At 41.0% G+C, this 71,937-nt stretch overlaps 5 protein-coding genes across 6 annotated transcripts; 3 read left to right on the top strand and 2 right to left on the bottom strand.

Annotated features, from left to right (window-relative positions):
• The first annotated feature begins 3,103 nt into the window (after window positions 1-3,103).
• On the top strand, window positions 3,104-5,991 carry LOC105040782 (ABC transporter G family member 4-like). The gene is made up of 2 exons (XM_019848965.3): window positions 3,104-5,068; window positions 5,551-5,991. Exon 1 carries the CDS (start codon window positions 3,249-3,251, stop codon window positions 5,049-5,051), a length of 1,803 nt encoding a protein of 600 aa, XP_019704524.2. The 5' UTR covers window positions 3,104-3,248; the 3' UTR covers window positions 5,052-5,068; window positions 5,551-5,991.
• A 14,951-nt stretch (window positions 5,992-20,942) lies between these two features.
• On the top strand, window positions 20,943-22,534 carry LOC105040783 (UDP-glycosyltransferase 88B1-like). The gene has a single exon (XM_010917468.4). The coding sequence runs from the start codon at window positions 21,092-21,094 to the stop codon at window positions 22,496-22,498; it is 1,407 nt and encodes a 468-aa protein (XP_010915770.1). The 5' UTR covers window positions 20,943-21,091; the 3' UTR covers window positions 22,499-22,534.
• Window positions 22,535-25,212: 2,678 nt separating this feature from the next.
• Window positions 25,213-37,910, bottom strand: LOC105040784 (uncharacterized). The gene is made up of 6 exons (XM_010917470.4): window positions 37,466-37,910; window positions 35,782-36,123; window positions 35,484-35,639; window positions 31,994-32,310; window positions 31,041-31,899; window positions 25,213-26,178 (listed from the first exon to the last, which is right to left on the bottom strand). Exons 1-6 carry the CDS (start codon window positions 37,629-37,631, stop codon window positions 25,637-25,639), a joined length of 2,382 nt encoding a protein of 793 aa, XP_010915772.1. The 5' UTR covers window positions 37,632-37,910; the 3' UTR covers window positions 25,213-25,636.
• Window positions 37,911-41,176: 3,266 nt separating this feature from the next.
• On the bottom strand, window positions 41,177-54,501 carry LOC105040785 (uncharacterized). Its single transcript, XM_010917472.3, has 5 exons — window positions 54,086-54,501; window positions 53,878-53,992; window positions 52,112-52,230; window positions 41,898-41,965; window positions 41,177-41,654 (listed from the first exon to the last, which is right to left on the bottom strand). The coding sequence occupies exons 1-4, from the start codon at window positions 54,331-54,333 to the stop codon at window positions 41,914-41,916; spliced, it is 534 nt and encodes a 177-aa protein (XP_010915774.1). The 5' UTR covers window positions 54,334-54,501; the 3' UTR covers window positions 41,177-41,654; window positions 41,898-41,913.
• A 1,148-nt stretch (window positions 54,502-55,649) lies between these two features.
• LOC105040786 (serine/threonine-protein phosphatase PP1) lies at window positions 55,650-71,067 on the top strand. Of its 2 annotated transcripts, XM_019849476.3 has the most exons (5): window positions 55,656-55,835; window positions 55,930-56,157; window positions 68,307-68,866; window positions 69,241-69,453; window positions 70,701-71,067. In XM_019849476.3, exons 2-5 carry the CDS (start codon window positions 55,974-55,976, stop codon window positions 70,713-70,715), a joined length of 972 nt encoding a protein of 323 aa, XP_019705035.1. In that variant the 5' UTR covers window positions 55,656-55,835; window positions 55,930-55,973; the 3' UTR covers window positions 70,716-71,067. The 2 variants fall into 2 exon arrangements, with proteins under 2 accessions (XP_073110590.1, XP_019705035.1); XM_073254489.1 differs by having other exon boundaries at window positions 55,650-56,157.
• The last annotated feature ends 870 nt before the right edge of the window (window positions 71,068-71,937 follow it).

The following is a 71,937-nucleotide window of genomic DNA, read 5'->3' as shown; positions in this document are numbered from 1 at the left end:
TTTTAGAGAAAACGAGCGAATTTGAGCATCAACTCCCTAGACCTAGGTTCTTGCCAAAAAAAAAAAAAAAAAAAATTACTCCGTAGACCTAGGAGGAATTATTTGAGCTGGCAATTGCTACAGCGATCTCGTGACTGCTTGGTACGTAGTGGTGGGAATCCTGACCCGACCCTTCGTCACGTCCCGTGAAGTGAAGTACATTATCCAAACCCGGTCACATGCCTTGAGAAGGGTTTCCGTGGTTCCAGACGAAGAAGACAAAGGACATCATGTGATACTGGTCTTTTAAGCTGCCCATTTACGGGTCATTCTTCGGAGTGAATACATTATAACGCCTAAACAATTTACGTATAAGTCGGCAATTTAAATAAACATTAGTGGTGGCATGGCTGGTTGTCAAAGAAACAAACTGCTACGTACGTATCACTAGCTTGTGGTAAAAACAACGTAAATACGACCACGATTTCGCAGCCTCCCACGCTCCCTAATTGTGTACCTTCAACCACGATGCCACACCACACAGCCATTCCTAACAACAGTTCTATACGCACATCAATTTTGCTTGCCATATTTTTTTCCCAGAATTACCGTAATAAAAATACTGCTTGTACGTTACCGTTATTATACAATATATGACGCTATATACAAAGCATTATGTTGATTGCAAATTGCATAAATAGGTCTGGTCCATCCCGATTATGCTGCCTATAGGGAAGAATTTCAATAGTCATTGTTTCAGCCTTATCTTGGGCATCAAAGTACAATGGAAGGGAGAAAGTATGAGAGGGTTTTTCTGTCGTATCTTGGATCTCCTGCGTCTCCTATGTATAGAGGAGGATCCGAGACTGTTTTCGTGATGTGTGGTGGCTATATCTGCGAAGATATCACTCCACATATCAAACACGATCAGGACCAGCTGTATTTTAGGAATGTTATTAGCATTATCACAATTTTGTGTCGGTTTTATGCATAACCATCGCAAGAGATCATGGATGGATAAGATTGTAATTCCATCTCGACTAGAACTAAGATAAACAGACCAATCATGATCGAAGAGAGTTCTTCTCGACATCGGTTGAGGTCAGCCAGTTATCTTCGTAACAGTCATAAATGATTATTATCCTCAAGTATGTTTCCTTGTCATTTCATGAATTTAATTATTTTTAAGTTTTTTTATTTAAAAGCATTTAGATACAGATTAATATTTCTGTGGATTGAAGTGTTCATTAACTTTCATGTGAGGACCCTTAGTTTTATGTGCATATAAATGACCTAAGCTAGTCATGCTTGACTCAATCTATTCTAAACCGCATCAAATGAAGTCCTAATGAAGTAATAAACTATGTGATTTCGTAGTCTAAGGCCTTTATGTATCCAAGTTTTAATTTGTTTGATAACAATGTCATTTAAAGTTATATGTTTATTTTTTATTTTCCTTCTAAAACTTCAGCATCCAAGCAGCTCGTTACATATCCGCTCCAACGTTCTCCAACGGGTCTGCTTTTTCTTCCGCATTCCAACAACGTCGTCAGTCAGGACCACAGTTTTACGTTGTTTAAAAAATATTCATTGCAACCATGATATCATGTCAAATTTGTAACAATCCAGTCAAAAAATAAAAATCAGTAGGATGGTGTGGGCCATTATTACAAAAATTCATAAAATATCCGACAATCGATGATATACAAGCATTTTCATTGGATTGTTATTATAAATTTTTTATATGTATACCTTCCTCAACATTTCAATTTACATAAACATCCTTTCAAAATTGATATTTATATATATACCCTCATAAAATATCTCTTTTTATATTTATACCCATATTATCTAATATCGTTAAAAATTAACAGTTAAAAATTAAAATAACTAAAATATCCTTATGAATAAATATACAATATATATATATATATATATGTAAATAATAATTTTATGAGGATATTCAAAATTTAAATATTTGAAAGAACATACATGCAAAAAAACTCTTAACATAAATATATTTCTCTTGACTTGTTAATTCTTTCTTTATTCTAATAGATAAAAATAACATATATAACTAAAATAATAAATTTATTTAATCTATTAATTTACATAGATAAAATCATCTTTTTATCAAATGATAGATCAAAATTATTTTATCTAAAAAATAAATAAATTATAACTATCTATGTTTCCTCTAACGTATAATAATATGCTTTTAAGAAAAGTATCTAAATCTGATATTAGATGAATAGCTTGTACATTTGCATAAAATGGACATAGTTATGAATTTGAACATTATGTAACAATAAAAATTTATAATCTTATTATATTTTATTTTAAAAATTTTTATCAAAAATATTTTTGTAAAATATATAAGATATATCTTATTGTTATAAGATGGACATAATCATCCCATCTTGCATAAAAATAAAATAAAATATATTATTTTAATATATAAAATATTATATAATATCGTTATCGTGTTGTTATATTATATAATATGTTACTATATTGTACAGTAAGAGGATCTGAATCCATCTAAATAAAATAGATAAAAATTAAATTAAAATTTTTTATGTACATATCTTTCTAAACATTCAAATTTGCAAAAATATCCTCATGAAATTATTATTTATATATATATATCCTTATAAATTTTTTTTACATGTCTATCCATAAGAATATTTTAATCATTCAAATTTAAATCATTAATATTTTTAACTGTGTTAAATAATATGATTATATATAAAAAATAAAAAAATAAAATATATATGTAAAATAAATATTTTATGAGGATATACATGTAAATATCAATTTTGAAAGAATATTCACGTAAATTTGAATGTTTAGAATGGTATATATGTAAAAATTTTTATAAATTTGATATGGTATCACAAAATTTTTTTTATTTTTTTAGAACGAAAGAAGGATTGATCCTCTTGCACCACATCGACCGTTGGATGTCATCCTCCACACATCTGAAAGCACTCCAACCTCTCCCTACGATCCATCTGTCGATCCAACGGCTGACAGAAGATGAATCATGCTTTTGAGCGAAAGATAACAAACAGAACCCAAGAAACGCATGCGTCCATCTTTTATCCATTATTTTTCTTCTCCGTCTACCACCATTATCTCACCCAGTCCCACTTGCATCCAAATAGCATGGTAGCAGAGCCAACTCACACCCCGTCTCATTACTTCCTCCTTACCCGCCTCCCACGACCACCACCTCCCTCTCTCCACCTCCGACCGCCACCATTCCCATGGCCGACCAATCCCCACCACCACCACCGTCTCCGCCAAATCCAGAGCCCAAGGCCTACGAGTTGACCGCATGTTCCATCTTCTACGCCAAGCCCACTTCTTCCCCCCTCAAACACCTGTTGAAAACATGCAGGCCGGCCCCACCCCCGACGTACATCCTCCGGGACGTCTCCTTCACCGCACGGCCTGGCGAGATCCTGGCCATCGTGGGGCCCAGCGGCGCCGGCAAGTCCACCCTTCTCGACATTCTCGCCGCCCGCACCGCCCCCACCAGCGGCCGCCTCCTGGTGAACTCCGCGCCACTGCACCCCCCAACCTTCCGACGCCTCTCCGCCCACGTCCCGCAGCACGACGCCACCCTCCCCCTCCTCACCGTCTCCGAGACATTCGCCTTCGCCGCCCGCCTCCTCCTCCCGGACCCCTCCGCCGTCCCCGCTGCCGTAGCCGCCCTCCTCGCGGACCTCCGCCTCTCCCACCTCGCTTCCACCCGCCTCTGCGGCCCCATTTCCGGTGGCGAGCGCCGTCGCGTCTCCATCGGCCTCTCCCTACTCCGCGACCCCGCCGTCCTCCTGCTCGACGAGCCTACCTCCGGCCTCGATAGCGCGTCCGCCCTCCTCGTCCTCCAGTCGCTCCGTTCCGTCGCCGCCTCCCGCTCCACCACCATTGTCCTCTCCATCCACCAGCCCAGCTCCCGCCTGCTCTCCGCCCTCGACTCCCTCCTCCTCCTCTCCAAGGGCTCTGTCCTCCACCACGGCACCCTCTCCTCCCTCGACAGCTTCCTCCTCGACTCCAACTTCTCCGTTCCTCCTCCTCTCAACCCCCTCGAGTACGCCTTGGAAGTCCTCCACCAACTCCCCTATCCCACCACCACCGCTCCTCTCTCTAACTCTAAATCTGATCAAAAGAAAGCCGTCGCCGCCGCCGCCACCACCAGGATTGAAGAGATCCCTTACACAAGCTCTCGGACTCGCGAAATCCTGACTCTCTACAGCCGCTTCTTGAAGATCATCTACCGGACCAAACAGCTTCTTCTGACCAACACCCTCGAAGCTCTCGGTGTCGGACTTCTTCTGGGAAGCATCTACATTCATGTCGGCTACGACGAGGAGGGCATACACAAACGGCTGGGCTTCTTCGCCTTCACCCTGACCTTCCTCCTCTCCTCCACCACCGAGACCCTCCCCATCTTCGTGGTGGAGCGGCCCATCCTCCTCCGCGAGACCTCCTCGGGTCTCTACCGCCTCTCCTCCCACCTCGCCGCCAACACCCTTGTCTTCCTTCCCTACCTCCTCGCCATCGCCCTCCTCTACTGCATCGCCGTCTACTTCCTCGTCGGCCTCTGCGCTTCCTGGACCTCCTTCGCCTGCTTCGTTCTCATCGTGTGGGCCGTGGTGCTCACCGCCAACTCGTTCGTCCTGCTCATGAGCTCTCTGGCACCCAACTACATCGCGGGGACGTCGCTGGTGACCATTTCTTTAGCTGGTTTTTTTCTCTTCTCGGGCTACTTTATAGCGAAGGAGAGCATGCCCGAGTACTGGCTGTTCGTGCACTACCTGTCGCCGTATAAGTACGCGCTGGACGCGCTGCTGGCGAACGAGTTTGGGTGCGCGGAGGGAGGGCGGTGCTTCGGATGGGGGGAGGGAGGAGAGTGCGCGGTGACGGGGAGGGACGTGCTGGAGAGAAGGGGGCTGAGGGAGGGGCAGAGGTGGGCCAACCTCCAGGTGCTCTTCGGCTTCTTTGTCTTCTACCGCTCGCTCTACTGGATCGTCCTCACCAGGAGGGCGTCTAGAGCCAAGAAATGATCTGGATGGAAGAAAAGGTAAGATGTCGTGCGTCTGTCTGGTGATCCCATGTGATCGGCTCCTAACCGTTGATATTGCTTGTCAATCAGATGCTTCTTTTTAATTTCAGCTGTTACAAGATGCTCCGATGGAGAGCTTTTTTTTTTTTTTTCCTTTTGTGTTACTTTTATTTTCAATTTCGTTGTTAATTTTGAAAAATGTGGTGCCCACGGATGATTGATAGCACTGAAGGTCCGCTAGCAGGATGTGATGGCAACTGGGATGCCCATCACATCGAGAAATTATTATATGGACGAGATACAGTGCATCGGTCCGCAGGAATCCCTCGGATTGTTGAAATTACTGAAAAAAGTAATTATTATCGAATTTTGATTGAAAATTTTGAATTAAAAAAAATTACCCCTAGTTAGCTGGTTTTTACGATTTTCAATTAAAAAAATTTATTTTTTTGGACCGATATGTTGATGATACTATATGATTGAGAAATTATATTTATCAGGAGACAAACAGGGCACTGGAGTGGGTCGCTTTCTGTATGGCGGAGCATTCGTGAAAGATACCGTGGATTGATCGTTCATCAGTTTCGATGGGTCTAGGTGATATTTCGTTTTCTGACTTAATGGATGTATTCGTATCAGACGGATGTGAATGCTCGGTCTTATATATATAAAAACGCTCTTCGCTTCCAATATGAACAACATGGTGGCTATTAGAGTATACACAGCTTTTTTCGAAACACAACATGCATCATGAAGGATTCTGCCTCGTCATGTGGTGATGAGGTGTACTCTAGGAAGACAAATGCAAGTGGAGGAGTCATCCTAGGACCCACATGCTGCTACATGAACCAACAATTATATTATGTGATCGTAAACTTGATTGGTTAAATAGTTGAGATGAAATGATTTAATGGATTTCTTCAGCTTCATGGCTTTCAGATACGATTGAAGTAGTACGTAATTTGGTCCAATGGCTATATGGGTGGAAATTATATGACCCAAAATTATATTTTGTTGTTCAATAAGCTCATGTTTCTTACGTTCGCCAATAAGCTTTCAGTCTCGAATGCAAATGGGAACAGCTTCCAGTCTCGAATGCAAATGGGAACAAATCGCAAGTGTTGCCATGAGTCTCTTAGCTGATCGAGATGAATGGACGAGGTCGGCCTCCTTCCGACATAGAGTTCGATTACTTTGATATACGTTCGAGGATCGGAGCTTTTTGAAAATTTGAAAAAAAAAATTTATTTTTATCAGAGATTCTTCGATAAAAGATCTTTCGATTCTTAAATGAAGCAGAATTTGAAAACAGTAAAAAAAATAGGAGAACGCGAGAATCAAATTTTTTGGAGAAAAAAATTTATTTTAGAGTCTTTTGTGCCCTCTTTATAGAAAGGGTAGCTGTGTGTTACCTTCAAATTTGATAACGAAAGTAGAGAATTAATGTCCACGATCACGAGGATCATAGATAGTGAGTTATAGATGTAATCTCCATAAAATTGGCTCACCTGCTCGTAATTAAAGAAAATTATCCAGGATTTTGAGAGACTTCTTCGTAGCAATATATTTATTTATGTAACAGTTTGTCAGCCTAGGACTTCATCTGTTGTCATCAATATGGTCCCGACCTTAGGGTCGGCGTGCTTATAAGTTTGAGATCAGATGATCGTCGATGTTGAGAAATTATTTTCAAGCGCAGTTCACTCATCCAGTCTTCTGTTTCGATATCGGAGGAAGTCCTTTGTCTTTCTTAGAAGTTGTGGTTACTGAGTCCGAAGTAAGTATTCCGCTATAACCCAAAAGAGGGAAGATCGAGGTCGGATGATAAGTTCTCTTCGTAACAGTAAGGATGTGAATAAGACGGTTTTGATGTTGTAAGTAAAAAATTTTAAAATTAAATTTAAAAATTTATCATTGCTCTCGAAATTAAAATTATAGTCAAACAATTTTTTTTTAAAATAACCACTATCAAAAAAAAAACTATAAATCTGAAATAAAAAAATAAAAATTATTTAAATTTTTTATTCATTTCAAAATTCTCATATATTTTGATTGGGATAGAGAGCTAGGATTATCTGAAGTTAATAATTTGGATTTATATTAAGTATTAAAGATGCTAAATATCCGAAATGTCCGGTTTCAAATGCAGTATGGGATTCAATTTTGGGTCAGAAAATCAATAAAAACAAATTTAAATGATTTTTAAATTCTTAAATTATCATCGGAATTTTGTTCATTTAATTTCGGTTAAAATCGTTCTGCTCGATTTGAAAATGGGAAAATATTTGGTACCGGTCCCGTTGACATCTTCAAAGGGGGTGGGAGGGAAAATAGGAAATATGATGTGTCATTCGTCGTGGAGTGGTAGGTGAGGTGTCGGATGGGTTGGATGGTTCCGTGGGATCGGTGCCACCCACTCACGGGTTTTGGATTTTACGTCCTTCCTGCGTCCCGTGAGTGGTGACCTCTCTACTGCAAGTCCGGAGATGGGAGTGCCGTAAGCTTTAGATTAGCTGGTAGTGGGGCTGCAGGATTCCCCTGGGTAGAAGCCTTGCCCTAGCAGTAGAGTGGGAGCCTCTCGATGCCTCTCTCTTGCGTCTGTTCCATTATATATAATCGTGTGCCAAATTGCCAATCCTGCCATACCTCGGAAGGAAAACGATGTTGGAAATTTAGATGGCCTCTGGGTCTTTTCTAGTCAGTTCAACGGCCAAAAGTTCGACTCCGTGTAAATGTACGATCATAGTTGATTATAGAGGTTATTCTGGGAATTTTATAGGTAAAAAATTGCAACCAGTTACAATAATAATAATAATAATAATATTATTATTATTATTATTATTATTATTATTATTATTATTATTATTATTATTATTATGTTATTTTTTTTTTCTACCGCTGCGTCTTTTCCATGTCGAGTCTTGCTCGACGCCACCAGTTTTGGTGGCAGCCAGCGAAGGCACCATTAGAATACCATTGAGCAGCAGGAGAGGTGATTCCGTTGATAGACAGAAAAATAATAATAATAATAATATTATTATTATTATTATTATTATATTATTATTATTATTATTTTTTTTTTTCTCCACTACTGCATCTTTTTCATGTCGAGTCCTGCTCGGTGCCACCAGTTTTGGTGGCAGCCAGCGAAGGCACCATTAGAACACCATCGAGCAGCAGGAGAAGGTGATTCCGCTGATAGACAGAAAAATGATGTCAACAGAGGTCGCCGTGAGCGGTGGGAAAGCTGTTCAAGCTCTAACTTGTTGATCTGAAAAAAACAAGAGAAATACCATCGCGGTTACGATGATGACTACATATATACATGGATATAAATATTAAAATATTAATAAAAAATAAAAAAAATTATCTATAAGTTTTTAAATTGATCTGAAATTATTTTTGAGTCTCTGAATTATTCAGATAGAATAAAATATTTTTCAATTGCTAAGGATTTATTTTTAAGTCTCTGTCATCCACTCTTGCTATCTGCTGTCGTTTAAGTTTATATAAATGACAAAACTACTATTGAATATTTTTAGAAACAAAAATCAAAACATGTAATCGAATCAAATACCAATATAATCAATGTACATATTTGTGTAGTCTGAACATAAATCTGCATAACTGGTTATTGAAACTAGGTAACCTGTATAATCTGAACATAAACCTGTGTAACTTGAATATAAATCTATATAATATGAATATAAACCTGTACAATCAATTATCAAAATTATGTAACCAGAAACCATGCAAAAGCAGTTCTGTCATTTATATGGACTTAAACGTCAGCAGATGGCAAGAGTGGATAGTAGGAGCCTAAAAATAAGTCCTTAGCAGTTCAAAGACATTTTATTCTATCTTAAAAGTTCAGGGATTTAAAAGTAATTTCAGATCAATCTAGGGATCAATAGATAATTTTTTCTAAAGAATACATGGTGTTGTAGTCAAAGGCTTGTGGCTCGAATGGATCGTTCTCTGCTATACATGAGGTATTGTAGGAAAGAATAAGAAAAATGCCATCGCAATTACGATTGATGGCTACAAATATAAGAATTTTGTATATTTGGTATTATAGGAAGGAATAAGGGAAATGCCATCGCAATTACGATTGATGGCTACAAATATAAGAATTTTATATATTTTTCTTAATAATAGATTAAAATATACATATGGATATAAATATTGAAATGCTAATGAGGAATACAATGGCATAAGGCTTTTAAAAGATGTCTCATATACGAGAGAAGATTTCATCCTATATAAGCTAGAGTTTCTTTTAACTCACAATCAATGTGGGACTAATAATGCTCTTCTACTTACACTATAATATATGATAAATAATTGGCACAACTAGAAATACGTTGATGATATAAGAATTGCAAATAATTCTTGTCCACCAAAAAGCTGCTACACCTTGTGTGCTTTTATTCACGGAGGCCGGTTAAAGAAGGCAACTAGGATAGCTCCAATTTGTAAATCAACTGGGGAATTCCAGTAACAAGATGTGAATGCAGGGGAAACAAAGAAAAGAATAGTTGGATGATAGAAAAGCAGGGTGGGAATAGGTATATCAGGGAATCCTCTCCATCCGAAACAAGCATAGTCGAAGGACATGGTGCATATGAACTGTAAATAAAATACAAGGGGTCATTACGAATGGAGTAAAACGCATCTTCCAAACCAAATAATTGGGGCCATCACACATCAATAGCAGGGAGATTGGCAACTCCATATTGGAAAGATGAAGAGGACACCAACTGAGATGCAGTCATATATCCAGTATAAAGAAGAAACCGACACAAGCATGAAACAAAAGAGAATACGTAGGACCGTGCAAAAATAAGTCGTCGGCTCTGATACCATGTAAATCCTAAGATATTAATTAGGATTATTGACTCTCTTGATAATGCTTGATGAGGGCTTGGTATGTATTGATATTTAAAGTATATCTTTACAATAGCTATGCATCAAATATAACAAAAGGATCTCGTAAAATGTGGTCTTATGGTTGCTCGACACATCTGCGCACAACAACATCCCAATCTCACTGCCCATGTCCTTATCCTTATCTGGTCCAATAATTAGTACAGTTAATTGACCCCTTATCTTTAATGACTCGTCTTTTAGGACATATAATGGCTTGAATATTTTTTGCACTATTTCTTTGAAATCATTGCTGACACTTCCAAGGTGTTCCTCCAGAAGATAATTGGGCCCAAGCAAATGTTCTTGGTTTTGAGGGCCCAAAAGAGTTAGAGTGGAGAAGGATTGGATCACTGGAGAGTTCTGTTACCTCCATGTAGCATGTCGGCAATATTTAGAATGAGGTTCTTGCTATGAATATGGGTAGAAATTAGGCATGGGTGGGTTTAGGCATGGGCTGTGCTGGTTTGGGGTTGAAAATCCCAACTCGACTCGAATTTGGGTTGCATTGAGGTTAACATATTGGGCAACTTGACCTAAAGCCCATATAAATATGCATTAATTAAATGTGTTTCCATTTCTAAGATCTCATAAGTATCTGTTTAACTAACTGAAATTAGGATTCAAGTAATACTCACGCATTGCCATTCCTAATTTATTTTGTTTTACTTTAAAATAGTATTCATATGGCATGAGAGCGTGGATAGGTGACTTGGCTAAACTGATCTAATCAATTTGATCCAACCCAATATGACTCGACCTAATCCAAACTGATCCTATTGTGAGCTTGGGTTGGATGTAGGTTGAGAGGCTCTAGTTGAGGTCAGTTTAGGTTGGATTTATACTTTCTGGGTAGAGACGTCAGTATTTTGTGCTGGCCCTAGGCTTGACCTTTAACCCAGCCCAACCCTGCCTGATTTATACCCGTAGGTATGAAGCACAAAATGATGCAGTCGTGGATTCCATATATTAAACATCATCTCGTGAAAATTTTCTCTTCGAAACTCCCTTGGGCTCAAACATTACATGGATGTGCTTATTTTTAAATGCACGAAGAAAAGAATCGACAGGAACATGATTGAACAAAACCATGAAGACGACAAGCCAATGGAAAAACTTGGGTAGAAGTATTTGGTGTCGCAGGAAAGTCCTAACAGCATTAATTCACCCAAATACTAGCAGGGCACGCTTATAAGCAAAATCTTCACACTTAAGAACCTCGGTTAAGCCATTGTTGCTTTCTGATGACGGCCCTTAATTTATGCCACTACTTAAGCATGTATGCATTACAGGAGGCCTGTGGCCCTGCATCTCTTCTGTATATGTATTGATCTAACCATCTAAGTTAACCGTCAGCCCAAACTCGTGCTGCAGCACTAGGGTGGCCTTTTTATTTTAAATTAAAATGTAAATTGTTACCAAAAAAATAAAAAATGGAAATGAAAGGGGAACATGGGGGTGAATTTTGAGAAGCCCGACAAGCCTATCGGACTTGCTTCATTAGTATCCAGTTTTTGACCACTTTCGGTTTCCTTTCTTTTTGCCCCCTCCAGTTCTCGTGTACTTATATACATAATTTATCTTTTTATTTCAGCGTAAACAACCATCCCAATCCTTTTTAGATTCACTTGCAATACAAATTTGCATGAAATAAAGATGGATAGTTTTGCAAGTGAAACTCTTTTTTTCGTTTGTTGGTTGGTATCTTTTAGAACCCTTGGAATGATGGAGTTATTTGCTGGATCAGATCTACTAACTCAGCAATGAATCAGTCCAATCATAAAAAGGACACACACAGATACGGCATCACGTGTCTTGCTCCATTTTTCTTCTGTATGGTTGTATTGGTCTATTTTGAGTTGAATCCAATCAGTAACTTCTTCTAAGTGGTAGGTTATCGTCAAACGTCACGATAGGCATGATTGACGCAGAACCCAACTAATATTTTCAAAGCAGAACATCAATTTTGGGCATTAGATAAATTGCATCAATTTTAACAAAATATTGCCAATGCTGCTTATGTCAGCACTGACGTAACATGGATCTGCGTGGTGACGGAATGATGGAATTATTGGTTGAATCTACTGACTGGGCAGTGAATCAGTCCAACCACCAAGAGGACACGTGTAGCTGAGGCGCCACGTGTATTGCTCCATTTCTGTTCTGTATGGTTGGATTGGTCTACTTTTGGGTTGGCTGATCTAACCCAGCCAATAATTTCTTTGTTAGGGTTGCGGCTTACCATAGGTACGATTGAGGCGGAATCCAACTAATATTTTCAAAGTTTTGGGCATAAGATAAATAACACAAAGAATTCTTAGAACCATCCGTTGCATCAATTTTAATAAAATATATTGCCGACACGGCTTATGTCAGCACTGATGCAACATGGATCTGCGTGGTGACAGAAATGGATTTTTCTCCCGTCAGCTTTGGACTTTGGACTTTGGACACCACTCATGTTCAAAAAATGCCTGCTCCCTGTGAGCCCATCTTCTCCGCCTACTATTGTAGCATGAGTACCTCCTCTCTATGATCATGTCAAAGTGAATTTCGATACCTCCTGATTCAACGAAAAGATAGATCTGAGATTTCTAATCAGAGATTATACCAGCATTATTGTTTATACTGAAACAATCAGAACTATGGCGCACTCTGTTCCAGAAGCAGAGCTTATAGCTGTGTGGTGTGCTTTTACCATAGCTGTGTATCGTCTGGATTCCACTAGAGTTTGGTTGGAAGGTGACTCTCTAACAGTCGTCAACTGAATCTCAAAGCACCTTCAGGATTTCGAGCATACCAACGTCCTATCCTCTTTCCATCCTCTGCTCACTGATATCACTCTTTGTGCGACATCCTTGGACCTACTCCTGGTGTCACACGCAATCCAGGAGGCCAACCAGCCAGCGGACAGCTTGGCTGGGAGACCCACTGATGGATCCTTCTCTTCCCTTTATTCTCTCCCCGGCACCACCAGTCTGCTGGCTATGGCAGACTTGGCGGGTGTTTCTTACTTTCGTTTTTAAGTCATTTTTTCTTGGGATAGTTCTCCGTCTTCTGTACCAAAAAAAAAATGCCTACTCCTACATGGGTGCGTTTGACAGCTTAGCTTGCATCCACCACAGAGTATGAACCTCGAATCATTCTCCGATCATCGGTCCGGATGGTTTTAGGAGTCAAAATTCTTAGTTTGCCCTCATTATTATTATTATTATTATTATTATTATTATTTTTTTTTTTTTTTTTTTTATAAAGGGACAGTCATCCCAGTCTGGTGCAAAAGCAACCCAAAAAATTAAGATATACAAAATCCCACAAGACCCACGGGCATCCCTCACCCTGTCTCCAAATCCAATTATCAGAGTAGCCCGCAACAAACGCCGCTATCTAATCTGCTGCAGTATTAGCCTCCTGGTAAACATACCATACTCTAATGCAGTCGCTTATCAAAGGGAGGTCCAGACATCTCGGATAAGTGGATGAACTTCAAATTGTCTAGCACCTCCCTAGATCCAACCAATGATGGTTGCAGAGTCACCCTCGAGGTAGATCCTCTCCGCATGAAATTGCTGTCTGGCGAAGGTGACACTTATCCAGACAGCATGAAGCTCCATTCCCGGAACAGAAGGCTCAAAGAGGTGGAAACCCTCAACTGCCAAGAGTCTAGCATCAGGGTCACGAATGACGAAGCCCGTGCTGCCTCTTCGATCCCTAATACTGTCATTAAAGTTCACCTTGACAAACCCCGAGGGACGGGGCTCCCCAAAGATAAAGAATACTCTGTGGGTCACTACAAGGGCAACCAGGGGCTCCAAAGATTGGGGTTATCAAGGGATGGAGTGGCAGTGACAAACTGGCAATACTCCAGAGCAAGACAGATAGCTCTCTCCACCACCCGATGAGCCAAAGTCACCTCACCGTCAAAGACAAGATTGTTCCTCGACAGCCAAATCTGATAAGCGATATAAGCCATCAACCATATATTGCGGTCGTCCTGTCGGTCACACTTTGACGGATCAAGCCCAGAAAGGAATCTAGCTATGGGTCAGTACTCGACTCCCACGAATAGCAGCCCGCTTATCTCCAGATGACTCTCATCCTAGGGCAGCGCATAACGACGTGCTCCATGGACTCCTCCATCCCACAGATCGGATATATGGTCGGAATTTCCATGCCCTTATCCCTAAGAAGTGTCCGCATCAATAGTCGATTCCAGGCAAGTTTCCATAGAAACATCCTCACCTTAGGATGAGTGGCTACTCTCCAAATCTAAACAGTCTCGATCCTCCTAGTCGGTGCCGGTCAATGCAACTGGGAGAGGTCTCTCAAAGGAATCCTCATGCTACAAGAATGACCTCACACCCTCGCATCCCGACTGGGGTACATCGAAATCGGGATGGCAAGGATCTGCTCCATTAGTGGGCTCCTAAAAGGCTGACTGATCTCCTGAAAACTCTAGCTTGAGCCATCCACATTAATGAGGTCAGACACCCTCATGTGATCCTCCACCTCAGTGTTAATAAAGGTCGGCCAACAAGAGAGAGGAGTGCTCAAAATCCAAGCATCTTGGATCACCTTCACCGAACGTCCATCTCTGATTAAGCATCCGATCTAGTCCATAACATCAGGCTTCTAGATACAAATCTTCCTCCAAATGAACGAACAGCTCTGGACAGCCTGAATGGGGGTTCCATGACTCGATCCACAGTAGCAGGCTCTCATCACCCTACTCTACAAACAGTCTATCTGGATCAAGAATCTGATCACATGTCTGGCAATCAAAACCTCCCCCCTCATCACCAAAGAGTAGATCCCAAGGCCACCATCTCGCATAGGCTGGCACACCACCTCCTAGGACAGCAGATAGACTCGCTGACGATCGCGCCCCAATCCCACAAGAAATTACAAAACTACTGCTCCATCCTTTTGATGTAACTAACTGGCACGATTGTATTGGTCAGGAGGTATATCGAAAGAGAGCTCAGTAGCAATCTCACGAGAGTCATCCTACCCATAAAAGATAGGGCATTGGCTTGCTAGCCCTGAAGATGCTCCTGGATCCACTGCTCCAAATGTCTGCACTCAGCCCACCTCAGAAGATGGCCCATGATCGAAACTCCAAGGTAGGTCAGTATCCCCATCTGCTCCTATATCCCCAGGCACTCTCTGATTGCCAGTCGCACCTGGGGCTTCATCCTCGAACTGAAGATAATCACAGACTTCTGAATATTGACTAACTGTCCCGATGATCGACAGCAGGCCCCGATAATGGAAGCAAAGTGCTTCGCATTTTGGATTGAGGCATGTCCAATGAGGAGGTAGTCTTCTGTAAAGAGAAGGTGCGAGAGTGGTAGGACATCAAGGGCAGGCCAATACGGCTCCAGGGCCTGCCCTTGAACCGCTGCTCTCAAAGTCCTAGATAAGGCATCAACGCATAAAATGAACAAGTAGGGAGAGAAGGGACAACCTTAATGAAGACCAATAGAGGAGTAAAAGAACTCCATCGGGATGCCGTTAACTAGAATGGTGAAGCTCAGGGCCTCAATATAGTCCATGATCCAACCAATTCACCTCTCCCCGTACCCCATCTCCTGGAGCATTCGTCGAAGGAACGACTAGCTCATCCAATCATACGTCCACTCCATATCCAGCTTGATCGTCAAGAAGCTGCAACGATAAGGAGATCTCAGAAGATCGTGCATAAACTCCTGAGCCAACATAACATTATTGATGATAGACCGACCATCAACAAAAGCATCCTGCTCCAAATTGATCATGCAAGGCATCAACGGCTTCAAACGTCCAACCAAAATCCTCGCACACACCTTATAGAGGATGGTGCAAAGACTGATAAGTCTGAAGTGCTCTGGGATCGAGATGTTAGGCTGCTTCAGAATGAGAGTGATCAGAGTCTGCTTCTACTCCATCAGAACACCCCTGAGCTCGAAAGCCACCTGCACTGCCTCCACCACCTCCTCTCGGATGATCAATCAATAGCAGTGAAAGAACAGCAGATAAAAGTCATCAGGCCCCGAGACCTTATCCTCTTCAAGAGATCAGAGGACCCCACGCACCTCCTCTGAAGATACCGGGCCAATCAGAGAATCATTCTCTTGAGTGGAGATATAAGTCACCAGTCGAGCACTCGAGATGGGGTAGTCCTCACCAAGCGATGCCGTCCACTGATCTCTACAGAGCTGGAGAATCTCCACATGGATCTCCCCTCTATCATCCATAGTACTATTATCTCTCCTTCGCAATTGCCTGATACGGTTGGCAGATCTCTGGATTATAGTGGACTGATGAAAAAATCTAGTATTTTGATGTCCCTCATGAATTTACTGAATTCTGGATTTCTACCTCTATAAGGTCTCCTGTTGCCTCAGAAGAGATTGATGCTCAGAGAGCTTATCTCACAGCTCTCCCATCTCGGGCTCGTGAAGGGCCCCCTCCTGGTCCTCCCTCCGCTGCAACTCCATAATGTCCGTCTCAACCTGCTCGATCTATCAAAAGATATCATCCACCTTCAAATAATTCTATCTGAGAAGTCTATGTCGGCCAGCTCCAGCCTGTGGGTAACCCTACACCTCGCATCCCCAAGGATCGACAACCTCCACACCTCCCAGATCAAGTTTCAAGATTTCGGATAATAGACCCAAAACTTCTCAAACTGAAAAGGGGCCCTGGGCCGATCCAGGCCGTCCATCAAGATAAGAATTGGACAATAATTCGAGGCTATCCTCGGTAGGTACTGAACAGAATATCTCAAAAAGTGCTGGATCCACTCAGTAAAAGCAAGTGTCCAATCAATCCTCTCTCAAATTCGAGCTGATCCAAGCCGATTGTTGCACCAGGTGAGCCTTGGGCTTGTAAACTCCAGATCGATCAACCCAATGTTGCTGATAAAATCTCTGAACTCCCAAGACTCAATGCTATCTCCCTGCTGCCTGTCACCTCACTTCTCGTGTGGGCTCACAATACAATTGAAGTCTCTAGCCACCAGAGAAGGCAAACCCTGCATTAGGAGTCTAAAAATCTCTGCCCAGAGCACCCTCCGATCTCTATGCTCAGTGCTCACATAAACACCTGAGAGGAGCCAAAGCCCCCCTGATTGGTCGAAGATGACGAGGACCACCTACTGCTCACATCTATGGAATGCATCAACTCTAACCAAGCCATGATGCCACATCACCAAGATGCCTCTCGATAGACTATGAGACTCCACAACATAAGAGCTCTAGGTCATAAGGATCCTCCATCTAGCCCAGTCCAGCCTCTCCCTGGAAAGACGAGTCTCACACAGAACACAAACCTCTGGACAATGATGCTAGATCAACCGACTGAAGGTCGATCAAAAGGAGGGCTTCCCCACCCCTTTGACAGTTCCAGAGCAAGATCCTCATAGAAAAGACTCACCAAGAAAGGGGTCGGCACTTATAACCCCCTTCTATCCGAGAATCCACTCCAACCACATCATCCATCAAGTCCATTATCTCCATGGTCATCCTCTCATTGTGAATGGCCTGCCTAAATCTGGCCACCGCATCCTCATGGGAGGGACCTTGGTCCACAACCGATGCATCCATGTGGACCAAGCCCCCTCCCGCCGTACCTCCGGGGGGATGCTCTCCATCACTAGCTCGAGCCTCGACCCCATATCAACATGCCCCTCCTCAGTAGAAGCCCTCCGGTCTGCAACCGTCATCTTCGGCTGGACCAGGGCTCGGTCCTCCTTCCCTAAGATAGTAGCTATGAAGACAAAACCTCTAGAGCCTCCAGTTTCTTCAGTCAACTCCCGAGTGGCCTCTGGAAAGACCAAAGTCTTGCCTTTCACCTTACTAACAAAGTAGGACCTTTTTTGGGCTTTCTGGCCTAGAGCTCCACCCACTCATCTTCATAGTGACCCGGCCTGCATGCAAATCAGAGGGTCGGGCACTCTTGGGCTGGGAAGGCCCCACTTTAAAGCCCCCTGCTTGCACACCATCATCGAGCCCCGACTGGCCCACTCTCGCATCGTAACCCAATATGTCGAAACTGTTCACGGCCCCATCCACGCACGTGCAAAGGTTCGGGAAGGATTTAGCGGCAATCTCCATGCCCTTCCCACCCCCATCGATCGTTGGATCAACCTTGGCATGGACAGGCGATCACCATCGTGCGATCTTAGAGGGCTTAATCCAGCCCTCCAAATCTTCTCCTACATCCAACCGGCCCGATTCTACCTGAGTCCCTTGCGAGCCAGGCACCGAAGGCCGGGATGACTCAGCTTTCTTCTTCACTGGGTCATCCCGCCTCTGCCACCGACACACCACCAGCATCCAAGGCCCTAGGCACGGGCCGATTGACACCGCTCTCGACTCCTCCACTTCGATCGGCACACCCACCTTCGGGCCTGACTCCATCAATGCAACCCCTCCTCCATCAGCCTGGCAACCCTTCGTTGGCTCATACAACCAGCGACAATGGAAGCAGAGACCATCCAAGCTCTCATACATAAATTGTTGCCAGAATGGTCCCTCCGAACCCATGATCAAAGCTCCCGGACGCAGCGATCGAGAGAGATCTACTTTGATGCATGCCGGGACGAACCCAACTCGTCTCCTCTCAGCCGTACAATCATCCACTGAGAGAAACTCAACGGCCAGATTTATAAGTCTCCGCAGTGCCACCTCGCCCCAAAACTTCATTGGAAGTTCCGGCAAGCAGATCCACACAAAGGATGCAGTGATCACCCCCTTCGATAGAAGGAAATCAGGGCACCAAGGGTTGACCGCCACGACTTGCCTAACCACCACCCATGGCCAGTTGAGAATCCAATTGTGCTCTACGGCCTCCTTGAACTTGAAGAGATAGAATCTTCTTCGAAGCCCATGCTCCGTGATCTCTCCTTTCAGCCCTGCACATAGCCGAAACTCCCGCACAATATAGAGGATAAATTTTTGATCAATTTGCCCTCATTATTTCACCAGTTGATCTAGCTTGCTCTTTCAGCACTATATAGAGGATAAATTTTTCAGGTGCATCCTCGTGATACCATTAGATGTAATGAATATTGAAGTAACCCGATAATCTCGTATAGAAAAATTATGAACATGATATGCAACTCGTTCATTTGTCCTCTCATTAACATAACCTGTCCTGCAACTAGTGTATTATTTTAGAAAAGTTATAGTGACATTCTCTTAACTGTTGGATATTTTTTAGAGATATCCTCTCAATTTTAAAAATTTTTAAACTGATTCTTCAAAAGATCCTATTATTTATCTCGATTAATAGAATGGCGTCATATGATAATACAAAATTATATTATGATCAAAAAAATCTTTTGTATCAATTATTTGTATGATAAAGTCCTAGCATAGATATAAAAAAACTCTTAGTATATGATCCATATTTAAGAATCACCAATTACACATATCTCAAAGTACTTCGAACATCTTCATTGATCCATTTTTATAGATCTCAAAGCATCTTAGGTGTATGACTTATGGTTAAGAATTACCCACCGTACAAATCTCTAAGCACTCCACACCCCTTCATTCATGTGCCTGATTTTACAGCATCCTTAATATATGTTATCCATGGTTAAGGATCATCTAATGTACATCTCAAAGCATTCCAAACTTCTTCATTTATTAGTTTGTAAAAATTTTAAAGCACCCTTAATATATGACCTAAAACTCCTTCATTCATCGGCCTATAAAAATTTCAAAACACCCTTAATATATGATCTATAGTTAAGTATCATCAAATTGTATAGTTTTTAACTCTTTCGTTCATCCATCTATGCAAATCCTAAAACATCCTTGGTATATGCTCTATAGTTAAGGATACCAACTATACAACTAGATAGACCCTTTTGTACATCCAAAATCAATTCTAATAATTATCCTCCAAAAAGCAATACATGCACCAAAAAGAGGGAGAGAATAGGGAGATCGGATATGAAGCATTTGTTGTGAACTAAATTTTTAGAAATAGCTATTTACCCTTCTAAAGAGCAAATAAAAACAAATACTTCCCAATAAATTGTATCCATCATGTGTGTAAATAAAATCATCGGTGTGCTACACACGATCTCAATAACAAAGTTGCCCAAAGAAAATAAAAAGTCCTCTCAAATCATTATTAATTCCTTAATGTTAGTTTAGGCTAATCTAAGTTGACTGTCAGTAGTTAAACCATTAAAATGAAATCAATAGGTATATGTATGATCGATGAGATTAAATATCAAGATATACATTTTGAACATTCTTTTTTGTAGCATGTCTGATGATTTTTATATTATGTTTATAAAAAATTTCTCCTGATTTCAATATTTGCAAATGATTCTATATTTTCTATATATTCTCAATTATTTTTGGATAATGGCTTTATCTTTATTAAAATAAAAAAATTATAAATGAAGAATAAATTTTATTTATATCTAATAATTTAAAAAATCTATACTTATCATCTATCTTTATCTAACACTTCAACTGATGATTGAACAGGACGTTAGTCAAACTGTTCACCTTAATGAGACTCAAATGTCAAATTAGAAAAATTTAAAGCAAAATAACAGTAGATGATATTATAATCATTCAAGGATACCGCAAAAAAATATATATGTATTCTCCTCGCCATTCAAGGATAATTTTAAGTTTTAACATAAGATAAGCAATTCCACTCTAATATTGTTAGTTTGACTAAATATGAGTGTAGTAAAAATTAGTGAATGTAAGTATAATAAATAAAAAAACTCAAATTTTGTCATTAAAATAACATTATTATAACAATCACGGAGGCCCATATTTTGACCATTCCATCGTTTCCTTGGATAGATAAAACTACATCTCAACATAGCAATTGTAACTCCCATGTGCCCGTTCTCCGTCCCTTTTTTTGACCCATCAACGGCTGAAACGACCTGAAGCATAAATCACGTTCCAGCCTGAAAGACTCCACTGCTTTTAATCAGCCTGCCTGCCTTGCGTTTTGGAAATGATCACTGCGTTCCATGGCGGCTCTCTCACCTATAAAACCCCAAGCTCTCCTGCTCTCCTTCTCGCCCTACCAAATCGCTCACAGAAACGAAGAGAGAAAGAAAAGAGATAAGAAGAAGACGAAGACGCGATGAAGCCGTCGGTGGTGCTGTACCCGTCGCCAGGGATGGGCCACCTTGTGTCCATGGTGGAGCTGGGGAAGCTCTTCCTCTCCCACGGCCTCGCCGTCGCCATCGTCACCGTCGACCCCCCCTACAACACCGGCGCCACCGCCGCCTTCATCGCCCGCTCCTCCACCGCCCTCCCGGCCATCTCCTTCCACCGTCTCCCCCGGGTCTCCCTCCCCCACAACCCGTCCCCTCACTTCGAGGCCCATGCCTTCGACCTCCTCAGCCTCTCCAACCCCCACCTCCTCTCCTTCCTCCAGACGCTGTCCCTATCCTCCCCCATCCGCGCCTTGGTCCTCGACTTCTTCTGCACCGAGGCCCTCGACGTCGCCGCCGCCGTCGGCGTCCCCGCCTACTTCTTCTTCTCCACCAGCGCCTCCAACCTCACCGCCTTCCTCCACCTCCCGATCCTCCATCATAAAGTCACCCAGAGTTTCAAGGACCTCGGCCACACCCCCCTCGACTTCCCGGGTCTCCCGCCGATCCCGGCGTCGGGCATGCCGCTCCCCATGCTCGACCGCGACGACGACGCCTACAAGGGATTCGTCTACCACTTCGACCGCGTGCCCCGCGCCGCCGGGATCATCGAGAACTCCTTCGAGTGGCTCGAGCCTCGGGCCCTCTCCGCCCTCCGCTCCGGCCTCTGCGTCCCCGGCCGGCGGATGCCGCCCATCCACTGCGTGGGCCCGCTGACACGAATGGACGAAGGAACCAAAGAGCGGCACCCATGCATGGCCTGGCTGGACGCGCAACCGAAGGCGAGCGTCGTATTCTTGTGCTTCGGGAGCCTGGGTCTGTTCTCGGCGGAGCAATTGACCGAGATCGCGGAGGGGTTGGAGCGGAGCGAGCAAAGGTTCCTATGGGTTGTCCGTAGCCCCCCGAGCCCCGAACCGGAGAAGCACTTCGCGGCCCCGCCAGAGCCGGACTTGGACGTGTTACTCCCGAAAGGGTTTGTCGAGAGGACGAAGGAGAGGGGATTGGTGGTGAAGAAGTGGGCGCCGCAGGTGGAGGTGCTGGCCCACGAGGCGGTGGGGGGGTTCGTGACGCATTGCGGGTGGAATTCGGTGCTGGAGTCGGTGCGCGTGGGGTTGCCGATGATAGCGTGGCCGCTGTATGCGGAGCAGCGGATGAACAAGGTGTCGCTGGTGGAGGAGTTGAGGCTAGCGGTCGAGATGAGGGGGTACGACGCGGTGGTGACGGCGGGGGAGGTGGAGGAGAAGGTGAGGTGGCTGATGGCGTCGGATGGCGGGAAGGAGCTGAGGGAGAAGACGCTCGCCGCCAAGAAGGCCGCGCAGGCGGCGCTGGCGGAGGGGGGCTCGTCGCATCAGGCACTGATGGAGTTGGTAAACAAGTGGAAAACAGGGGATTGATTCGGTGTTGTACAAGATTCGGTGGGCTTCTTTCTAGTGACGCTTCTTCTTCTTCTTGCCTTTTTTTTTTTTTTTGGTAGAAACTTCTTCTTCTCGCTACGTTCGATCAATGTGTACGCTTTATGCATTTTTATTTGAAAAAAATTATCTATAGATCCGATAGATCCAAAATTATTTTTAAATTTTTAAATTTTTTAAATTAAATAAAAATTTTTTAAAATATTAAAAAATTATTTTTAGATCTCTACCATCCACACAGATTGGTTACACAGATTCATATTCAGATTACATAGATTTATGTTCAAGTTACATAGATTTATGTTCAAGTTATGCAAGTTGTCTAGTTTCAATATCTGATTATGCACGTTCATGTTCAGATTATATAAGTATGTATCTTGATTATACAGAAATAACTCCTTAGCATTTCAGAAGCTTTTTATTCAACTTGAAAAGTCTAAGGACTTAAAAATAATTTTGGATCCATCTAGGAATCTATAGATAATTTTTTCTTGTTATTTCGTCTGATCGAGTATATGTTGGAGAATTCTGTCGATTTTTGAAAATAATTTATCTAAAAAAATATTTATTTTTTTTTTTATATTTAATTAATGAAATAAATTATTCAAAAAATAATATCGAAAAAATATACTATATTTAGTTAAAAGTTACCTTATCCAGATGTATTAATTGCTAAATTTTCGATAATACTTTTAAATAAATAATATTTTTTTATTAGTCATATTTGAGTTAGAGCTCCGGCAACAGTAATATTTTGATTTTTGTCAGAAGCTTCGATCTCAAGCAAAATAAAACGCTCATTCTCATGAGTTATGTCCCAACTTACTGCTTCGAAGTATACACAAGAAGGTAAAGGCAAGGGACAGTAGGATTGTTCTCCTACTATTACTATAGTTAGTTCATTCTTTCCTATCTTTTTTACAAAGTGCTTTCTCTATCCACTAATGCAAGAAGCGCAAATTTATCTTAAGCTAGTATAGACTTTTGCTTTTGTAATAAAAGCAAGTCAAGACTAAGAGTTAGGAAGAAATACAAATCAGTATATGTGATGCCTCCCTTGAATAACTTTATGAAAAAACTAGCAAGAATAATATGTGATGCCTCCTTAGAGTGATGTTCAGACTAAAGTCGATAAAGAAGTAATTAAGTATCTGACCGTTATGACTTACTTAAATAAAGTCTACTAATATGGACCATTTCAAATATTAAAATATTTTTATATTGATGAATAAATATTTTTAAATTAATTATAAATATATGTAAAATATATTTCTTATTATAAATAAATTTTAGAATATTTTGGTATATTAATAAATATACTAACTATAAGTTTTGTAGATATATTTATTATGAAGTATACTAGTACATTAATTTTATTATCATTTATTATCATTAACATCTTAATTTATGTATTTTAATAAATAAATTTTTTATATTAAATATGATAAATACCAAGAAATATATTTGTTATACTACATCGTATAGTATAATAACTAATATGTTATACTAAATAAATGAAAATATAAATATAAATTATTAAGTAATAAATGTATTTAATAATATATATTGATATAATATTTATTTAATAAATATAAAATAAATATATTAATTATGATATTTAATTATATCGATTATATAATATAACTAATAAAAAAAAATATCATCTATTTGTTTTGTCTACCTTTTTAGTAAAATAGGCATAGGACCTATCATTTATTTTACAATCTTTTTTATTCTCTTTCCATGTCAAATAAGGTAAGTAGACATGAACTTATTTTTCCATGGCAAATTACCTCCCATCGTATGATCCTTCAAGGTATAAGAGCTCTTTAGAAGAAATAACTCGCCCAATTTATCAGCACAAGATGATGAAGTTTAGGGTAAGGCGGAAATTTCACGCGTGAGCGGCTAATTGGCGTGACGGTAGACACGGCTAACTTTGAAGTACGAACACTGAGCTTGCGTCCTGGCTAAATCAAGCGACACAAAATTTATATACCAATAAATAATATATAGAGCTTAATTAATCCGGGAATGTTGCCTTCGGAAATTAAATCCCCCATCGCTTACTATAGTGAGGAAGGATTCACCTTCTTTCGTACGAATCCACCGTTGGATCATCTACCGATCGCTTTGAGATCTGTACAGATGATGCATGATGGAGTTCCGAATGCTTTCAGAGCTGCGCAGTGGTGAAAGATACAACCCCGATCACTGGAATTTGTGTTCCAAATCCGTGCAGCAAGGTTCCCGTTGTTCCGGACCCAAGCTCACTGATGCACAGCGCACATGCCACAAGCACCGCTCTGCCCAAAGCTTGTTTATGCACATATAAATACTTGCGACACCTTTTACCATCACGATATCCTTTAACAAATCCCGGTGTTCTTTCCCCCTTCTTTTAGGGTAACATCGAAGTGTATAATTACCTTCCACTGGGAACATCAAAACCATCCATTCTAAACCCTTCTGAAATAAGTCCTCCACGTGATGAAAAAAAAGATGAAAATATTACCTCTAACACAGATATTTTCAGAATGCTTGTAATGAATACTCCAAAACCAGTTTTGCACGCGTATTCATCATTTTCATAATTCTACAAATCTTGTCCCAACAAATGTGGGATCAATATAGAGCAGAAATCTAAATTGAGAAGCCTCCAATAAAAGAATCAAATTTTATGACCAGCTATCAACTCACAAAAAACCTCTAAAAATTAATATACGATTTGCAGCCAAGACAGATACAGGCAAAAGAAGAGGCCCATCTGTAACACTATTTGTCAAAACAGGCAGATGAGTTTTGTGTACACGTGCATGGATCCGCAGGCGCGTGCGCGTGCACGTGCATGCACTATTCATGGATAACATACAAGACAAGTAGACCCATTACAAACAACAAATTGGCCCACAAAAAATGCCCAGTTAATTCACACAGCCCTCCAACGGACACAATTCAACCAAACAATCGGGGGCACATTTCTTCCCTCCAGTCAACCCATTTGTAAGACTAGATATATATCTTGTCTCCCGCTAAGAAGCCCAACCCAGACCCCCATCTACGTATTTTACAGCCTCTCAACAAGGAGCACCGGCATTGATGGTATCTGTCAATGTACAATCACACTCTCTTGGTCCTTCCCTTGTTCCAGTCTTTAATACAAGACCCTCCAAAGGTAACTGATGACGTCACTGCCGATTTCCTAAGCTTCTGCTGATTGTCACAGCCCTTTTCGCCTCGAGCAGGTGATGACGTCAGACTTGGGGGCCTGATGGCATTGCTATGCAATGGTCTTGTGCTGATGATTACATCTCTTTCCAGTTTGATGGGAGATGCAACACCTTCCACAGGAGTAGACCATCTTACAGGTCCTCTACCACTATTGTTCATGTGGATGAAATCACTTTTCTTTTCGCTCATCAACTTACGTTTCACAAATGGAAGGCCTGTACTTCTAACTGGATCATGATGCCTACCTGTGAGAAATGAACTCTCTGTTTTATCCATGGAAGATGTTGATTTGCGAGCTTTCATGGTCTTCTGCGATGATGTCTTGGGCCATTTTATCCTCCCACTGTCATGGCTTCGAGTCTTGATGGCATTGGAACAATGTCCCATCTCACATAGTATTTCAGCAGCAAGCAGTACCATCGGTGAGTAGCCTAATTAACAAATGGATGATAGAAATCAGAATGGGTAAGGAAAGAATTGCCATGACATTGAACAGAAATAATTTCATCAGGGAAGCAAAGGAGAAAAAGGATCCAGCAGGTAGAAGTAATTTATGCTCCACTCCCGACAGGAAAAAAGAAGTGCAGAAGAAAAGCATCAAATACAATTAGCTAGAAGCCTAAAACAATATATTCATGCATTCATAAAGGCCATGAATATCAATTGGTCCGATAAGAAAAGCGAAACCAGTATCATCATGCTTGATACAAGAGAATAACTTTCTATCACCTGATAAAGTCTTATCACAATAGGTTCTAGACATGGGACAGGTCTTCAGTGTTTTAATGGAATGTATTTGACAACCTTTTGAGTCAGGATATTTTATAGAACCTTGAGATAAGCTCACCTCAATCCAAGTTTTGTATGATATTGCTTTATAAAAAGAATTCTTATAAGGATGCCATAGAACAAGTGGCACTGACAAGAACTTGGCCCAAGATTTTCTTTTTGACTACAATTCTGCCAAAGTGGTTTAGGTGGTCATGCTGAGACATTTCTAATCAGTGGATCCAAACAAAATCCCATTAAACATTTGTTTTTTTGCCCTCAAAGCAGTAAGCTCATTGGAGCTATTTCACTTGACAAAGGGAAACCATATTGAACTATTTATTGCATATTACAGTCTTTTAATGAAAGAATTCAAATAATCGGGAATTTGCTGTTTGCTTGGTGCCTGTTATTTCTCCATTTTGTTACCTGCTAATCTCCATGATACCAGCTTGTTTGTGCATGTGGACTCTTAGGCTACATCACAGGGTCATAATGGCACTGCTCATTAATTCCCCTGTTTATTGCCACAATAATTTTGAATAAAAGACAGAGGTAATAAGATCGACCTTTCAAACAGATCTTGACCTGACTATAGGTAGACCTCGCATTATGTGGAAGCACAGAGTACCTGTCGATCAAGAGATCATGTACTAGATCCGCAGAATTGTTGCCTTTCTCTCCATGTGTCTGTTGAAGGCCATCAAAGGACCTCAGTGATGACAATTCTTAACACCTAAAGGACCTAAACCATGATGCTTCCTAATGTGAGCCACCATCAACAGAATTAGCAAAAGGGATCAAAACCACACCAGATATATTCAAGGTACTTTTTTGTTATCTTAAGCAAGGTCCATCTTTTCCACCATGACTCATGCTTCTCAAGAAAAAAAGATTAGCAATGGCCATTTGTGTTTGCTAAAGTCTGTATGTTACCAGCTAAAAGATAATGATATGGAGATAAACCACATAAAAATCAGCGCCACTCAAAGCTCCAAAAGCTATGGAGCCAGCCATCTCATTGGCTACACTTTGAATCTGAACCAGCAAATCACCCCTAATTCTAATGATGTACTGAGTCAAAAGGGTAACGGTTGCCTCCTCTTAGACACATTAGTGTTGGCAATCTGTATAGCTCAAGAGAAGAGTATTTGTTGATTGCGGAGGACAGTAGTAGCTCCTACCACCACTGATACTATGGTATCGAAAACCCTCTTTATCTTCTTTTTTAATGTTTCTTTTTATCTTATTTTATATGAGAGTTTCGTCACCTCAATCACCAAATTTGTTTTCCTAAAACCAAATTCAGTTTGGGCTGCTTCATCACTTACAAAAGCCTCAACAAGATGAACAAACAACTGCCGGATTTGCTTGAGAGGCAAAAATTTGACCTCTGCTATTTTTTTGCACATTCCATCCATCATCGGCTATTTTTTTGCACATTCTATTTATCATCATGTTGTTGGAGGTTACCAACATCTACAAAAACTTCCTGCACAACAAATGGCTTATTTGATCTTCATGATCCATTACATAATGCTCCCTAAAGCCTTCAGGATATGACAAAGTAGACAGTGAGACATATTTGGACTTCAATTAGTTATAATCAACTCCAACGAATTCATACAACATTGCCAGCATCTTTACATTTTTTTCCGAGCTTCTCAATCCATGCTCAATGGAATCAAATATTATTTTTTTGTAAATTTTGAGGAAACTCAGAAATACTTCAAGGATATCCAACTAAACAATTGAAGTAATAATTCAATTACATAAGAAGTCAAATTACATCTCATGATGTCATTTTCCCTCAGCTCTGATATTTAAAAAAAATCAATTGATGCATAATTTAAAATACTTGGTAATTTAACTCATCAGGAAAGCCCAACACATGGTTTCCTAATTCTATACCAACACTAAGTAAATCAGGACTTTCTGTTTCCAGTTTTCAACTAAAGAATCTCAAAGAATCACACACAAAAAAAAAAAGGAAAAAAAAAAGCCTTCTTGCTTAGCAACTTCATTTACGACTTCGTAAAACAACTTTGACATAATAATGAATATTCAAACAACAAGTACCTCCCGAAACAATTCTAGAATGAATGCCAGGTTAATTTCCTCAATAAAGAGGACCACAACTTGATTAACCTTTCTGAGAGAGCAACCCTTACTCCATCTCTAAGAAACATAAAGTAGCTCCCAATCTCTGTTGTTAGAATCGTACGAGTCGTGATTCGACTCGTACGAGTCACGATTCGACTCGTACGAGTCGAGTCGAGTGAAGTCAAACTTTCACCGAGTCGAACCGCAATGGAGAATCGGAAAAGACTAGGAATCGTACTTGAATCGTCGACTCGTGTGCTGAATCGTCCACTTCGCCGGATCGTCTGATTCCATCGATTCGGAAAAGATAGGTTTTCAGACTTCTAGAACAGTGCCGTTCGTTGATTTGGGAAGCCGAAGAGTCCAAAATTTCTCAAAATAGCTTTGAAAATCAATTCACAGAAAAAAAATCGAAGGTATGTGAAACCTTTCAACTTCTATTTCCCTTTCTCTCTTCTTCTTCAATTTCTCTCTCTACTGATGCGATCGATTGCTTCTACAAGCTTCAACGGCAAGAGGAAGAGGCTCGGTGTTCTCTCTCTCTCCTCTCTCTTCCCCGTTCGTCTTCCCCAAGAGGACGCCTCAAAGCCCCAGGAAGCCTTTCTTTGAGCTTCGCCGTCGCTCTCTCGCTCTCTCTTTTTCCGTTCGAAGCCCTGTTTCGTCTTCTCTCTCTCGACTGAGAGAGACAGGGGGGGTTTTGCGAATAAGAAAGGATCAAAAGGGAAAAGCCTATGACCGTGAGAGAAACGGCAGGACCCTCCTTTGTTTTGACCTCTTTGGGCAGGCTGGTCCCCTGTTCTCTCTTTGAGAGGGGTGGGCTGTGGCCCAACTTCCATCTTCTTTCTGTAGTCCCAGTTTCATTTTTTTCTCTTTGAAGCAAAAGTATGTGACCGTGAAAGCCTGCATACAGCCACAATTCCATAGTCATTTAACTGGTATGTACATGAAAGTTTCTCTGTTTATTTATTTATTTTTTTATGTAATGGTTCTTTTTTTTTCAATTTGAAATTTTTTTTTTGTAACAGTACTTGTTTTTATTGAATCATGCCACCTAGAAGAAAAACTAAGATTGTGGATCCACAAGTGTCTTTCCATTTTAACAATGTGATTATCAAATTCATTGCACAAAATAGGATATTATTGTTTTTTTATCATTTTTATAATGTAAATTTTGTTTTTATACTAATTTCTATTGTTTTATAAAAAAGTTGAATTTGTTACTGAATCTTACGATTCAAGTCACGATTCGAGTCGCGATTCAAGTCACGATTCGAGTCGCGATTCAAGTCAAGGGATGGATGATTCACGAGTCGAATCTCGATTTGACAACTATGCTCCCAATTAATATTTGAGGCACTCCATCAGTCTAGCGCAGTCTCATCACATGCAATAATTGCCACATTCAACCACACAATCTGGGACTACCTGACATGTGGCAGTGCATGCCTGTATTCAGAGAGGCTAGAGGCATGCATGGAAATTGGCTTTTAGTGCAAACTAATGTCCGTAATGCTTTTCTAACTTGCAATGAAATTTAGAAAAGCACCTGTCTCAGATAATCTAAAACATCCGCCATGAAACAGAAGCTGGCAGAACTGCATCAGCTTATCAGCTCTCTTTTATGATAAGTAAAATTATTCAACAATATATACAATGGGGTAAAAAAATGTCACCTGATAAGAAAGCATTCCATTACAGAGCTGAAAATATATCAAAAACCAACCCATATTTCAATTGAAGAGAAAGAAATCATGTTCTAGATGGATAGAAATAACACTAAATAAACACAAACTGTTTTCATAATGATTTTGCAAATCATATATCCTCCGCATAGATAGATGCACAATCGCAATCGACAAGTTTAAATCACACAAATGGCAGAAAAGCTACTTGAACTCCAGAGTTACACATCAAACAGATTCACAAACAGATACATCGAACTTAAATCACACAAATGGCAGAAAAGCTACTTGAACTTCAGAGTTACACATCAAACAGATTCACAAACAGATACATCGAACTCCACTGTTCCGCTTTTCCCTACAACATAACTATTAAACAGATTGGCAAACTCATGTATTTTTTCCTTGAAACTTCCACAAAAAAACAACAAATTGTTAGATTTTTCCTTCTCATGGATAGCAGGATAAGTGTGATGAGGGCCAGTTCCTAATTTATCACCTTCAACTACAGTTTAATGATAGAATTAAATAACCAGTAAACACATATTATGCACACACACACACACACACACACATATATATACTAGTCTAGTAAATTACTTCAAAGATGAGATGGATAATATTAAATGTCACTGATATGAACTTTTCTTTGGAAAAAAGGAACTGATGACCTAAGAAAAGAACATGATATAAATTTTTAGAGTATGGGATGTGATGCATTTTGAATTGTAGCATATTACCTGGTTTAGATATCTTTGGTGTAGGAAAATACCGTGAATTCTGATCACATCCACTAGAAGTGCTTTTACAAGAGTGGCAAGAGCAATTTTCTGAATAACCATGTCTTCCTATTGTATGCTGTGCTTTTCGGGTGACTTCACCATCCTCGAATTGCAAAGTAGACTGTGATGGATCTACTAAGTTGGGTTCAAATCCCTTAAACCTCAGATGGACTTCTGATTCAGAAGTTCTTAAAAACACACTGTCTTTATGGTCAAATTCCAGATGACAATCTGAAGCGTCCACATGCTCCTCTGTTAAATTAGGCCTTTTAGAAATAAATGAACCAAAAGAACCAGAATCTTTCTTCAAATCAACATCATTTGAACTATGAGCTTCTGAAGAAACTGACAGATTGCATAAGGTACTGGAAGGACAATTGGATAGAGGCCTGACAGATGTTGCCAGGGTGTTCACATCTTGAAGAAGATCATTAATCTTGTGCTGGATTATAGTGTCTTCAGTGTGGTTAAATGACTTCAATTCCATTTCAGAGAAGCAACTCTGATCATCTCCAAGGGAAGTGGAATCGCTTCCTATTCTAACCCATTTACCTTGGGATGTGCTCTTCATCGAAGACAATTTACCAACATCTACACTGGGTTTGCAGGCTCCAGTGTGACAAAAGGACCAAGGAAAAGGCGGTAAGCTAGCATGGCAGAAAGTTGTCATGTGCACGGTAGACCGTAAAGGGACCATAGTCATGTTTAAGTCCAACAAAAGAGCATCCAGATCCTGGGCTGCAGGAAGTGTCAACCTCTTTAAAATGTCTTTAGGCTGGTATAAAGTGGAGTCATTCCAGTTCAACTGACAGGGATCCTGACAAGAAGTGTAAATAAATTTTAAAAAATGCTTGAATTTTGATTTATATTTACATTCATATGAGAAAATTAAAAAAAAAAATGGTACTCACCTTGCGACAAGATACTAATTCATCAATGCCCTTATCCTTGTTATCACATTCAGACAAGTTCAGCGAAGAGCAATTACGATTCAAGAGGTTTATAACAGCTTTTCCATTTCCATTGTTATCAACTGCACCATGGAGTGGAAGGATAGAGCAAGCCTTTCTAACTGAGATTAAAATATTCTCATGCACATTTGAGGCTCTCTTTCCTTTTTCTGGACATATGTTAGGATATTTGTAATTGCCATCGAGAAGTTCATTTAGTGATAGATCATCCATATGCTTTGTAACATCACGGAGATCTGACTTGAGACCGTACAATCCTAATTTGAAATGGTAAGATAAAATTATATGTGTAAGTACAAAAGTCAATTGCTCATTAAACTTAAAAATAAATATAAGGGGGAAAAAGACAATCTTGCTATTGCCTTGGTGATTCTTAGAAGGTACTAACTGCAGAACTGTTGCTTTGTCACATGTATTATTTTAATGGTATTGAATTCACATCATAAATCCATTATTCATGTGCAAAATACTTCAGTGAAAGTTTGATAGTTTAGAATCCAAAGCATCAAACCATAGATAACATTTCTGTTAGCTTTTAATGTGTATATATTGTGTGCACATATCTCTGTATGCGCACGAGAGAGAGAGAGTGCGTGAGAGAGAGAGAGGGGGGTGGGGGAAGAGCAAGAGTTTCTGAAGAATCTCTTGCCAAAAAATAATAATCTTAAGGCAACAATTTGGTTTTGGGATGTTGAAGTTCAAAATCACCAAACATAAAATTTCCCTGCTTTATGAAATGGCAAAGGACAAAATTTTGAAACAAAAAAAGAAGTTTATGTCGGGGGGGTAAAGGCCATTAAGGCAAAAATGTATGGCAGCCTATATTACATGTTGGATTTGGAATGCGAGAAAGCAGCCCATCGATTAGAGAAGGGAAAAACTAGATATATGAATGAACTGATTAATAGTTTGTCAAACTCTTTCCATGAAAGGAAAAGTTGAGATAACATAATAATATTGAAGGAATATTGTGGTCGTGATTTATGAATAAAGGTCAAATAGAGTGAACTGATTAATAGTTTGCCAAACTCTTTCCATGAAAGAAAAAATTGAGATAACATAGTACTATTGAAGGAATATTGTGGTAGTCATTTATGAATACAGGTAAAATAGAAAACCAGGTCAATTACCAGAATTAAGCTTGTGTATCACATGATGGAAGTCAACGGACAATCCAATAAGAGTTATGATCATAAAGGATGCCAATTGATAGGGTATCTAAGAAAAAAAATGTGATGTATTTGCACATACGATGGTTCAGATTAGGGCAGTGAAAAAAAAAAGGCAAGGGTTAGGTCTGTTCCAAGTCCATCCTTCCTAGAATCTTGGATTGGCAGGATCATTACCGGGCAATGTCTTTTTATATAAACTGCAAATATTAATATGAAGGAGCAATGCATGTACCAGATATTTGGTTGCTAGAACCAGGAGCAAGTGCGAGAGCGGATGCAGCGCAATGGATATTTTAGAAACAAATTTAGTACAAAAGTGCTGAGGAAGCAGGTGCAAGTTCGAGGTTCTGGGAAAATTCTGAAAAGGGCATGTTACCTTAGATAGAAGATTCCAGATACTACAAATAAATATGGCAAGACAACAAAGTTTCTAATTACTTTGATCCTACATCAAGGGTCAGTGCTAAGCCTGTTTATTTGTAAGATTTGTCATAAAAGAAAATCCTTTTGATACCAAGAGGAGATGCCATGGCATATGCAATTTGAAGAGTGCAGAGGATTAAAGATAAGTCCAAAATATGGACAACAACAAAGTAAATTTATAATGACAAGTTTTGAAGAATCAATCCAAAGATCAGTAAAACTAGAAATCAGAATATACCATCCAAATTTCATGGAGACAACAACTAATGCAAGGCCTTAGCAAAAGCACAGCCAAGTAATACCCAACTGACATTATTCATGTATCGATAGATAATCATACAAAAGAAGGATGATATGGATGGCTAAGAGAGATGGTTCTGGGAAGTTCTATGATCACCAAATGCCTTTCAGGTTTTAAGGGAAATTTATTATCTTTTAAAAAGAGGGTCAAAATGAGGACAAAAAAAAGGAAGCAAAGGACTTGCACTAGTGTACGATAAAGTGGAAAGAACAGACTGAGGTGATGTCACCAAGTGCTGGACAATGAGCAGGCTTGCAATTTGGGCGCAGAGGAAGTAGGGGAAGAACATAATAACATTAGTAGAAACTGGACCCCAATTGCATGAAAACATATTTAGAAAGACTACCATATTTGAGCAAACATCGAAATAGACTTGCACATGATACCAAAAAAGGTAATAAAAAGTAGCAGTCATTAAAAATACTTGAACTTGTATTAATCATCCATTTATTCAACATGTCATATTTGGCACCACTTAGGTTTCCTTATCACTGAAGAGTACCGTTACATGAACATGATGGAGGGCATGATAGTGAATTCAAGAGACAGGGTGAACAAGTGACTATAATATATGACAATGAATACAAGTGTGCCAGAAGCTTTTGTGATAGAAATATTATGTAATGGAAGATTAAACCAAACTTAGTCCAGGAAGACATGGACAAAAAGCAAAGAATTTCTTCAGCAAAGGGAGGTGAACATTGGAACACAAAAAAAATATCAGATTTCACAAAATGAAGAAACTTCAGAAGCATCTAAAAGAGAGCAGGAACGGAAAAAAAAAAAAAAAATCAAAAGCAGTTGCTGCAACTGAGGCAGAAATTTCCACAACCAAGTCAAGACATTTTTGTTAGAATTCAGCAAGATATCACCCACACCTCGAACTAGTAGTTAGGGAAAAGGTAGCAATTACAGAGGACTACAAAATGCAACATAAAAGGACTACCTAAAATATTTCTGAAGTACACGACAGGTCAGAAACAACTTCTTTCAAGAAACAAACTTGGAGATTTAAAAGTAGAAAAAAAACCCTCATTTTTGAGAGGCAGCAAAAAAATTTTGCCTAACTATCAATTATCAAATAATGAACCAATTCAACCACCAAATGTATCCAGAAATATAGATAACTATCCTCACTCTAAATTTTAAAGCCTTCTTATATGATTTGGCTTCCTTACATGTGAAAAAACACCTGCTAGCAGGACAGATAACAGACAGAAGTCATGATATTTCCACAAAAGAATCATATGAGAGGCCAAAAAGTGAATAACTTTTCAAGCAAGTTGTGCTAAAGAAAAATACAATGAGAATAATTTACTTGATTGAGGCCAATATGTTTTCTTTATTTTTTGAGAAAATAGGTCCCTTACATTATATACACACAAATATCATGTGCGTGCATGCATGCAATGCTGTAGACATGCATGTGCTCATGCATGAGCACATGCAAGAACATGCACACACACTAATGGAAAAGGAAGATATGCATGTAGGAAACATCAGAAAAAGTTTATTCTGCATAGTTGTTGCATACCAAGAATGTTGTTTCCTCCAGAAGCAGAATCGCAGTTGTTTAATCCAGCCCTTGTTGTAAAACAATCATATTTACTTCTCAGACCACCTCTAAAGTTCTTTTTGTCTGTTCTCTTTCCATCTTGACCACGCTTCTGCTTGACCACCCGGGATTTATCTGTGTAATCAAATGAAAGATCAAGAATCAACACACACAGCAATTACAAATATCATCCTTTCTTTAAATTATCTAATAATGTTAAGAAATGCAGAGGCAGACACCATAAGGAAAGTAAAACTAAAAATGGTATCCTTTTTACCAGCAGAAGTACACTGTAAGCTGTCAGATCCAATTCTCCTGGATATAATATTATGGTCATCAATTCCAGAATTCGTCACAGAATTTTCTGGTTTATCTATTCTTGGTCGCTTAGAGCAAGAGAAAGTGTTCGGTCTTTTTGCAGATTTCTTGTTCAATGGTCTTCCCTCAAGCTTGGCTAGTGATAAGATAGGCATATCTGCCTCTCCAAGGTGATGCTTTTTGCCATTACCTTCGCATTTGGAACTGGGAGGCATATCTTCATTCAAACATAGCCCCCGGTCAATCTTTTTGTGTCTGGAAACTGAACTGCATTCTGAAATTGAGTGCTGATGTTCTGAATCTGTCATGGATATAATTGGTTCCAAATAAGTTAACAAAAATTAAATAGTCTTGCACTTAAAAAACAAAATTTAAGATATAGTTATCTCAGTTTCAGGACTTATACGACAGAAGATTTATAAATAGTAGTAGCAGAAACATCAGACTTACTCATGTATGGACAACTGCCAGAAAATGATAAAGAAACATATTCTTGAGCATCAGAAACTTACCAGATGCCTTTAGTTCCTAACCTAAACATGGATATCAAGATTCAAACCAAAAAAAAGGGATCCCTCAGCTACACAAACAGATAGCAATGCAAAAAATGTTGGAAGTATATTTTCTGGAATATGGATATTTAAGAACACGAGCATGTAAAGATGGTGACACGTTGCACTATTATGGTTCTTGAATATCAGTAATAATTCTATGGAAATCCTGCTAGGTAGGTCATTAAAAAGAAAATTCTGAAACCATATAGCTCGATAAACTTCATGACTGTATCATGATCATGTTCACAATAATAACATAAAGGAAATAACATAAAGCATACCCACAAGGAAAACAATGAGAAGAAATCAAAAGTACAAAATGATGTCGTACCAAATAACCGCTTCTTTTATTCTTCCAGTAACCTATAGACGTGAAGTAAATGGAAGTAGCATGTAAACATGTATAAGTATAACTTTGGGCAAATACGTATGCATTAATGTAAACTCATACAAATATTGCGTACATACATAACATAACAGTAACAGACATCTGCACAAGAATCGGCAGGAAACAGCAAAGGACCATTGTCAAACTAGCTGTGCCGATCTGAGAGAATATTTTGGTCCAATCAAACCGACTGTGCGATCCACTTGGCTTAAAAGAAGCCACTTCATGGATTTCCAGTAATTTCCACCAGAAGATTATAGAATCCATCTTTAACTAAGTAATTTACCCAGTTCTCCATCCTTAAAAACTAACATACCAACAAAAGCAAGAACAAATGAAACCCATCGATTTCCTATAATTTCCACCAGAAGATTGTAGAATCCATCTCTAAGTACCAGACTCAAAAAAATACAAACAAAAGCAATAACAAACGAACCCCTCAATTCCTGGTCATCAAAACCCTATCTTTGATGAACAACGTCACGTTGGTACAGAATCCACCCACTAAGACACCTAAAACACGAGTTACCATCCTCCCATGCATCCATCCATGCCTTGAAGAAGCAGCAAATAAACAAAAATAACTCACAAATCCATGCAGCAATCAAATCTTTATCCCTTCTAAGTCTAGAAATCCAATCTTTATTCCCTTTAAAGTGCTAAAATCGAATTTTTACCATATCAAAGGGCAAAAGTTATACCGCTACTATAAGGGCTGCAACCAGATATCTTGTGGCTTCCGAAAACGGGAGCATCAGCGCCGTCGGAGCCCCTCTTCTCCGGCTCCCCAACCCTCCCGAAACCCTCGGTCGCCAAGAGCTTCGATACGACAACGTTCACCGGCACGGGCAACTCCACTGCGTCCATCCACCACGGAAAGAGAGCTCTGAGCCCTAGAGAACCAATAAAGGCCCTATTTTCCCCGATCCGAAGCTCCTCCTAGTGCCCAGCCGACGGATCCCCTCGGAAGGCTTCCATTCCCGCTGCATCGATCTCCACGCCACCAAGAACAAGCACATGGAGAGAGAAAGAGAGGCAAGAAAGCCAGAGAGAGAGAAGCAAGAGAAAAGGGGGGAGAGAGAAAGAAAGAGATGGGGCGGCGACGGGGAGAGGCGTGGAGGAGCGAAGAGGAAAGAAAGGGGTCGGGGGACGCTAGGGCAGGGAGGAGGAGAAGAGAAATGTATATATACTTTTCGGGAAAATCCCAGAGATTGCCGTCATGACGGAATATTCCGGCAAGTCAGCAGTCGGGAGTGGGGAGGCGGGTGGGGTGAGGGTTGTGGTGCACCACAGCCGCGTGGGATTTTTGTACTCGTCTGCTTCCGTTTCCCTTTGCTGATGCGTGTTGGCCGCGTTGGCATGGGCAAGGCTGTTACACGTGTCGCTCGACTCACCACCAACCCTACCCAACTTTGCCGTCAACCAAGAAATACGGGTAACGGTTTGGTCTAATTTTCCCGTTATCTATTTTTTGACATTTATCCACGCTCAGGCGATATTTTAAAAAGCGGACCAGACGAGCCATTGAACCATCAGCAGGTCACGCTTCCGGTCCGATCACAACTCTAAATCGGACAAGTTTTGAAAAATTATTTGAAGTGCGGTTAAACCAGCGGCTCGTTCGAACAGACCGGCTTTTAGATAGGGTAAATATTTCGTCTTGATTGGGATTAGATTTTTGCAATCGCTGGCACTCCAGGCTCGATTCTTCTCCTCTCTTGGATCTTTCCATTCCCCTTCGACTCCCCCACGGTGCAATGGGGTGTGCCACCGGTACCAGGCCTCTAGGTACGTCGCCTCTCTCTCTCTCTCTCTCTCTACACCTGGCTTGACCTTATCCGCTTCTCTAATGATCCACCATGGCCTCGAGGGATGGAAGATGCCTTAGCTCCGCCAAGAGGGTTGGGACCAATTTCATGGAAGTTGTCCATTGTTTAGTAGTACATAGCCTTTTGGTGCAAAAAAGAGAATATTTAGAAAATCTTTAAGTCTTCGGTTTTTTTTGTTGAACAAGTCATCAGGATTAGAACAGATTTTCTACCCCCAATGTCTTGAATCTGTTGATGGTGACACAATTTCTTTTATTTATGAAACGATGTTTTTATTTCATTATTTGTTTTTTAAGTGCTGAAAAGTTGAAAGCAGAGTTCTATAATTATAAATAATTTGTCATATATAATTATTTATTGGTAATTTATTGTATTCATATTTATTAATAATATATTTATTGTGTTATCATGATGTCACTGTCTGATTCGGTTGACCCAATGGCTGAGACGGTCACTCATGGTCCTGTCATTTTTACCTTTTTTTGCTCTTTATGCAAAGCTATGGGATGCTTTGATTAAGCGTGAATGGCTAGATTAACGATTTGGTCAAGCATGAGTGACAAGGATTGACTTTTAATTATATGGATATTTTTTGAATTCACTAAAGCTTTCTGTGCTGGGAATTGCTAAATGAGGAGGGATAGGTAAAAGCAACGTATTGCCAGTGTGAAAGGTTGTGGGATTTCAAATTCCAACGCTGATACACGTGGAACAATGAAACCGTTTCAAATTTGTCATTTTTAGAATTTCAAAAATCTCCAAACTGTTGGCTCATATATTCCACCAGATCTTTTTGACTCCTGCATCCTTTCATTGTTGCCTTCTGCAGGACATTGTAGCATCGAAGCAAATTTGGAAAAAAAAAAAACTGAAAAATATGTATTATTAAATGATAGATTCCTAGTTTCGCAAGTGGGATGAGCGCATATGGAAGCTATCAAATATTGACGATACGCTAATAGATTTTTACATAATAATGCCAAGCAAGGGTAGATAGATGTAATGCCTTCATTAAGTATGAACAATTTAGATTGGATTCAGAGGATCATTTTATTTCATTTTTTATGATATCTAGATTTTCTAGTTATTTACGCATCATGTTATTATCTCCGAGCTCTAAGATGTTGTTTGGTAGGTAACAATATTTCACATCACTCCTTGGTGTGAGTTAGGTGATGTGATTATTTTATTTGACATCATAAAATTCTATTCGATGATGAAAGATTCAATAATAAATTTCGTGATTGATTACACATCATCGAATATTCGTGATATGCTGAAATTATTTTAGAACAAAAATATCTTTTATCAATAAATTAAGGAGAAAAGAAAAATCTTCCCCATCTCTCTTTTTTTTTTTTTTTTTTTGACCTTTCATCTTTGATACCCCTATTGAAAATGTCTATTTTATCTTAATTAGTAGGTGTAGTAAATTGATATAAATACCTCTTAGTTATCTTCCAGATGTCTATTTTATTTTTATTGGTATATTTAATTAAATGATATGAATATTTTTTATTTATTTATTAAATATTTATTTTATTTCTATAGGTATATATGGTTAATTGACATAGATAGATGCTAAACTCTTCATGTTTTTCTTTTTCTCATTTTATTTTGATTGGCTAAATTATTATTCCTAATGAACAGCCCTAATATTGATGGTCAAAATTAGCTAAACCTAAAATTATATATAATATTATTATAATATTATTTTATTAACTTAATCAAAATAAATACGTATAATAATAATAATAATAATAATAATAATAATAAATAAATATTATTATTATTATTACTACTATTACTACATGTTTTTGAAAGGAATTGTGAATGAAGAATATTTAATCAAATTGTGAAGTAATTATTATATATTAATATGTAAGACTATTTATGATATTTTATACATTATCACTATCACTATTTAGTAATATATCAAACACAATAAATTTTTATTCTCAGTGATATTTCAATGATATACCAAATACAGTGATCACACATCGTCCGATTATTTATACATCATCCCAATACTCACATCATCCGATGATCATATCACTCTAGTGATCACATCATTGGTAATATACCAAATGGTACCTTGAGGATGAAACGGATGTAATCTCTCTTCGCAAAAAAAAAAAATGTATCAACAAGGGGAGCATATTTACTAAATTTCAAGGTATCAAAGGACATCATCAAAAAAATAAAGTGGAAAATGCAACTTTTTTTTTTTTTTGTTGAAGCAAAATGCAGCAAATTGCACGTTAATCTACATTAAACAGTGATAGATCTATTCTACTTCGGTTAGAAAATATGTGTACCTTTCACTCCAGATGTATTCTTTGTGATAAAAGGTAAAGCCGCATCTTTTATTAAGAGGGCAAACTTTAATCTAAGTACTCACGTGTGCTAGAGTTTCTGGTTTAAAGGGAGGCTGAAGCTGCACCTTTTATTTTCCTACTCTTTTTTTTTTTTTTTTAACCAAAAAAAAAAAAAAAACGATCACTTCGTAAGGCCAGGAATTGCTGGATTTGCAAGCAATTTAGAAGATAAGTGAAACTGAAGGAAAGAAAAAGGAACCCACAGTTGATAAACAACAGATTACCATAATAGTTTCTACAGCAACTCAAACATAAAGGAATTGTATTTAAAAAAAAAAAAACATCAAATATAAATGTATCAAAATTTCTGCAGAATTGGTTCTGTGATATTCAGTAAAGAAATAAAACAAAAACCATGGGATGAGTCCTGCATCCAAATTCTTCTATCTGGACAAGTCAATGGCTTTTACCACTAGACATGCAATACTCTGCACAATTCTACATTGTGAGCTCAAAGTCGTGAATATAGCATCCAAACACCAAGCAGCAAGAAAGTTTTTCTTACAAGAGTGAGAAACGTCTGGACATCATCGGGCAGAATATGAGCAGAAATTTAAGCCTCTCCATGTTCTAGGTTTTCAGGATATCCAGACTCATCTGGACGTACGAAAACTTCAATAAGCTGTGGCTCTCTGGTTGCAGTAAAAGATTTTCCAAGATGATGGCAGTTCTGACAGCAAATCCTGCAGACACAAGAACTCATGAAGGACTTAAACATTCCGATAGCTAACACAAACAACAACAACAACAAAAGTAGAAAAATAACCCATCAAGCAGGTGGTTTGATCTATTTCATGTAGAGAGCGAGTGAGAGAGAGAGAGAGAGAGAGAGAGAGAGAGAGTTGCTACTCCATGCTCAGAAACATGTAAAATCATACCCAGCCAATAGATTTATTTATAAGCATCATGATGGAATTGGAAATTACCTTGGCACTCAGCAAGCTATACCAAAGTCTTCACATATTGGTCAAGATTTGTATTGAAGAGCTCGCATCTACAAAAAGGAATAAAATGAAATCAGCCACCACACTTATCCGTTGAGAAGTTGAAAATTAATTCTAAATGAAGTTTGCATAATTAAATTGACATGCTATGAAGTTGCATGTAAGAGATTGGCACAACTTATATTAGTTAGGAGATTGCATGGATAAGTTAAAGCAACAGTCATCCAGCTTATGCACTAGAAGTCCCTACTTTTCTTGGCAGGAAACAGCACAGCAAGCAGGTTGGACGCATATATGAAATGAATACTACTGTTGAGCAATGCATCAGAAAATAGATGGCTCATCTTTGTGCTTGGTCGAATCACATATTAAAAGCATTCTCTGGCAAAACAAATCAAAACCATATATGGTGGCATAAAATGGAAAATTATTTAATCTGAATGAGCAATTGGTGATTTTATTGAAAATTAAGCTGATTCACAATCAGACAAGTCAGAATATCAAGGTTTCTGCATGCACTTCTGCATCTAGGTCCATTGATACATCAACATATTCATAAATATTGGCTGATGCATTTACAGTTGCGTGTATGCGTATATCGATGAATGGATGAATGCAAGTTTGCAATGTAAGCATGGGATTATTTATGCATGCTGCATGCATACTTGTCTGGATAAATGGATGGGTGCACTCTCTCTACTACATCAGAATAAAAAATGCCCAGTGTTGGGGTAGATCCTCAGCCCTTACCCAACTAGCCTTCATCCTCACCTCCCGACTGACCTAGTGCGCTCCACCGATCAAATTGCTGTGACTCAATCCGACCTGGATCAATCAATTTTACCCTAATCGATGCTTAATCGACTACAGTCAACGAGCCTATTCAGGTCGGCATTTATTCATCCCGATTCGATGGGCTATCCTAGACTGCCTGACGACATTCGGCATTTGGCACATAGTCGACTACTTTCTCGGTGTCCTACCAACTATCCGATCAAGTGGCACCACTCCACAGGTTCATTCATCCGACTTTCAGACCCCAGGGCACGGACGTCAGTCGAGCAGCCAAACGCTAAACGTGGCCAACATGCTATCCCATCAAGTCACGTCACCCAAGAGCCATACCCTGGACGGCTGGCTGCGCACCATGATGGGAAGCCACGAGGTCATTAATTGAGCCACATGCGCAGTAACATTCGCCGCCGCGGCCACCTGTGACCGAACAAAAGGCACACCCGCCGTCAGAGCCATTTAAAGATACCCCATACACCTCCATACGATGGGACACGCTCGGAATGACGGCCTGTCCTTCCGCCATTAATCTTAATCCCTCTATAAATATAGGTAAGCGGAGACCCCTCCAGATATGCAAAGGCTAACACAAACGCCAAAACTCTGCCCCTCTCTCTATTAAGCAACATCTCTAACTTGAGCGTCGAAGAATCCTCGACGGAGCAACCTCGGCGAAACTTTCCTTGCAGGTCTCACATCCCCAGCGCCCGACGACGATCAGCACCGGCACTCGCCACTAACCCTCTCTCTCGCTCTCGACTTCTTCGATTGTGCATTTTCTTCGGTGACTAGGCATCCTCCTCCGATTTTCCACCGTCCATCACTCAGGTGCAGCGACTCGGCCCCCGGCCAACTACCCCACCGAAAATAGACCACAACAGTTTGGCACGCTAGGAAAGGAGACGAAGATCGAAGAAGAGAGTAAAAAAATATACATATATTCTCCCAAGAACCACCATGGCCAAGATGAGAGTGCAAAATGCTTCCGCAAGTTCCGCTCAACGCTCATCACGGTGTGGTGCACCTCCGACGACCCTCAGAGAACCAAGCGTTTCACGACCGGAGGTGACAGCAGACCACTCGCAATTCGCCGTCCTTATGCAGCAAGTGAAAACTCTGACGGAGGTTGGACGGCCTCCAGCTCCAGCAACAGCGACCGGAGGAGCCGACACCGCGTGATGTGCCTTCCCGACGCAGTCACCGGCCCCATTCATCGTCCCGCCACTCGGTTCGACGTATCCGCTAGTTGAGTCCTCAACCCATCCGACGGTCACCACATCCCGACTTCCGGCATGCTCCACATGTTGACTCCGACGATTACCAGTCTCCTTCCCCTCGACGAGCTCCATACAAGGAGAAGAGACCGCGGTCTCCATTATGTTCTTCTTCTAGGGAAGGTTCTACCCCAAGATATCCTCGACATCCCGATAAGTCTCAGTGACGATTAGACAAATACGACTGTAAGCTGAGGGAGATCAATCGTCGTCTGGATCAACTCCAAACGAATAATCGAGATTCCATCAGTGAGCTCGGCATCAGCACGCATCCACCTTTCTCTCGGTGGATCCTCGATGAGTCAATCTCTAGTCGGTTCAAGATGCTGCAGATGGAGCCAAATGACGGCTCCACCAATCCACTCGACCACCTCGAAAGCTACAAAGCTCTCATGCTTCTACAGGGGACATCCAACACCCTCTGCATCATCTTTTCGGTTATCCTCTAGAAAACTACCCAAACGTGGTACTTCGAACTTCAATCGAGGAGCATCCACTCGTTCGAACAGTTCGAGCAACTCTTCATGGCGTACTTCGGCACCAACCGAAGGGTGCCATGAACCTTCGACAACCTTTTCTCCATCAGACAGCAGGATGGAGAATCGTTATAAGACTTCGTGGCACGTTTCAACGCCGCCACCTTGGAGGACAAGGACCTCAACGAGCCGACGGCCATCGCAGCCATGAAACGAAGACGTGCAGCTCCAGATTCACTTACTCCCTGGATAAGATGCTTCCTCGAACTTATGCCGAACTCCTCGAGCACGCGCAAAAGTACATCCATGCCGAGGAAGCTGCGATTGACTGACGCCAGTTCGAGGGCAAAGATCAGAAGAAGAAGAAGATGAAGAAAGGAACCTTCGTGGGGCTCAATCGAATCCACGCTGAGGAGGCTCCACCTCCCCGACCAAATTTAAAGCCCAAAAATTTCGGCAACAGGTACGATTCTTATACCCCTCTGACTACTCGTGTGCAGATTCTCATGAAAATAGAGGGAGAGAGCTACCTTCGATGACCCCAGTCGATGAAGTCGAGCCTTGCAACCAGAAGTGCTACTGTTGGTTCCATCGTGATCACGGTCACGATACCAAATAGTGCATCCAATTGAAGAACGAGATAGAGGACCTCATAAGGTGGGGCTATCTCGAGAAGTACGTGCGGGATCGACCTGTGCAGCTGCCTTTTGTGATCCACCTCCACAGCCACATCCCGAGGAGGAAGCTCGCGCTCAACCTACGGCAGACGTGATCAACATGATTTCAATGGGACCAAGACTACAAAGGGCAGACGACTTGGAAGGCACCTCCAAACATTAGTGGGCTAAGGACGACATCGTTTTCTCCAAGAAAGATCTACGAGGAGGTCAAACTCCTCATAACAATGCTGTTGTTGTATCAATGACAATCGTCAACTACGATGTAGAATGATGTCTTGTCGATAATGGAAGTTTCGCTGATATGATTTTCTACGATCGTTTCTCCCAAATGCGACTCTCTACCGACCAACTTAAATTAGTCAATATTCCTCTAGTCAGATTCACAGGCGACTCGATCAAAGTAGAAGGAGAAATTAACCCTTTGTTGCTGTCCAACAGCCACCTCAGCAATCGACCGTGCGCCTCAACTTCTTCGTGGTCCGAATCCCCTTTGCCTACAACGTCATCTTAGAACGACCCGGATTAAACGCGCTCCGAGCGATTGTTTCAGCATACCATTTGCTAGTGCGCTTTTCGACGAGAAAAGAAATCGGAGAAATAAGAAGAGATCAACAATTGGTCCGACAATGTTACTTAACCATAATCAAAAGAAAGAGACCAACTGAAGCTCTTCCCATCGACGACAGACTAGATCAGAGAGAAGAAGAAAGTCGGAGAGAACCCGCAGAGCAACTCATCTCAGTGCCCCTCAACGATGAGAACCTGACTAAGACCATCCAGATCGGATCTTCATTAAGCAATGAACTGCAAGAGAAGCTGATCAATTTTCTGAGAAAGAATGCTGATGCCTTCATCTGGTCTGCCTTAGACATACCGGACATCCCTCCGGGGATAATCATCCACTAGGGCTAGAACTGGACTGGGCTGAGCCGGGCCATACATCTACTCGAGCTTGGCCCATAATTTTTTTATGGGCTTCGGGCCGGGCTTCGGTCCAAAATTTTTTTAAAATATGAGGCCCGAGTCCGGCCTTGGCCTAAGCCCGAGCCCGGCCCGGGCCCAATCGGGCCTGCCCGAACCTAATCGGCCTGGCCCAAACCTAATCGGGCCGATCCGAAACTAGGTTGTTATGTTAGTTTGTCACTGTTCGGAGTCTATGGACTTCCAGAGATGGCAACAAGTGAAGATGGTCTCTTTACCATCTTTAGTTGGTCATTGTTTGGAGTTTGTCACTGTTTAAAGCAAGAACATGTTATCACCTCAAGACTAGAAAGTATCAGGTCTCCTTACCTCTACGCTCCTTTCCTCTAAGCCCAAAATGACGACAGGTGAAGACTGAGGATGCGAAGACCAATGTCGATAATGACTGATGACTCAATGAGCCAAGATAGAAGACCGACGTCGCCGCGTCGAAGATGTAGGTGGGGGAAGATGAAATCTTGGAGTCGGTGATGGCGAAAAACCAAAAGATGAAAGACGAAAGTCGATGAAGGTTGTCTGAAAGTCCGACGAACACCGATGGCCGATGGATAAAGAGAAGACACCTGGAAGATGAAAGACGAAAATCGATGAAGGCCGTCTGGAAATCCGACAAACACCGATGGCCGATGGGTGAAGAGAAGACACCCTCGTCGGCGATGGGAGAAGACGAAGACGGCGACGGTCGACAGACGGACAAGGACCACGGTCCACTCCACGGTCAGGGGCTAGGGCATCACACAAGAAATTTGGGAATTGAGAAGACTGAAGTCTGAAGAGGGAAAGACGAAAGGCCAGGGGCTGGGCAGCGGGCTATAAATCTATAATCCTATTCGGCTCAGCCGCTCAGGCCCCAGGCCCAGGGAGAGTAATTCATAAAAATTAAGAATCGGACTGGAGCTAACGGACTGAAATTCGGACTAGTTCGGACCAAAATTGATGGGCTGAACTTCGGACCAGGGCCAGGCCCGGGCCTGACCAAGGATATATCCGAGCCCGACCCGAAAGACATGGGCTCTATAATTCAGTCCAAACCCGACCTGAACTGTTTCGGGCCTAGCCCGATTTTCGGTCCGAAGTCGAAACGGCCCGAGCCCATTTTTAGCCCTATCGTCCACCGACTGAACATCGACACCAACCACAAACGGTGAAACGAAGAAAAAGAAGCTTTGCTCCCGAGCGACAGCAGGCCATCGATGAAGAGGTTGACAAGTTACTGACAGCCAACTTCATTCGTGAGGCAACCTATCCCGATTGGCTCCCGAACATCGTGATGGTCGAGAAAGCAAATGACAAGTGGCAGATATGTATCGACTACACCGACTTGAACAAAACTTGTCCCAAAGATAGCTTTTCACTTTCACGGGTTAATCAACTAGTCGATGCCACATCAGGCCATCAGCTACTCAGCTTCATGGACGTCTTCTCCGACTATAATCAGATCCGGATGGCATCTGAAGATGAAGAGAAGATGGCATTCATTACTGACAAAGGCCTGTATTGCTACAAAATCATGCTTTTCGATCTTAAAAATATCGGAGCTACATATCAGACGTTGGTCAACAAAATTTTCAAAAATCAAATCGATCGTAATATGGAGGTCTACATCGATGACATGCTCGTGAAAAGCACCGAGGCTATCAAATGTAGCTTTCAACTGAAGCTTTCGAAGCCCTGAGGAGATATCAAATAAAATTAAATCCGACAAAGTGCACCTTCGGCATCACGTCGAGGAAGTTTCTCGACTTTATGGTGACAAAGTAAGGCATCGAAACCAACCCCAAGAAGATCAAGGCAGTTCTTGGTATGAGGCCTCCAATCTCTCGACGGGATATTCGAAAATTTGCAAAACGTATTGCATCCTTAAGTCGATTTATCTTCAAGTCCGCAGAACGATGCATCTCCTTCTTCAAAATTCTCAGGCAGATGAAAGACTTCACCTAGACGGAAGAGTGTCAGAAGGCTTTCGATGATTTAAAGCAGTATCTAAGCTCTTCTCCACTCCTGATGAAGCCAAACACCGACGACGAACTACTCATGTATTTGGCTACAACTCCTGAAGCCATCAGCTCGGTGCTGGTCCGAGAAGAAAACAAGGTGCAGAAATCCATCTACTACATAAGTCGAAGACTGCGCGGGACCAAAACAAGGTATTCTCAGATCGAAAAAGTCATCTTTACAATCATTACGACTATTCGGCGGCTACGACCATACTTTTAGGCCCATTCGGTAAAAATCTTGGCCGATCTCCCTTCGAGGACTCTACTCCAACGGTCCATTCGATGAAGACCGACAACGAAGGAGATGGCCGACTGCAATGAAGCCTAAGCCTCAGGGACCCTAAGCTCTCTGCTAGAAAGCAAAGGATCTAAGACTGAGAGCAAAGGCACCAAAATCAGAAGTAGAGCCGAGGCGGGACCAATCCCTATTTATAAACTCCTTCGACGGTTAGGATCGACGTCGAGAATCGCACCTTCCTCAGAGATCTCGATGCATGTCGGAGATCTCGATGTGTGGCAGCAATCTCCACCGACTATTTTCTCGATTTTTCGACGCACCACCGTTGAGATTGTGCAAAGACAGTCGAATTCGTGTGATCACGAATCGGACCAACCAGTGATCGACACATGGATAGCTCAGGTACCTCAACTTATTATTGCTTTGCCGTCCGATCTTCTGCCATCATTACAGAGGATCGCCTCGAGCATCACGGTATTTATTGCCACATGACCTGTGATGTGATAGAGCCGCTGCACGTTCTGCAAAGTAACAAAGCGACGATTCACTCCATGAAGCAACAAAACGATCGAGCGCAGTCTTCGAAACAACATTAAAAGAAGAATTGTCGAGAAAAGTGACTCGGATCCGTACGGCGACTAACTCCCTTCATCTGATTAAAGCCACACAATCAGACTCGGGAGTTGGAGGGCAGGTGTTAGGGTAGATCCTCGGCCCTTACCCGACTAGCCTTCTTCCTCACCTCCCGATCGACCCAGTGCACTACACCGACCAAATTGCTGCGACTAAACCCGACCTGGATCAATCAATTTTACCCCAATCGGTGCTTAACCGACTACAGACAATGGGCCTATTCAGGTCGGCATTTATTCATCCCAGTTTGATGGGCTACCCTCGACTGACGGACGACATTCGGCATTCGGTGCATAGCCGACTACTTCCTCGGTGTCCTACCAAATATCCGGTCAAGTGGCACCGCTCCACGGACTCATTCATCCAACTCCCGGACCTCAGGGCACGGACGTCAGCCGAGCAGTCGAATACTAAACATAGACGACACGCTATCCCGTCGGTCGCATCAAGTCACATCACCTAAGAGCCATACCTATCCTGGGCGGCTGGCTGCGCGCCATGATGGAAAGCCATGAGGTCATTAATTACGCCACACGCACGGTAGCGTCCGCCGTCACGACCATCTGCGTGTTGAACAAAAGGCACGCCCATCGTCAGAGCCATTTTTAGATACCCCATGCACCTCCGTATAATGGGACATGCTCGAAATGACAGTCCGTCCTTCTGCCATTGATCTTAATCCCTCTATAAATAGAGATAAGCAAGAACCCCTCCAGGTATGCAAAGGCTAACACAAACGCTAGAACTTTGCTCCTCTCTCTATTGAGCAACATCTCTAACTTGAACATCGGAGGATCCTCACCGGAGCAACTTCCAACAGGACTTTCCTTGTAGGTCTCACATCCTCGGCGTCGGGCGGAGATCAGCACCGGCACTCGCCGCCAACCCTTGCTCTCACTCTCGACTTCTTCGACTGTGCACCTTCTCCGATGACTAGGCATCCTCTTTCGGTTTCCCGCCGTCCGTCACTCAGACGCAGCGACTCGACCCCCGACCGACTACCCCATCGGAGATAGGCCACAGCACCCAGAGTGGTGGATGTTTACACCAAGCCAAGCATTCAAGGCAAGGCCATAGATCCAACCTCCTTTCTATACAAATATATTCTGTTCTTAGCAAGTACACACCTCCAAAATTACACACTAACATAAATAAGAGAGAGGAACCCAAAAATCAAAACAAGAAGTATTTTCATCAAACCTACACCAAACCACCACAACTGGTGGGCTCACAGCCATCTACCAAATGCTCCTTCTCTTACATAAACCACAGAGCATGTGTTAAGCACATGTATTGATACAATTTTTTCATGCATGCATACATTGTATGCATGACTTATGGACAGATTGGGAATACAAATTCAGGGAAATGCATGTGTAGAGGCAATACGTGTGTCATTTGCATATGTCTGCACCTAAGGATGAATTTATGTGTCCATAAATGTATGACACCAACATATTCATACTATATTTGTTGAATGCATGCATGCAAGTATTGCATGTATGTGAGGAATAATTCTGAGTGAAAAATTACCAAACCCCTTACAAAACAGCACATGGAAAATGAATACACCTTAATATATCAAGTGAGCGATGGTAGAAGAGGCATTATTATATTCATGAGAAGAAGAGGCTATATTGTAGTCCAAGGAGTGAACTACTGCTCTAAGACTAATAGATGTCCCTGTGCAGGTCTAGCAGCAATCTGATCCCAAGATCAAAAAGATTTAGGTGCCGGAGGTCAAATGTAAATGATGGTAAGGAGGAAAGATAGGAGGCTCTCTTCTGATGATTGGATCTCTCAGTGTGGGTTCCTAATAAAGCAGCCGAGGCACCTTGTGACCACGTACAAGAACTCCAAACTGGGGAGAATCCCCAAGGGAACAAATACGTACAAACCCACTAACTCTCTAATAAAAGTGGGATGTTGAAAAGGATGCATTTATTTAGTGTATTAATTATAATGCATGTGCATCTGCATGTGGCTGCTAAAGATTTTAGATTTGAGATAATTTAACTAAAATATAAATTCTAAAAAAGTCTAAAGATTTTTTCCTTTTAGGTATTCTAAAGATTTTTCATACTTTCACTCAGATTTTACAAATTCTCATGCTCCATTTTTGAAACCCCCTGACTAAGTTGATCCCCTCTCTTTACCAAGGTCTCTTAAGGACCTTCGGAATCAAGCTTTTACAATTTTAGTTGAAAACTCAATTTTCCAGTGCTTTTCTTAATAGCTGCAGCTCATAATAGTTAATAGAGGGACTTAGTTCTGACTATATCCATCACACTTCAAGTACATCAACATCTGACGTCTGCAAATCATACATAGTATACTAATGCTAGACTGAATCATCCTTTCCCACTGTTGAACAAATTTTGTTCAAATTTCATGGTTGCCATATTCCCCTCAAGAAAAAGAAGGATTTTGCTAAAGTACCAATATCTAACATTTGGTATATCCCTTATGATTACCACACCAGATTCAGATCAAATTCCACAATACAGTATTTTCCAAAGGTCAACATTGAGCAACATTAGCATGACTTGAAGTTTAACCAGGTAGCCACCTGGGCACGCTCAAATAGCAATTTTCGACAGTTGGACTTGTTCCTTCCATTATGGAACTGGTTTTGGTTCACATTTCATAGTTCACCATTTTATATTCTAAAGAAACAAGAAGTTCTTCGTCAACACTATTGGACCCAACGATTCATTAATACAAATTATCTTAGGCATGTTGCCTAGAACTTAGGCAATAGCAGTGTAGAACTAATTTTGTATATCGAAATGTGTAGATTTGCATGGTCTTGCATTTGTCTGTCCAGGAAGTGTTATTTAAACCTTCCAGGTCCAAAGGCATGAGAGCATCTAGATAAAGCAACCACAGACAAATTTTAACTTGCAGAACATTTGCTTTTCTAAGGACTGAATGATAATGGTGCATAAGATATGCAATCCATGCTCAAGAAATGGAAATTTGTAAATTTACATGGGATACTAATGCCAGTGCTTAAGCCATAAACCTAATAAACATGTATGTTCAGCTATAAATCAATTTGGTTGAAGGTATTTGTACATTCAAAGGAATAGAAAATCAAAATAAACAGGTGATAGGAATCATACTTGATTGGAGACCCATGAACATAGAGGGGATTCTTTATGACATATTCCACATAAATGTTGTATATATATCTCAGTGGTTCCCGCATATCACCAGTCTTGGGATGAGTAACTAAAATAATCTGCATCAAATAGGTAAATGCCAGTTATGGTACAGATTATGAAGCCACTAGCAAAGCAATTTACCATCAAAAGAGCTAAAATACAAGTCCATAACCTTGCAACAAGACAAGCAAGTACTCCCATGAAACAAAAAGGATACAAATGTGTAGCATCTAAACCAACAGCTTATAAAGAATGACATGTATCTGTGAGTTCACAACTACATCTAACTCTAATTCATAACTTGTTAAATTGTGAAAATTAGTGGGACATATTTAGCTAGTGCTGTACACAGTAACCCATGTGATCCAATAAATAGTCCAGTCAGAAGCCATTTAGTGAAGCAGTAAGGCATGAATAGATTCAATTACACAGTATGTATGTGAAAGAAAGACATGAAAAGAGTTCAGGGAAGTAGCGACAAGATATATCTTAAGACTGAACGAGAAGCAGCTTGCTAGAAGCTATGGTGTTCAGGAAGGATTATTATGGAAATGATCAGGCTTGGATATGAGGCAGCATGGCTTCTTAAGTTTTTCCAAATCAGAATGGAACTCATGCAAGAAATAAATGTTTAAACAAGTAAGGTAAAACATTAAGTCCCAAAATTATTCCATATACAGCAATCCATGAACAGATCACCTGATTTTATTGGTTCAATGCCAAACCAATCCATGATATTGAAAAGGTTCATCCAACATAATCAAAATCAAAAATATCTCTTCCTGGAGTTATCCATAGACACCCTAAAGATGAAAATGATACTAGGAAAAAGCTTACCAAGAATAAAAAAGTAGTACTAAATCTTCTTTTCTCTGAACTACCTGCATATCCAGAACATCACCATTTTGTGGTGCCTGATTTCAAATTCACTTCCAATATATGGCTTAGCAGAACTAGCATTGTTGTTTCCCTTCCAAAACCTCATGGAAAAAATAATAATCCATGTACCAAATTCCAAGCTTTTCTCTAGGTCTACAAAGTTTTGTTTTCTGATATTCAAATTAGAAAAGCTCGAGAGACTATTCTCATTTCAATACCATTGGCCACAAGGGGATAAATTCATACATTGGGAATTACAATAACGCACATTCCTCCAATTCTTTCTTTTCTAAACATGGCCCCAGATAATGAGGAATAATCTACTTAAAAATACAATACCATCCCAAAAGTTGCTCTAATTACGATCATTTCTTCCAAAGAAAGAAACTTTCGTAATTGTCCAGCATAGTTGCAAGAGAGGGAGCTGTGAAGATGGAACAGAAATGTACTATGCACGGATGAGATACACACAATATCTTACAACACATAACCACAGCGTCTCCATCTTTATATTTCACTGCTTCAATCATCAAGCACATATGTTCTAATTTGCAAAATGATTTCCCAATAACAACGCAATATGATCTTTTTTGTCTTGCTTGACCAAATGCCTGCTTACTTTTTATACACATGCATTGCCTATAACTGTGATTCATTCATTTTTCCGTATATACTGTCATTGCTCTTAGAATCTTGTATAACGCATAGGAGACTCACGTATTCTGAACTCCACTAGTTTCACATCGTGGAAACTACAATCATAGGCAATTTCGTCTAAGTGTTTTCCAATCTTCTCGAATAATTTCGATCAGATTGAACATAAAGGAGGTGACAGAACAACTGACCTTAATCCCAGAGGGGCACTCCATGAAGCTTAACTTGTAGGTGTTGGTGCGGAAGCTGTAGAAGGAGCAACCCTGTCCCGGGAGCAGAGGCACCCCCAGATTTCCTTTATCGACGCTGCTCCAAAAGAATATAAAAGAGATGGTTTATTAGGGCTCGGATCGACAAAGAAAGAAAAAAGGGGGATCGGGGGAATTGGGTAATCGGAACCTAGTGGGATCCATCTTGGCCGTGAAGGAGCGGAGGGAGAAGAGGAGGCCGAACATGAGCTTTTGGTCTTGCTGGGGGTCCAAGGTGTGGAGCGGGCGGTGCCACTCGCGATACAGCAGGCACACCCCGCTCCTGTTGAAGATGTACAGCATGTTCGCGTTGTTCCCGGCCAGCCCCGTCGCCGTTCCCGGCGGCGCCGCCGGAGATGGGGCGATCTCCGCCACAGACGACCCTCCAAAGAATTGCATCGCTGGTCCGCGCGCGCCCTCTCGGCCCCCTCCGCTCTATCTCTGCTCCCAGAGGCGGCAGCGGCAGATCTCGGCACTTCTTGATCGGATCTTTCTAACAGCAGGGATGATGGGAGGAGCTATGCGTCAACGGGCGGGCCGGCCGGATTTGGGCCAGGCTCAGTCGACGATATAACTGAAATTAGCCAGGACCAATCTGGCCCGGCCTTCAGTCCTGCTTATTTATTAGTCACGCTCTACGGATCAGAAACCTATTTATTAGTTTAAAAAAATATAAAAAATACCTATAAAAATTACATATTTGAAAAGGATTGGAAGGGCCATGAATTTATATTTATGGTTTTCGTAAAAATTATTGGTAAGCGGAAGAGCGCTATTAATATTTTTTTAAGTTACAAAAATTGGATTCATAAAGTATAAATATACATTTATATATTATAGAAGATTCAGATTGAGCTGAACTAAACCTAAGCGTGGACTTGGGCTTTTTCACGTATATTAATAGTAGTTCTAAAAGCAAATATTATGATATTTTGACGGTAAAAGCTTTAGACGTACTAATTTAATTAACTTAAATACCCTTGATATAATTTTCAATCTAAATGAATCTCTCTTTCTCGTGTCATGGTATACAGGTGTAATTGTAAAAGGGAGCACGAGAGATAATGCAATGAGAGAGGGATGGGTCGTGGACACCAAAGAGTAAGGACAAGGTTGATTCTGGGGCTCCTCATCAACTAGGCGTTGGGTGAGACTTTACTTCATCATACCGCTAGAAACGCACACGCACAGGATGGACTTTGTTCTAACCTGGGCAGCGGGGACAATACGATGCTCGACAGTTATCCATGGGCACCAAATCTCCCTTTTGCCTGCAGACCTACTTCTATATAATGGATGTGGATGCTTCTAATGTACACTTCAATCGCATGGAGGATGCACGCATTTGGTCCCCTCCTAGCAAAAAAAGATTGCCAAGCACCTGATCTTAATTTGGGTCTAAAAGCACAACTTGCTGGGGCTTACCGCTGCTTGATCCATCCAGAACAGAGTCTGAGCCTTATGTACTTCCATGGACGCAGGTTTTAATAAAAAAAAAAGACAATTAGACAAATGTACACTAACGTCGGCAAGTATTTTCTTACATCACAAGTTATTAAATTTTAAAAAATTTGAGGGCCAACGCGGTAGAACGGACGGTCGTGATTGGAAGATCCTTGCCGAGATTCCTAGACCATGCGCCGCCATATAGAAACATTTTCAGCATCACGGCACGTGGAACGCCACGGTTCAATTCATGGGGGGGAGCAGGAAGAGCCACCGGGGGCGCCATCTAGGGCTCCGAAAAGAGTATAGATAATAGATTAGAGAGGCCCTGTCCTTTTAGACCGCAGCGGGAAGCCAGGCAAGCGAGGGCGTCGCCTCCACGCCCACTGCTTCCTCCAAGGAGATGCGGCGAAGCTTATCCGAGGACGAAAGCGAGTGAGCATAGAAGAATCCAAGTACGGTCCTCCTTTTCTTGGTTCGCTTCTTGCTTTTTGCCTTCCTGCCCTTTGGTCGATCGGAGGAGGGTAGTAAGAGTTCCAGCGTTTCTAGGGTTTGGAGAGGAGGGGAGGCGAGGTTGGTAGAGGGGGAGGGAGATGCCGATGGATGAGGGATTGCTGGACAATATCATACGGCGGCTTCTCGACGCGAGGAATGGGCGGACGGTGCGGCCGGTCCAGTTGACGGAGGCGGAGATCCGGCAGCTGTGTCTTGCTTCGAAGGAGATCTTTATCAGCCAGCCTTATCTCTTGGAGCTCGAAGCGCCGATCAAGATTTGTGGTAAAAATGGCTAAAACTCTCATCTTTTTGTTTTTTTCCTGTTCTCTGAGTGCAGAGAATGTTTTTGCGATTGAAAGGATCAAGGAGAAGTTTGCTTGGGGGGAGTTGGGGTCTGGTATGGGAATAGGTATGGGTGACTCCCATTCCAACTGTTTGGTTGGGAGGAGACCCATTCGGATTCCGAATCCGGGGCGGAATGGGAATGGCCCAATCCCCACTCTCTCCTAGGGATTCAAATTTTCATTCCGATTCTGATTCTGGTCACGAACCGAACGCTTCGGGGGATATGACCATTCCAATTCCCATTCCAGACCCCAACTCTGGCGGCATCTGTTCAGTTCATATGGAAATTATACTATTGGGTCACTTGTTACATTTGGAGCAGCTTTGCGCTTCGGGAGTGATGGTTCATGGATTTCAAGATTGATTAGTTGTATTAATAAGGAAAAATTCAACCTTGATGCTTAAAAACTTCAAAAAACTTAAAATATAGAGAGCAGGGCATTAAATTTAGCATGTAGAACACGTCCAAGTATCACAGACCTTATAGTTATCCTTGTTGATCTATGATTGGCTAACGACAGCAGGTTCCTTGCTCAACTCATCATGAGTTTTAGTTTGATCATACATTGATAAATGTCACATAACCATATACCTGTTTTCTCATGGCATACTGAATTTTAGATTTTAGCATCTCAAAGACCAATTTGATATTCCATGTCACTGTTCTGGTAATATTTTATTTGTTTTTGGATTTACATGCATGTTATAAATATCTTTTTTCCTTTTGGTAGTGGTCATGCTTCGCTTATGCTCAGAAGCTTGACTGTTCATGGAATTTATGACTCATGGTATTAGTGTAACATTCAATTAACCAAGTCCATTGTTTCTCACTCTGGATTAGGGCCTTAATGCATGGTTGTTAGTTTATCCCTTTGGTGATTAATCACTAGTTTTCTGTATGAGCTTATAGTTAGGATTTGTCCAAGGATTATATTAGTTGTTTCGCAATGACATTGTTGGCATACATTTCCAGTATCAAAGTTTGGTCAGCATTCACTTTATTATTTCATTTTGTAAGTGATACAAATCTGCTTTTTTTTTTTTTTTTTTGCGCATAAGCATTTTTTGGATGTTTATATGGTATTGGCTTTGATTAGATGTACGCTTCAGTTGTTGTGTTTTACAAAGAATTGATGATGCATGGTGCAGCCAAAATTACTCATGATGGCCAACTAGGCATAGCATATAGTGGGTCATTTCAATATCAAATATGCATTTTTTTAAAAATCATTTTCTTTAACTTGTAGTGCAATTTATTACTTTGAGGATTATAGTTATGCCTGACAGGTGTATGCCATTTAGTATATCAAACCTTGTGACCTTTGCTTTCCATTTTGACTCTTTCCAAATATACAGGAATTTAAAAGGCCCTCACTCTTTTTTAACATTGCCTTGGCAAGGAAGTTAGCATTAATTCTTGAAAACTGATGCCAAGATAATAGTAGACTGTTGGGTGGATGTCTGGCCAGGACACCACCTCCCAAGATCCTTTCAGTACCACGCGATGCAGCAGGAAGAAAGAAGAAACAAAACAAAAGGAAAAATAATCAAAATACGTGGATCAGCCACAAAAGGGCTCGCCTCCACGGGGCATGCAAACTTCACTATGAAAAGAAAATTTTACAGGAGGAGACCTCACCCTCAACCCTTGTACACCCAATTCTCTCTCACATGAAGTTCCCCTCACAAAAGCTCTCTCTCTCTTGGAGACCCACTGAACCTCTGAAGAGCCTGGCGACCGCTGTCCAGGAGCCTCCTGCTCCTTCTCTCACAGCACCTCACGCCTCTCTCTCTCCTCTCTGGTTCGTACGGCGGCGAGAAACCGAACTGCTACCTTCTCTGCTGTGTCTCAGGCCTTTTAAAGAGTTAAACCACGTTTAAACCTTGATTAGAGAAGGATTAGGAATCCTAAACAAAGCCAAAAACTCCTTGGACCGTCGGATCAAGATCGGGAATCACCTGGGCCCTCCGATCGCGCTCCGGTCTACGGAATAGTGCCGTGGACCGCGAGAAACGCGTGGGAAACGCCCACGCGGTCCACAGATCGGGCCGTGGACCACCCGGTCCACGGTGGACCGGGGCAAGGGCCAGCAGGCCCGCTGGCCTGGGCCGGCCCGCACGCGCAGGCCTGGGCCGCGCCTGCGCGCGGGCCTGCGCGCGCCTGGGCCGCGCGCCCGCCTGGGCCGCAGGCCCCCCCGCGCGTGGGCCTGGGTCGCGCGTCCCGCGCGCCGCCGCCGGTCGCCGGCGATCCTCTGCCGCCTCGATTTTCGTGCCGACTTCGAAAGCTCGTATCTCCTCCATCCGAGCTCCGTTTCAGGTGATCTTGATCTCGTTGGATTTCGTTTTTCGCCGCGAACCTTGCTGTGGGCTCAATGTGGGCTGAATCTCGAGGCGTCAAATCCTAACAATGAATCCTAAACAAAGCCAAAAATCCCTTGGACCGTCGGATCAAGACCGGGAATCACCTGGGCCCTCCGATCGCGCTCCGGTCCACGGAATAGTGCCGTGGACCGCGAGAAACGCGTGGGAAACGCCCACGCGGTCCACAAACCGGGCCGTGGACCACCCGGTCCACGGTGGACCGGGGCAAGGGCCAGCAGGCCCACTGGCCTGGGCCGGCCCGCGCGCGCAGGCCTGGGCCGCGCCTGCGCGCGGGCCTGCGCGCGCCTGGGCCGCGCGCCCGCATGCGCCTGGGCCGCGCGCCCGCCTTGGCCGCAGGCCCCCCCGCGCGTGGGCCTGTGTCGCGCGTTCCGCGCGCCGCCGCCTGCGGCCGCGCCGCCGCCGGTCGCCGGCAATCCTCTGCCGCCTCGATTTTCGTGCCGACTTCGAAAGCTCGTATCTCCTCCATCCGAGCTCCGTTTCAGGTGATCTTGATCTCGTTGGACTTCGTTTTTCGCCGCGAACCTTGCTGTGGGCTCAATGTGGGCTGAATCTCGAGGCGTCAAATCCTAACAATCTCCACCTCGACTCGATATTCGGCCTCCTCCAAACTCCGAGAGCTTCTGGATCTCCGCGCCCCCATGCCCTGGGGCAATCGCCTGCTGATCATGGATGGGCAAACATGGGAGTCGAGCCAGGCTGCTCGATCCCATCTCCGTCGTATGCTGTGCTCCTCCTGACCTGAGACCTGCTCGGGGCATCATCCTGCGGCAATAGGAATCTTACCTTGCGACGTCGCCTCTCGTCCTCCCGAGTCTCCTGTCTCGTGCCCGATCCGCCTCCTGGAGCTCCACCTCGCTCTGGGCTCCACCTGGCTCCCGATGCTCCACCTCGCACTGGGCTCCCTGCCAGGTAATAATGTCCTCTGCTCCCCTTCTTCCCCTCCAGCACAATCTTATCGCCGCGTAGCACCCTCAGGATTCCTCCACCAGCTACCGTCCTGTAGCCTCTCGAATCCAGTCTGCTAAGTGAGATAAGATTCCGCCTGAAATTGGGTATGTATCGGACCTCCCCCAATCTCCTCACTGCACCGTCATGTGTCCTCCAGCTGACCGTCCCAATGCCTCTGATCGCACAGCTCGATCCATTCGGCAGATATACAGTGCTCTCACTGTTCTCCAGGGAGTCAAACTGCTCCTCTCTGCAACACACATGATAGGGGCATGCAGAATCTAATATCCACTGCTGGGAAGAAGTAGATACCTCGTCAGATATCTCCAGGACATCTCCATCTGAATCGCTGCCGGCCGTCGCTACAGCAGCCACCGTCCGATTTTTCAGTTGAGGGCAATCTCTGGCTAGATGCCCCAACTCTTCACACCGGTAACACCTGGTTTTGCTCAAGTCCCTCCTGGACTTAGACCGCCCTCGTTGCGATCTCCTGTCGCTCCGTCTACCGCCTCCTGCACCTCCAGAAGCCACCAAAGCTGAGCTATCGACACCTGAGCTCGAAGCTGGGTTCTCCCTCCTGAGAACCTCGTTCTGGAGTATCGCCGCGGTGACCTCGTCCATCTTGATATTACTCTTCCCCACTAGAAGAGCAGTCACCAAGGACTCGTACGAAGAAGGAAGCGACGCCAGCAAAACCAGCGCCCTGGTCTTCTCCTCAACGTTCTCGCCAACGCTGAGAAGGTCGGTGAGGATCTTCTGGAAGTGGCTCAGATGCACCTGCACGTTCTGTCCCTCAGTCATCCGCAGTTGGTAAAACTGCCTCCAGAGGAAAAGAGTGTTGGTGAGAGACTTCGCCATGTACAACTCCTCGAGCTTCGACCACAGCACCATCGGGGAAGTCTCGCTCAGCACATGGATCACCACCTCATCCGCCAGGTACATACGGATGGTACTCACCGCCTGCATCTGTAGCCGTTTCCAATCCCGCACCTCCATGGTGGTCGGTTTCTCATCGCACAAGAGAGCTTCGATCAACCCCTGTTGGATGAGCACGTCCTTCACCCTTGCCTGCCACAAGGAGAAATTGCTCTTACCATCAAACTTGTTGATCTCCATCCTGATTGTTCCTGTTTTCTCCATCTTCAGTCTTGCTCACCACCACTGCAATCTGCGTCCTTGTACCGCCTTGCTCTGATACCACTTGTTAGGGAGTGTCCTGGCCAGACATCCATCCAACATAGACCATAAAAATCTGCCTATTATGGTGGACCATCACTGACATGGAGTTGCGATCCACATATGACCCCATTTTGCTGGGCAAAGATGTTGAGTATGGTAATATTCTCGGGGGCAGCATGTTTTAAGGAACTTTCTATTCAGTTTTGGAAATGTGAACATTCGAATGAATGAGAACCATTTTGTAATTAACTATCATGTGATGCCTATAGCCAGCTGCTTAATCAAACACTTGGTTGATAGAAGCTTGAACTGTTATGTCATGCTACCTCTCACATTTATTCAAATATAGCTGATAAATCCTTGAATGAATCACCTATTTTATTGCACATTTGTATATGACAATGTATGAAAAGTCGGAGCAAGTTATAGGTTTGGAAGGTTGTGCACTTCAAAGGGATGAAGCTTCTTAAGAGAATGGTTAAGCATTCAACTTCCACAGAGAGATGACCCTTTGGGGGTCACGATAAATCAAAAGTAGAAGAATTTGCAGAACTATTCTTGATATAAGGCCTAGGACTTTTTTGTTTCCTTATGATATTGAAGTCGCTTAAAGGTATATAGGTGGACCTTTTATTCCAGAATATTGGGCTGTAGTTCATGGATTTTGATAATCATGTTTTAAGTGGGTTTTTCTTTGTTTGAGTCATTTGTTTTAAAATGGAGGTATATGCATAGTCTTTGTGGTTAAACGAGAATATAGGATAACTCATCCCAGTGAAATAATTAGCTTGAACTATTACACCCGATTCTTATGTGCTACATTTCATATTTTGATGATTATATATCAAGGAGGCTGTTTTAATAATATAGATCTAATGTTTCAAAACTAGCAGAACAGAATGGTATTATCAGTTCTGTGCCATTCTGATGGCCAAACAGCAGACAGACCCTAGGATGCAAAAACTGGTTGGTACTCCCAGTTTTGTGCCATTCAGTACCAGTCTTTGTAATCATACGGACTGTACCAGTTGCACACCTGTTGCTTTTCATTCTTATTAATTATGACAATCTTGATCCATCCCAATCGTACAGGTGCATGGTATTGTACAGTTCCAGGGCAAAATTGCTATGGGTTTCAGTACCTATATTTGCACACTTGATTGGATCAAAGACTTACTTTTTAGGTTTTGAATACAATGATTAGCAACCCCACAGACATTTATTAGATATTATTAATTGCATGGTTGTTGCTGTCATTTTACCCTTTTCAAAAAGCTCATTTCAAGGAGTCAAAGTCAAATCAGACAGTGTGAGAAAGTTCAACTTTAAAACAGATTTATGGGAATAAAATTTTCTATTTTAGAAAGTATGAGAATATGCTAAGTTGCTAACAAATCTTTCTTTCATGGGGACAATTTATCAGGCTTTGGAGCAGTGCTTGATGTATTTTCAGAATTCCTGGTTCTGTATAATCTTTATATTGACAGCTGGTTCAAGAACCATGATTGGAAACCTTTCTTATTTCTTTTGGTTTTTTCTGAAAGCCGCTGTCATCATTTCCTGTCCTATGCCCCCTTTAGCTTTAAACCAAATTAAGAAACAACTTTTATTTCTAATCAAGTACCTTGACTACCCATTTGCTCCAGATTCTACTTCCCTTAATATCTTTTAAATCTTTACACGTATTGAAATTGTCTCCCTTGCCCAATGCCATCATAATCAACTCATGATCAGAATTAGGCATTAGTGCCAGGCTAGCAATAATGATTGTTACAGAGTCTTTTGCTAGTTGGTGGTGGACAGGGAGATTTCTGTGGACACGCTGGCGTGGAAAGCATGAAAGTCAGAGAGGGGATGTGGGGCAAGCAGTTATTGGGTTGGGAGGTAATAGGCAGTCTTGGCACATAGATGAAATTGATTTAATTTTGGAGGCCTAAGTAGGTTTCAGTAAAAAATAATGGCTGTTTGTTTCAGGTATTTAAAAAGAAAATGATGGACACATTTGCCATGATAAAGGCTCATGGAGCTTCTTAATCATAACTAATAGCTTAAAAATAAAAAAGATCATAGGATGCTTTTTTTTCTTTACTTAAGAATTTTTTAGAAGTCCTTGGTATGTGGAGCCTAGGGTTTATAACCTCTAGACAAAATTAAATCACCTCTTCGAACCAGACACCATCAAAAATTGTTGTATTTCTTTTATTTTATTGTTGTCTGATTTTGTCCCTCTTTCCTTTCAAAGTTCGTTCTTCTTCACATTGGTATAAAACCATAGTACATTTGCCTCCAAGGACAAGACACAAAAGAGATTTTTCTTTAAAAATTTGGAAGGTGTTTTAGCAATTATTCCCAGGGTTGAGTTTTGATTTGCATCTAGGCTCATAACTTGTTCTTTGCATATTACTGGAAATCCCCATATTAGAGCTACCTTATATTACCATATTATTTAAGATGTCTTAAAGGATTGCTTATAAGGTGCAGGAGCATAGTTTTCCCTTACCCTCCAAGTTTATGGTAGGCCAGTCTTCCTAAAATTGCCTTGCTTGGTTATCTGTTTTCAATTAAGATAACATTATCAAACTTTGTATGCTGTACTTTGAACCTTTATATTGAGCCTGTATATATGTGATCAAGGCTTACTGCTAAAGTTTTAGGTAAACATTTTGGTATTTGAACACTGAAGAATTATAAGGTGTTATATTGTGTAAAACTCATGGAACCTTTTTAAATAACTGTATGACAAGATTTAGAGGCCTTAGCTAAAAATATTTTGCTCACTTCCTCTAGTTCCCTATCTTGTTATTTCTAACTCTAATCTAAGTAAAATGCACTTGGTGACTAACTAGAAGAATCTCAAAGCATGGTCCTGATTTCTGAAGACCTTCATCTCTTAGCTTTCGAATGACTATTACAATTTTTTTTATAGAGACACTTTATTGGTGGAAATCAGTATCATTCAACACTCCATTAGATCCTTTAAGTTGGTACCATATCTAAAGGTTGATGTTCGAGTCGCCGTGAGGAAATATTTATGGAAAGCATGCCTTTTTCTTCCTTCTTTTTTGTTTATTTATTTGTTTTGGGGAAGAGGGGGTGTGGGGCAGGGGGTATGGAAGCATGTGCTAACAGGCACACTATTCAAGGGAAGAGCAAATTTGAACTTCCACATTGCTTACTTGGGGCCCACTTTTAAGTGAACAAAAGGAACATGAATGATTGGGTACTTTCAACTTCTGAAGTGAAAATCTTAGTGTTCCCACATTTACTGACTGATGTCACCTTATAGTCTTAGATTAGATGGAAAGGAAAGGTTAAATTTCAAGATAGCATGGATGAAAGGGAATGCAAAGAAGTATTCTTGGATGGACAAAAGTCAGAAGAAGTATTCTTACATGGACAAAAGTCTTGAGAAATGGTGATGTGAACTTAATTGGCAGATGATTCTCCATTTAACTAGAGTTGCATGGATGTGCGTGGATTGTTTGAAATTACAAAATCACCTGCTTTGAACTTTTGAAGGTTGTTTAATGGAGACTTGAAAAGAAATCTTTCACATCTTCTTTCTTTTGATCTTGCTTCACTTTTCACAATTTGAAGAAGCCAAAAAACAACCACCGTAGAAGCAACTGGCACATATTGTCCCTTCCCCTTCCATTTCTTGCCACACTCTCTTTCCTAATTCCTTTTTTCTTACGTTTCTAATCTTTCTCCTCCTCCCCCTTGTGTTTAAATTTTTCTTTATTTTTTTTCTCCACTATTTCATCTCTCCTGACATTCTTTTTCGCTGTCTGTTCCTCATTCTTCTTCTTCTGAACTTTTCTTTTTCAATAGTTGTCACCTTTTATAAGTTATAACAAAGTGAAATAGAATCTTGAAAATCAAAAGCCCTGGATTTGACCTGGGTTAGCAAATTGTTATATTTAGATGTTTTATAGATCTGCCTGATTTTCTCTCTTTTTATTCTTTCTCTATTTCTTTTGTTTCTTTTCCAGCAGCAATTTTGTAGTTTATAAGGGAGGTTGCAGGAAAAAGCTGTAATTTAAGGACTCTGTATTCGACAAAGATCCAAACCTCTATAATTAAATCTCCATGTTTGAATGCCTTATATAGTCTTTCTAGCCTTTAGTTCACCTCGAACTTGCATTCTTTTGGTTGTCTGACTGTCTGAAGCATACAGAATATGTCTTATTTGTGAATAGTGTTATGACATCTTTGTTTTATTTGAAAACTCAGTTGCATTGATTCTTGATTAATTTTGTATCAGGTTGATCTTCTTTCTATCTTATAGTATTATCAAGTTTGTTTTCAAATACTAATTCAGACATAGAAACATGCTCTTTTTGTTTCCAACCCCAACCACATTATTGTAGGTCAAATGTGGAAGTCAAGTAAACAAACTTTTGCAGTATCCAGAGATTCTAAAGTGTCTAAGACTCTAAGTTTTTGTGATTATAAAGTGCACATCTTGTAATTTGATGGAGATTCGAGATCATGTTGTGAAGTGTTGGAGGCATGTGGAACTTCAGAATTTTTTTGAGATTTCATTTTAATTGTCAGTTTGTTGCATTTTCTTTTTTTTTTTTTATTTTTAGTTTTTACTGGGTTATCTTTATTTAAGGGTTGTGATTAAGAGAGATAGATCTTATTCTACTCCTTTATTTGCCTAATTTATGCACTTGGCAGTTCTGTGAAAAGTAACCATGCCTTGTGGATTTAAGTTTCGGAAGTTAAAAAGAAATTGTTGGGATTCTTTTTGTGTCAATAAGGGCCTTAGGTTTTATGTAGTCCAGTTGGATGATTGATTAATGAAGAGTGATAATTTAAAGAATGTCTTCTCGTTCTTGTCTTGTGTGATTCTGCATTGGGGTATGTGTCTTTCAACTTAGGTTTGAGGCCTGGATTTCTAAATGGCACGGGGCCACTATGTACTCTATTTCCTCATCCCTTTGTTCTTCTCAGCTTCGTGTACTTTGATTTTGTATTTCCTTGTTCGTTCGATGTATGGATTGATTTTCCTATTTTGAATTCTGATTATCAATTCTTGAACTTTTATTCTCAAAGTATTGAAGCAAAAAAAGTTCCCATTGGATTGCATAGGCTGATAAAATTTAATTGGATTATAGGGTGTATGATGTGACTTCATACTTTGAAAGCACCACTACTATACAAGGTTTGGCACTTTGGTAGCCTTGGTGATACGTTGTTGTTCATCCCCCTTGCCTTTCTTTTGTTAACTTTGTTGGTAGTTAGATCCAGGACAAACTTGTTGAAATAAATTACAACAAACCTGTGATTTCAGTTGATCTCTATACCATCTCCATTACCATCTAATGTAACCCCAGATCTTCAAATCTTGAGTAAAGCCCTAATTTCCAAGTTGATGTGATGTTAAGAACTTATTCTTTTTCACTCAACTTGGAAGAAGTTTCACGCATAGACAGAGAACTCCTCTAAGCTTTACTTTTCTTCTTTTCAGCAGAAAAAGCAACTAAACCCTTTAAGCTCCTTATCCATTTACCGTCTTACATCAAATTTTCTTTTTCTTATCCAAGTTTCATTTATATGAGTCCAGCGTTTAATTCCTTCTTAAGCCACCCAAAAAGGGAAAATGAAACTAGAGTGGGGTTTTTTTAACCCACCCAAAAAGGGAAAATCAAACTAGAGTGGGCGTGTATCTTTTTTGTTGTCAACTTGTGTTGATGCAGCAATGCCTATACAAATTGTATTAACATATTGTTTTCTTGGTGCATGAAATCAACATTTGGAAGAGTATAGACATTTTTTTTTTGACATAGAGAAGCTTTAAAAGACATTTACTAACCCTGCATTGAAGATGTGCTCATATTTCCGCTTTGGAGGATGCCTTTCAGGCAATCCACAGCCCTCCAAATCTAAATGTGAGAAGGTATGCCAATGAATTATATAATTTAAATCGTGCTCCCAGGAGGAGTTTCTAAGTATGATCAATTTGGAAGAGAATCCCAATCTTTTCTTATATTGATTGTGACTGCTTCTGGTTCTAATTCATTTGTTTCTCATGTTGTTGATTTTTTGGGCATATGGTGGTGGACTAGCAATATCTTATCTACCTCTACTGGTAATGCAAACGCATGGTTAACTTATGTTTTGACTGATAAAATTAATGGTGTTCATGTTATAATCGGAATGTTGCTGGATGGATTTGTGAAGATGAAAGTCTGGCATTATTTCCTTGGTTCTTCTGGCTTATGTGGGTGCAACCTTGCTAAAAACACACTACCTTTGATATTTACAGTTATTATGGGTTGAAGGAAAATGATATGTCATGGATATGGCATAAAGATGAAAATTTTTATTGTTCTCAGTAGCTTGTAAACCATTGTAACTGGTGGTGTTTACATGTCCTTGCATGGAACCTTGAAGTATGCTTATGTTATATTCAAGGGTTGTGGGAACAGTCAGCAGCTTTGAGTAGACAATAAAATTAGTGAAGATGATAAAGGTTTCTCTGCCATGCTTGTGAGTGAGATAAACATGCATTATACACTTGAAGGATTTTAAACCTTCTTAGAGCCTGTTTGGATATCTGGGCCCAAAATCTCGTGGGATTCGTGGGTTGGGCCAAGACAACCAGCTAAATCAGGCTGGGCTGGATCTATTTTTATATATGCCTAAACAACCATTAGAGTTGGCTGGCCCAAATCCCATGAGGAGGAAAAAAGAAAAAACCTCATGAGGTCTTTTTTTTTTCCCCATGGGATTCGGGCTGGCCCCCTCTGGTATTTCTCTGAATTCTTATAAATATGAGCTTAACCCAACCTAACTCAGTTACTTGTCTTTGGCCAACCTACGAATCTTATGGGATTTTGGGCCCAGACATCCAAACATGCCATAAGCATGGTAGAGTATAGGATAAATAGAATAGTTTACCCAAAAAGTTGATAATGATCATATACTGTGGGTTGCAAATAGTTTGCATAAGATTCCTTATATTTAATGTTGGGATAGTAATCTTGTGGTTTGATATATCATTCTCTTCTCATTTTGTATCTTCTGTTAAATAACGAATTCTATCATCTAACCCAAACGAAAGCTGAATTGCTTGGTATTGGATATTCTACAAGTGAGCTATTTATTTTAGTATCCTACTATTCTTATGGTTTTATATTCGAAGATGTCAGCTCAAATAGTTATTTAAACTACATTTTTTTTCTTTATGTTTACAAGGAATAAGCTCTAATGATCAAATTGATGTTGTGCAAAAGTATGATTTTGCTTATCTTTTCCTACTGGTGGGTGGTTTATGAGGGTTGGATTGATGTCCAACCATCATAATGTGGTCATTAAGCTGAATGACATTTTAGTTATTGACCAATATTCGAAGGAAAAACAACAGTTACTGGTTCTCAATAATTCTGTTAATGTATAGGGTAAACTAATTAATTTTTTCCTTTTTTTTTTTTTTTTACACTTCGGTAACATTGGATTGATATCTTCATGTGTAAATGCCTTTGATATGATGTTTATGTGGCTTCTAATTAACATCAATCTTAAATCATTTAGTTGAATCTCCAAATTGCTTATTTCCTCACTGGCAGGAGACATTCATGGTCAGTATTCTGATCTTCTTCGGCTATTCGAATATGGTGGGTTCCCGCCAGAGGCAAATTATTTGTTCCTTGGGGACTATGTTGATCGTGGTAAACAAAGCATAGAAACTATATGCCTTCTTCTTGCGTACAAAATAAAGTACCCTGAAAACTTCTTTCTTCTGCGAGGCAACCATGAGTGTGCTTCCATTAATCGTATATATGGGTTCTATGATGAATGCAAGAGGAGGTTCAATGTTCGCTTATGGAAGGTTTTTACTGATTGTTTCAACTGCCTACCTGTGGCCGCACTTATTGACGAGAAGATCCTCTGCATGCATGGGGGCTTATCTCCTGATTTAAAGAACTTGGATCAGATCCGAAATATTGCTCGTCCAGTGGATGTACCAGATCAAGGTCTCCTTTGTGACTTATTATGGTCAGACCCTGACAAAGATATTGAAGGCTGGGGGGAAAATGACCGGGGAGTCTCTTATACTTTTGGGCCTGACAAGGTAGCTGAGTTCCTTCAGAAGCATGACCTAGATCTCATTTGTCGAGCCCATCAGGTTAGTGGTGGTATCTGGAAACATCAATCAGGGCATTTATTTATTGACTAATTGATTGACACAGCTTTTAGTTTTTACACCTGAATAATACCGATTCTAAGATTTGAATAAGATAAATATGCTGGTATATTGCGTGTTTCTTTTTCTTCAAGGTGATGGCTAAACAAAGCAAATGATAAACCACTGGATTTAAGTTCTGGGGCATATCATACTCCAAGTTAAGAAGTGATATTTATTGCTTCCTCCTAGGCAAATAGACTAGACAACTATCTCCTCTCTATTATACCTAACAACTTTCTTCCAAAGTTGGGTCTCTTGAGCGAACTGATCTCCTTTTTTATGAGCGCATTCATTTGATATATTAGTTTGGACAGGTTGTAGAAGATGGCTATGAGTTCTTTGCAAAACGCCGACTGGTTACCATATTCTCAGCACCAAATTATTGTGGGGAGTTTGATAATGCCGGTGCTATGATGAGCGTGGATGATACTTTGACATGTTCATTTCAGATTCTAAAACCATCTGATAAGAAAGGGAAGATCGGTTTTGGGAACAATTTAATGAAACCAGGAACACCTCCTAGAAAGGTAATCAACCATATACTGCATGAGAAAGATATCTGTTGCATGATTGCATATTTTGGTATAACGAGTTAACTGGACTTGTGTTATAAGTAAATATTCTTATTCAATTCATTTTTAGTTAATATAAATTTCTATCATGTTTTCATGGAAAAGGAGCTCAATTGCAATCGATTCTCTTCTTTCCAAAAAAAAAAAAAAAAAAAAAGGAGAAAAAAAACGAAAATTTGATTTTTCTTCTTATTTTTTTTCATTAAGTTGCATTTTAAAGTACAACAATGATAAAGCTAATTCATTTCTTCCTGTCTGTCCATTTTCTTTTGTTCCGGTTCATTTTTAAAGTTCATATTTAGCATGCCCACTTGACTTCTGTTGGTGCCATTTCTGTTTATTAATTACTCGTATCAGCTGTAGCTTTTGTTTCAGGCCCTAAACGTTTCAGTTAACTTGTAGTCTAGTACCACATATAAACCATCTTTACTGATGTTGATGCCTCTTGTTTCAGACCATTGTTTTCGTCATGGAAATGCTCCCCATGTATGGAAGCTGTAGATATTAATTTTGTGAGGGGCCAGGGTGGATGTACCCCATGGGAACCTTAATTCTGATCTCAAATATCCTCCCCTAAGTGATTAAGATGATCTCTTAGCACTTTCCAAATTATTGGCAATTGAAAATTTTGAAACATTGCATTTCGATTGACCTCTTACTGATTCATTGTTGAAAATCTTATCTGTATATAAGGATAAACCTGACCCTGTTTTTACCTTTTATGGGACGGCTTCGTGACTAATTTGTTATTTGTTTCTTATTGACAATTTTTTTTTTTGTCCCCACGTTTTTCAGATCTTCTGCCCAACTTCTATACATGTATTAGAGTGGGAATTTATTTCGGACTGTTGATACAAATACAGACTATTTCTTGTACTGGGGCTTTTTCAATTGTCGATTACCCATTCCCATACCATCTCATTTTGTTTGCTGCCACCATATCTTCAATTTTATCTCCTACTTTTCTTCTTAATCTAATTGATTCCCTTAAATAAGTGAAGGCATCTGCAATATTCGCCACAGAAGGCTGCATGTATGCAATATGCACCAACTTTACTAATCTCCTGATTTTCAGCATAATATAAATTCTACGCTATATTTGAAAAGAGAAAGGGAAAAGCCCTTTGCAATATTTTAGTTGCTCGTTGCCCACAGACTTGTTGAATCTCATACCAATATTAAGTTATATTTGGCTTTATCAGGGTGGAAAAGGTTAGCAGATGTTACCAGGAGTGGATGTTATATTTCGGTCCTCTGCAAGGTTGCTGGGATGTTAGACACAGCTTCCCCGAGTTTACCAGCAATTCCAGGCATCAGGATCCAAGAACAGATGCTGCGACTTGCATGTTGTGCTAACTAGCCTAAGCAAAGGCTACTATAAATCCCTAATGTGTAAAGTTGTTTTGAAAGCTCTACTATAATTATTGCCAACCTTACTGTAATGATCTGGTTAAATTTTCAGGTTCAATCGCTGATATGCAACACATCAAATTGGTGTTTAACAAGCAGACAGCTGAGCCAATGTCTTTGATGCCCTAAAATTACTTTATTAAACTGGCAGTTGCTTTATGACTTGTTCTAATTTTACTAGTTAGTTTTGGCATTGCATTTGACTGTCTAGGCTAGTAACCTTCTATGTTAATATGTTGCGCCATTGGTAGGCAGGAGTTCGTTGAGCTAAGCAGGCTGTGATTGGAGCCCTACTCGGTTATCATTCTATCATGCAGCCTCTACCAATACCTTTAGGCTCTGGAGCATAGGGTATATTCTCATGTGGTCTAGAGGCTGTTTTGATATTTGCTTGTGTCATCAAATCATGGTGTTAATTTTTAAGGTTGTCGATTCTTGCTAAGCCGTGTGGTGTGGTTTTTGTTCCTTGTGTTATTTTGGATGGGAGACCTTTTATGGTAATTAAGCCATGACGTCAAACAAAATCTACGTATGCGTTTTGTCTCGGCTCTGATATTTCGTACACCAAAGATTTTAGAATATGGAGGTCAGGAGTATCGCCTCTTTTTAGTCATTTCTCATTGCTTTCTTTAGCATGTTTGACAGATTCACAGTTGTACGGGTGTTGGTTCGTCCCTATCCGCTCTTGGATAGAATGAAGCTCCGGTACCCACCCGTTCCCACGCATTTGCGGTTCAGCGTCAAGGTTAACGCCCTTACATGAGCAACTGGATGTGGGATTAAAAACAGACCACCTTTTAGGATAGCTTGGGTAGGGTTCTATTGGGCAATTAAAATGTCATATGTAAAACGGAAGAAAATGGAGTTTCCAGTCTTCATGATTGGGTTGTACGGTACAATGGTTTGCCTGTTTCCTTCACTAGCCGTGATCGTCCTTGTGACGTTCATATTCTCCATGCTTTGCTGGTAGCGGGATGATCAGAGAAAGCAGAAACTCTCTTTGATCTTCTGTCTTATGGACTTTTTTCT

This window comes from Elaeis guineensis, chromosome 3 (genome assembly GCF_000442705.2).
Source record: "Elaeis guineensis isolate ETL-2024a chromosome 3, EG11, whole genome shotgun sequence".
Classification (NCBI taxonomy): Eukaryota; Viridiplantae; Streptophyta; class Magnoliopsida; order Arecales; family Arecaceae; genus Elaeis; species Elaeis guineensis.
This window is presented reverse-complemented; position numbering and strand designations above follow the sequence as displayed.

What these genes read in the sequence shown, in the direction of transcription:
- LOC105040782 (XM_019848965.3), top strand. Translation starts at nt 3,249, where the DNA reads ATGGCCGACCAATCCCCACCACCACCACCGTCTCCGCCAAATCCAGAG.
- LOC105040786 (XM_073254489.1), top strand. Translation starts at nt 55,974, where the DNA reads ATGCCGATGGATGAGGGATTGCTGGACAATATCATACGGCGGCTTCTC. An exon ending in AGCGCCGATCAAGATTTGTG is followed by an intron (nt 56,158 to 68,306) that starts GTAAAAATGGCT and finishes CCTCACTGGCAG; the next exon opens with GAGACATTCATGGTCAGTAT. An exon ending in TCATTTGTCGAGCCCATCAG is followed by an intron (nt 68,867 to 69,240) that starts GTTAGTGGTGGT and finishes TAGTTTGGACAG; the next exon opens with GTTGTAGAAGATGGCTATGA.
- LOC105040783 (XM_010917468.4), top strand. Translation starts at nt 21,092, where the DNA reads ATGAAGCCGTCGGTGGTGCTGTACCCGTCGCCAGGGATGGGCCACCTT.
- LOC105040784 (XM_010917470.4), bottom strand. Translation starts at nt 37,631, where the DNA reads ATGGACGCAGTGGAGTTGCCCGTGCCGGTGAACGTTGTCGTATCGAAG. An exon ending in CTTACAGTGTACTTCTGCTG is followed by an intron (nt 35,640 to 35,781) that starts GTAAAAAGGATA and finishes TTGATTACACAG; the next exon opens with ATAAATCCCGGGTGGTCAAG. An exon ending in AATTAGTATCTTGTCGCAAG is followed by an intron (nt 31,900 to 31,993) that starts GTGAGTACCATT and finishes ACTTCTTGTCAG; the next exon opens with GATCCCTGTCAGTTGAACTG.
- LOC105040785 (XM_010917472.3), bottom strand. Translation starts at nt 54,333, where the DNA reads ATGCAATTCTTTGGAGGGTCGTCTGTGGCGGAGATCGCCCCATCTCCG. An exon ending in GCCAAGATGGATCCCACTAG is followed by an intron (nt 53,993 to 54,085) that starts GTTCCGATTACC and finishes CTTTTGGAGCAG; the next exon opens with CGTCGATAAAGGAAATCTGG. An exon ending in GTTCATGGGTCTCCAATCAA is followed by an intron (nt 41,966 to 52,111) that starts GTATGATTCCTA and finishes TCCTTTTTGTAG; the next exon opens with ATGCGAGCTCTTCAATACAA.